A 72089-nucleotide genomic window follows, 5' to 3' on the forward strand; every position below is an offset into this window, starting at 1 on the left:
AGAGAAAGAAATTTTTGCTGGAGTACTCTTGTGTAATTTTGTTAAGCTTGTTTCAAATTTTTAATATGGAAAACTGTAGTGAACATGTTTTTAAACTATTAACAGATCTTTGACAAGACTAAACATCATAGCTAGGGCATATTTATGCATTCCTACATAGTCACACATGCAGTAGTTTGTGGTCACCCATAAAATATAAAGGACACACAGAAACATGCCTTCCAAATGCTTGGAATATATACAAAAAAAGCATATTACATTGCTTATAATGTTAGCTTTTTTCTAAATTGTAAATATTCTCTTATGGTTAAATGTCTAGCCAGAAATAATTCAATCCCTCATATTTATTAGTTCAACAAAAATGCTCCCTTAATGTCTAAGTGACACTAAGACTGAGAGGCCTTTGTGTTGCTGCTCACGATGCGCTGCACTGCACAAGATGATCAAGGCGTAGAAGACTATTTCACCAAGATAGCTTTTGCCTAGTGTGTATTCAAAGGGAGAGGCATGAAAACAAACATGACAGAAAGGATGTCAATTCTCAGTTACTTCATAGTTTATGCTGCTTATTGCAATTTTCATGACCCTGAAGTAGTTGGGAGAAAATTAGTTCTTAAGCTAAAATCAAAGAAAAAGGCATAGTAAATTATTAGTACACTGCTTGTATAAAAGCAAAACTTCCAATAAACTGACTGTATCTAACAAAGTCAAAAGGGATTTGCATGAAAGAAAGAGGATTGAGGCAACATAAGAAACCTCAGAATATCTGAAAATAAGGAACTCTGTTTTTCTTTCCTGGAATAAGATGATGAATAGCGTGAGAGACTTGCAGAGAGACCAGTTTTGAGAGCAGTAAGGTAATCAAGGCAACAGTTTCAGTTTTATGGATTTCTTGAAACACCTTGGGAGTTTTACTAAGAAGTAAGCATATGTGACAGACTGACTGTGTCTTACTGGCCAGTATGCTCTGTTAGCATCTTCATTCTCATTATGCCAGACTCGTACCATCTCTCTTAACAGATTTGTATTAGGTTTTCTGCATAAGTGTGTATTTTCCTGTAGCGGCAATTTTAAAGCAAGATGGGCCTTGCCATATGTACCTTATGGGATTTTATAAAGCACATGTCCATGAGAGTAAGGAATTCATTTTCCCAGACCCAGAAGACTCATGATATTTGCAGTGATTTTTTATATGCAAAGCAGGTGAAAAAGCATTCATATAACAAACTAATTGGTATCTTCTGAGGAGATGCAATTTCATTCAGTGATGGAGAAATAGCAAGAACCGTAGAGACTGTGTTGTCAGATAAGACTTATGTTTGTAGCTACCATTATAAATAATTAATGCAGGCTAAGAACTGGGAGCAGTTATTGCTCCATGAACAGAAATAAAGTCATTTCCTCTTGCTGAAGAATGCCATAATGGTCAGGGATGACATTAACAAAATAAGACCCATAATGCAAATTAAAGAAGCCAGTTAGTATTTTAGTCATCCTTCATTTGTGTCTGAAATTATAAATATATAAATTAGGTGATCGCTGATGACATAAGGGACAACACTGATAGGTGATTTAGACGATGATGTCAAGGGCTATCAATAAACTTCCTTAATTGCCTAAGTGGTTCTCAGACATTGACATGCATATGAAACTCTTGGTAATTATACCACAACTATTCTAATTTCTAATTTCTCCACTACAGCCTAACCTCATTTGCCTATTTCCTGGCTAAAACGTATTAGCTCTATGTCCCAGAAGTCTATACTTGTGACAAATATCTTTGATATTTATAATTCAGAGAAATACACACTAAATAACCTAGTCAAATGCAAGTATTTCTGGAAGAATAAAGTAAAGCATTGGATAAATACCACAGTGGTAATTTTCTTTCTTTTTTTTTTTTTTTTTTCATGAGATGGAGTTTCGCTCTTGTTGCCCAGCCTGGTTCAAGCAATTCTCCTGCCTCAGCCTCCCGAGTAGCTGAGATTACAGTCATGCACCACCACACCCAGCTAACTTTATATTTTTAGTAGAGATGGGGCTTCTCCATATTGGTCAGGCTGGTCTTGAATGCCCACCTCGGCCTCCCAGAGTGCTGGGATTACAGGCATGAGCCATGGCACCCGGCCAGTGGTAACTTCAGTATAAATTAAATGACTTTCAAAATACAGAGCCTTGCCTTGTGCCTGGCTTGCATCATATTTTCCAACAGCTAGGTGGAAGCATATCCTAACACAGAATTAAGTGGATGTGCTCTAACAGGAGGGCAAAGAGAGAGACGGATCCAGAGCTGCTTAATTCCTTGAGAAGAGTGGAGAACTCCATGCAATAAATGCACACAGTCAGTGTACCTCAGGGAATCAGGGGAAAAGAGGTTGGGAATTTAGAAAGTTGCGTATGGAGAACAAAAGCTGTGGAGGCAAAATACACTTGTCACAACTTGTCTTCTAAAAAAGAGGAAGATATATTCACTCTTAGTCAACACAATATGAAGACTGAAAAAAAGAATTAAAAGTGCCATTGTATTTATGAAAAGAAAAAGAGATGAGAGGCTGGTTAAACTCAAAGTTTAGGTAAAGAATTGTGAGAGAATGTGAAAAGTAGAAAAGGGCAAACCATAGGTCCAATAATTAAATAAGTAAATGTGGTCTTTAAGACCATCAGAATAAGTATTCTATCTCCTCTCCAAACCATATTGTTGAACTTACACCTGTAGATGCGATTCACCAATAGCCTAGCCTATTCACAAGGAACAAAGAACTGTGAATCTAGGGCTGAATGCTATTTTGCAGAATGTGCTGCAGCGTGTTAATACTTACAGAAGTTATGATTCATTTAGATAGTCTCATGGTCCTCACTATATATGTTTTAACAGTTTTATTAAGGTATAATCTATATTAAAAACTGCACATGCAAAAAAAAAAAGAAGAAGAAGAAGAAAAAGAAAACAAAAGAAATACACTGCTATTGTAGGGTTGTTTTCCTTAACTCAAAAGTGTTGGGTCATAAGAAATTTAGAATGCTGTGGTATTTTAGGTGGACTGATGTATTGGAAAAAGGGGAGGAGTTCTGATCAGACAAAGAAAAACTGAATAATACAGTGTTTTAAACTCCATGATTATTCCAGGCTATAGAAATGTAATGACATTATTTTTCTATTAAAAGAAGTGTGTTTGTTCATATCTCTTTATGCTAAGTATTTTTGTTTCTCTAAAAAACACTCCTCACTGAGGTTGGTTCTATTATAGTGCAGAAAATTGGGCAACTAAATGAACCTTCTAATATGTGTAGAAAGATACAGGTGGAACTAGAATTATGCAAATAAAAAGGCTATTTCACCAATACATTCAGGTTATATTAATTAGCAAATGCACTAAGAGTGTTGGTATGAAAGAAACAGACTTTAGGATATAAATAAGACAGCAAATTATTTGAACAAAGAAGAAAATTTTACCTTGGTAATAATTATAAGTATAGCAGCAATTCTAATCTTCTTGACACTGCAGTATGAGCCTTTTAGCTTAATATTGTCTAAACTTTAAAATACTTTTAAAAATTGGTTTTTCAAAGAAACTTTTAAAACTCTGATTTTTAAGAGATAAAAATACAGATAATGTTGTATAAAAGGTACATTAACTCATTGAAAAATTGTTGAACACATGCTATGTGTCAAGCAGAGTCTCCACAGCAGTAAAAGATATAACAGAGAAAGAACAAAGCTCCTATTCATAGTGTTTACTTTTGAGTGACCCTAAAGATCCACCAATCCTAAGAGTATTAGGATATCTTTGAACTTCTTGGATACATCCATGCATATAATCTATATGAATTCCACCTGATTTTTCTGTAAGATAATCCAAAGTCTCTCTTAGAAAAGAAATGAATCTTTAGACACATAGTAGGTGGTTTCAGCCTTGAAAAATAAAGGAAAACAGAAAGTAAAACAATTGTAGTCTCTAGAAAATGATATATGAGAATCAAATTCTGGAAAAAAGGAAAAAAAAAATCCTAAGTTCCTAAGAAGGAAGAGGTCAGGAGAGAGATTACTAGAAACAACCAAGCAAATAACAATAGCATATAAGGAATTATAATATCAAGGTAAAGTAAGAAGTAGTTCAGAGAGGAAAGAAAAACTCTGGAAAAGGTACTAGCGAAATAGCATTTGCAGAACTTTGAACTGAAAATAGTCTGGCCTTTTGTTTAAGAATGTACTGAAAATGACAGTGCAGTTTGAAACAGGTATGTAAATAAGAACGTTGAACCAGCTGACAGGAATAAGCATTAAAAATACAGCTTACTGTCACTATGTAGACAAATCTGTTTTATTTCTTCACTAAATTTACTGAGAACCCTACATAGGCCAGATATAAGAGAAAATCAGAGTATATAAAATATTGTCTCTAAAGAAGTTTACAGAAACATACAGGAGAAATACAAGTATGATGAAGAGTATAATACAGTGTGATATAATCCAAGACCAAGTACATAAGTACTTGGAAAAAACACAGAAGCATAATTTCACATTTGCTGTGTGGGTAAATGAACATTTCCTTGAAGAATCAATCCCTAAGTAGAATCCTAAAGACTGATATGCACTAGTCAGTCAAAAGATAAGCCTGTGCAGACAAGAGCATGTAGAAAATTGAAGAGTTGCAAGTAGTCAATGCTAAGGCAACTTGAGCCATGAAGAAGAAAGGTAAGAAGATGGTAAGTGATGAGATCTGAAAATTAAGGAAGGTCCTGCCCATGAAGAGCCTGGCAGTCCACATGAAAGTAATTAACCTGTAACAAGCAACAGGTAACACCAGTAGAACAGAAGACTCAAAGAAGGAGCATGACATGACTTCGAGCATGTGGTAAGTGAGGTGTCTGTGGAACACCCAACTTGTGATGTATACTTAGCAATGCTTTTTACCTGGTCTTTGGCTACATCACGTACATGATCATCAAATCAACTGGACTGGGCAAAATCATCCTTGAAGAGTAGAGGGTAAGAAGAATAACAAACAGAAAACAAGAAGCAGGAGGTCTGAAGATTATTGAGAATGCCAGTATTTCACAGATGAAGGGAGAAAGAGGAGACTAAAAAGAGAAACCCTAAAAAGACAGATATCGAAAGAATATCAGAATTAGACATGAAGCCTATTTAAAGAATTACTGAACTTTAAAACAAAAATACTATAGCAATTCTAGGCAAGATTAAAAACCTAAATGTGCCCTTAGCTTCAACAGTAATGAAGTCTTTGCAGATTCTTCAGAGGGTGGAGGTGAAAGTGAGGACACAGAGGGTTAAAGTATAAAGTGAGTAGGGGTGAGAGGAGGAGACATTAATGTCTTTTTAATTTTTTTTAATTTTATGGGTACCTAGCAAGTGTATATATTTATAGGCTACATGAAATATTTAGATACAGGGATGTAATATGAAATCAGTCATGATGGAGAATGAGTTATCCATTCCCTCAAGCATTTATCCTTTGAGTTACAAATAATCCAGTTATATCATTTGTTATTTAAAAATATACAATTAAGTTATTATTGACTACAGTCACCCTATTGTGCTATCAAACAGTAATTCTTATTTATTCTTTCTGGTTTTTTGTACCCGTTAACCATTCCCACCTACCCCCGAGCCCCCCACTATAGTTCCCAGCCTCTGGTAACCATCCTTCTACTCTCTATGTCTATGAGTTCAACTGATTTGATTTCAGAATAAGTGAGAACACATGATGTCTTTTTAAAGGACCTAAAAATATATTGAAAAAGACACAGCCTAGAAGACTATATTTAGTGTGTTAAATGTAGATTTGCTTCTGGAGCTTTGAGGGGAAAAGAATCACAATTAACTGAATATCAAATGAAAGCATATGAGAATATTCATTTTGTAAAAACCTTGAACACAACTTTTTCTCACATTATAGATAAAATAATTGTACATCAACCCATCTACAGGTAGTAGAGGGTTGAGAATAAGGAATGCCAGCAGAGAAGAACAAAAAGACCAGGGAAAGACTCAGGGACAACGATTGTATTTTGTTGTCATTGTTGTGTGCTTGTTTGTTTGCTTTTCAGGAGAAATGCATCTTAATCTTAATACAATCCTCAGATAATAACAACTGAAGAGAATTAACATTATTAATTACCTTGATGTATCTTATATTCAGTTTGTCCTGGACAAAGAATTTTTAAGTACCTATAAAATGGCATCATTTCTTTCTAACCCATTTGTAAATCCATTCCATGTAGCAAACTACAATCAACTGCATTTGTACATTCTGATGGATAAGGATGATCAAGGAAAAAATTGGACTATTTTACAAAACTTGATTTCTTAAGGAAATATCCACTGCTCATATATGTGAAGTTTAGGAAGGTTGTTGAAACAGTGGCAACACTGATTATTCTATAAAGGGAGAAAATAAACGTGGGCTGGTCGACTTGGCTTCTAGATGCATAGCCTTTTGCTATAGAATTCAAATATCTACTTCCTCATAAACCGTGATTTTTAAACAAGGATTGGGTAGATATCAAAGAACAGTGATGAAAAACTGCACAGTAATAAGAACTTTTATCCTGCTGGGACTGACAGATGACCCACACTTGCAAGTTCTGCTTTTTATCTTTCTATTTCTCACCTATATGTTGAGTGTAACAGGGAACCTGACTATTATCACCCTCACATTGGTGGACCACCACCTTAAAACTCCTATGTACTTCTTTCTCAGAAATTTTTCCTTCTTAGAAGTCTCATTTACTACAGTCTGTATTCCTAGATTCTTGTACAGTATATCAATGGGGGACAATACCATTACCTACAATGCTTGTGCCAGTCAAATATTCTTTGTTATTCTCTTTGGAGCAACACAATTTTTTCTCCTGGCAGCCATGTCCTATGACCGCTATGTGGCCATCTGTAAACCCCTTCATTATATGGTCATCATGAACAACAGGGTGTGTACCTTATTAGTCCTCTGCTGTTGGGTGGCTGGCTTGATGATCATTGTTCCACCACTGAGCTTAGGCCTCCAGCTCGAATTCTGTGGCTCCAATGCCATTGATCATTTTAGCTGTGAATGCAGGTCCTCTCCTAAAGATCTCATGCTCAGATACATGGGTAATAGAACAGATAGTTATACTTATGGCTGTATTTGCACTCATTATCACCCTAGTTTGTGTGATTCTGTCCTACTTGTACATAGTCAGAACAATTCTGAGGTTCCCTTCTGTTCGGCAAAGGAAAAAGGCCTTTTCTACCTGTTCATCCCACATGATTGTGGTTGCCATTGCCTATGGAAGCTGCATCTTCGTCTATATCAAGCCCTCTGCAAAAGATGAAGTGGCCATAAATAAAGGAGTTTCAGTTCTTACTACTTCTGTTGCACCCTTGTTGAACCCCTTCATTTATACCTTGAGGAACGAGCAAGTGAAACAAGCTTTCAGTGACTCTGTAAAGAGGATTGTATTTCTCTCAAAGAAGTAGAAGTTGTGATGAATTAGCGTAAAGTGAATGAAGAATACTCCCTAAATGTCATCCTACAGCTTTTAACTTATTTCATTGCTTCCTGACTACAGTTTAGTCATGTGAACCTTCTCAATGACATTTAATATTGTATCCTAATCCCATCTTTATCAAAATCCTTATTATTTCAAACCAAGGTCATACATTGTGTTTTCCCTCTTTGTGAAACTAAAAATTACTTTTCCAAAAATAAAGGTTTTTTCCACTTCTGATCTAGTCTTTTCTTCATTCCTCTAAGGAAAAGAAAAGTAAGAATACTTATCAGTATATACATTATCTACAAGTTAATTTATGTAGTAATAAAAAATTACTTCTCTAATACAAAATTATCAAAATTAATATTATAAATCCAAGAATCAAAACAAAAAATAGAAAACAGCAAGAGACATATATAAAAAATAAATTAAATCAAATAAGGTATTCCAGGCCTATTAGGATAACTGGGAAAGAAGACATAGACAGGAGTTAAAATTAATCTGATCTGAAGAAATGGAAACACCTTCAAAATCTCTGGTAAGACATATTAGCTATTGCTTTATATTACATGAGAGGAAACTCATGCAAAAGGTATATATTTAATATAAAACAAATGTAAACATAAAATCACTTATTTCGGGTTACAAAATCAGAATGAATGCATAAGAGCAAATTGAAACACCAAAATTTAAGTGCTTATTAAATAAGATAACTATTTACCACAACATAAAGGTAATTAAAGGTTTAAGAAAATATGGAGAATATTCAACCAATATTCTTTTTTACACAGAAAAAAGAAGAAACTAAATGTGTAAAAAAAAATTAGAATTATGATCAAACGGAAAATAGAGGAAAATATTCAAAAGTTGAAAAGGTTAGAGCTGAAAGAAATTACTTCCACAGGCTGAAAAGGATGAAGATTAAATTATTATAAGAAAGTTGAAAAAAATACCTCATATTGAATTATAAACTCAGTGATTATTTATTTTAAATATCACAAGTGGGCTTTGACATAGCAATAAAACATTTCTTCAAATTATTTCTATTGACATAATTTTGAAAATAACTGCCACTTTTGAACCATGTCAAACTCTTTGTAAATGTCATAATTAATGTCTTTACACATCCTGTAAATACATTTTAAGTACATCAAAATATAGAAATAAAAAGATTGTGTATACTGGCCAATATATCATAGGTAGGAAATGATGGAGCCTGATTTCTGATTTAAAATCGTGTTCAATCCACTGTATGACTTTTCCTTTGAGGTGGGAGCAGAATGAGAAAAGATGCTCTAACTGGAAGTATATGAGCTCACACAGCTCTCTTTCTCTCTCTTGCTTTCTTTATATAAAATTACAATGTTAGTTCATCAGTGTGTCTACTATTTTTTAAATGGCTTTATTGACTTTAAAGAAAAAAATTAAAATTTTACAATTTTTGGATTTTACAATTATGGACAGATTTTATATACCATAATCTGTCCTATTCTAGTTTAAGTAAGATTTTATGTTTTGATAAGGAGAAAGTAGATGGCATAAAATTGAAGCAATCATCTCCCTGCCAATATCAAAGCATATTTATTATCAACATGACTTCAGGAAGCATTCACCTCAGAGCTCTGGTGTACTGAAATATCTTATGTATCTCATTTCTTATGTATTGTATTACATAAGAAATATCTAAATTAAGAAACCTGCACAAAAGACTCTCTAAAATATTCATAATCTAAACCAAAGTGAATGTAACTATTATATATTATATATTTGCAAAGCAGGACTAGATTTTTTTAATTAACTCTTTTTATTTAATTATACTTTAAGTTCTAGGGTACATGTGCACAATGTGCAGGTTTCTTACATATGTATACTTGTGCCATGTTGGTGTGCTGCACCCATCAACTCGTCAGCACCCACCAACTCATCATTTACATCAGGTGTAACTCCCAATGCCATCCCTCTCCCCTCCCCCTCCCCATAATAGGCCCCGATGTGTGACATTCCCCTTCCAGAGTCCAAGTGATCTCATTGTTCAATTCCCACCTATGAGTGAGAACATGCAGTGTTTGGTTTTCTGTTCTTGCGATAGTTTGCTGAGAATGATGGTTTCCAGCTGCATCCATGTCCCTACAAAGGACACAAACTCATCCTTTTTTATGGCTGCATAGTATTCCATGGTGTATGTGCACCACATTTTCTTAATCCAGTCTGTCACTGATGGACATTTGGGTTGATTCCAAGTCTTTGCTATTGTGAATAGTGCTGCCATGAACATACGTGTGCATGTGTCTTTATAGCAGCATGATTTATAATCCTTTGGGTATATACCCAGTAATGGGATGGCTGGGTCATATGGTATTTCTAGTTCTAGATCCTTGAGGAATCACCATACTGTTTTCCACCATGGTTGAACCAGTTTACAATCCCACCAACAGTGTAAAAGTGTTCCTATTTCTCCACATCCTCTCCAGCACCTGTTGTTTCCTGACTTTTTAATGATTGCCATTCTAACTGGTGTGAGATGGTATCTCATTTTGGTTTTGATTTGCATTTCTCTGATGGCCAGTGATGACAAGCATTTTTTCATGTGTCTGTTGGCTATATGCATGTCTTCTTTTGAGAAGTGTCTGTTCATATCCTTTGCCCATTTTTTGATGGGGTTGTTTGTTTTTTTCTTGTAAATTTGATTGAGTTCTTTGTAGGTTCTGCATATTAGCCTTTTGTCAGATGAGTAGATTGCAAAAATTTTCTCCCATTCTGTAGGTTGCCTGTTCACTCTGATGGTAGTTTCTTTTGCTGTGCAGAAGCTCTTTAGTTTAATTAGATCCCATTTGTCAATTTTGGCTTTTGTTGCCGTTGCTTTTGGTGTTTTAGACATGAAGTCCTTGCCCATGCCTATGTCCTGAATGGTATTACCTAGGTTTTCTTCTAGGGTTTTTATGGTATTAGGTCTAACATTTAAGTCTCTAATCCATCTTGAATTAATTTTCATATAAGGAGTAAGGAAAGGATCCAGTTTCAGCATTCTACTTATGGCTAGCCAATTTTCCCAGCACCATTTATTAAATAGGGAATCCTTTCCCCATTTCTTGTTTTTGTCAGGTTTATCAAAGATCAGATGGCTGTAGATGTGTGGTATTATTTCTGAGGGCTCTGTTCTGTTCCATTGGTGTATATCTCTGTTTTGGTACCAGTACCATGCTGTTTTGGTTACTGTAGCCTTGTAGTATAGTTTGAAGTCAGGTGCGTGATGCCTCCAGCTTTGTTGGATAATGTATTATAAAATATATTAGGTAAAACAAAAACAATTCAGGACAACAATACACAAATTGAAACAGATAGAGGAGTAGAAGCAAAGAAACTAAGCCAGGTAGCATTGTTCCCATCTTCTTTAGATGTTAGTCCTAAGTGTTAATCTTCACTAAAGAAAAAAAATGATATTTAGTAATTCATATCAGAAGCTTTGAAATTTCACTCAGAGTGAAAAATAGCATTCTTCGGCCTTGTGAGTATAAGGTGAGAAATATAATAGTTTAAAAGGAAAGAATGAAAGTCACTGATACTCAGCAGTTGCTTCAAATAAGATTAAAATATGCTTATTTTATCAAACCAATGTATACCATAGCACTTATTTAATCAGCTCTCATGCTTATGTTCTGCCATTCTGGCTCCTAAAGTAGATTCTCAGAATTGGGAGCATGGCTTTGAAGTTATTTATATGTTCTGATTATTGGCATCCTATTAAACCCACGTGTCTTTAATTTTTTTAAAAAAATCTGATTTCAGAAGCTTTTAACCAAGGTTTCCAATCAAATCACTGCTCAATCTTAACATAAGTGTGTTCCAGGTAAAATGGATTTTAGATAGACCATCACCGCTCTGTAGATCAATATTCTAGCTCAGTCCAAAGCTCTGTTCTGAGCTTTAGTAAAACAAGATCACCACTCCAGATATCTGTTTGGTGCTCCCTAAAAGTCTAAGCAGAAGATAGAGGAATCTTGGTGCACACAGAAATCCAAATACAGGCCAAGTGTGGCAACTCATACCTACAATCCCAACACTTTGGGAGAGTCAGGTGGGAGAATCATTTGAGCCCAGGAGTTGGAGACCAGCCTTGGACAACATAGAGAGACCTTGTCTCCAGAAATATTTTAAAAATCAGCCAGACACAATGGCTCATGCCTGTAGACCCAGCTACCTTTGAGGCTGAAGCGGAAGGATCACTTGAGCCCAGGAGTTAAAGACTACAGTGAGCTATGATTGTGCCACTGCATTCCAGCTGAGTGAGAGAATGACACTCTGTGTCATAAATAAATAAATAAGGAAATGCAAATACACCTAGATGAAGCCAGTGAAATTCTTAGCCTGCAGTATTAAACTGTGAGGTACAGAGAACCTCTGAGGTGCATGAACCTAATCACTTCACCTAGGTTAAGAGTGATGTCATATGGAAAGCAGTCTTGGATAGTGAGGAAGCCACTAACTATGCTATCATCATTTTGTCCAAGCATGTGACAGGGTCTAAGGAGCTGGCCCTGTGGTAAAGGAACTGTGACAAAAGTAGTTAAACTTTTAGAATCCTAGCTCACATCTCCCTAACCATGGCAACAATTCCCCAGTTCTCTGTTAAAAATACTTAATTAGACCAGTCTCCCCTATTTAGACTGACCATTTGAAAACAGTTCTTCTTTTACCCTAATATATCCACATAGTATTAGGCTGCCTTGTACTTATAAACTTTCTGTAAACCTTCAGATGTTCTCATTCAACTATAAAATTATAACATAATTTTCTTTAAAGAAAGTTTTATGTTTTTATTTTTTTCAGTCAAGGCTGGAGTGCAGTGGTGCAATCTCAGCTTACTGCAACCTCTGCCTCTAAGATTCAAGGGATTCTCGTGACTCAGCCTCCCTAGCACCTGGCATTACAGGTGTGTGCCACCACGCCTGGCTAACTTGCTTGTATTTTTAGTAGAGATAGGTTTTGCCATGTTGGCCAGGCTGGTCTCAAACTTCTGGCCTCAAGTAATCTGCCCACCTCAACCTCCTAAAGGGCTGGGATTACAGGCGTGAGCCACCACATGTGGCCTAAAGAAAGCATTAAGATAAATATTTTTCAGGCAATATTATCCCGGAAAAAAACATTGGTACAGTTATCTAAAATTTGGGGCAAATGAAATTGTGATTAAATTTCTTATGCATTTCTTTGCACTGATGAAAACTGTGAATTATCAACTAAAAAATAAATAGAGCAAACAATGGTTTCCTGTGGCCAGGGAATATTTAGAAAGCTTAAAATCCATATGGCCTCTAATGTGTCATTTTTTATGAGGCACTGTGTTTATTCTGACAGATTTATTAATTACGATACTTCATTTATTCCCATACTAGATACAAAATGAACAGATGATGGATCTATCCACTTTTAGTCTTCTCCCTGAACTAAAAGTGCAGATAATTTACAATTGATATACTATTTTGTACCTTGTTATTGACTGCCCTACAGTTTCAATATTCATTTAATCTAAAAACAACACTCTGAACCATAAAAACCCTAGAAGAAAACCTAGGTAATACCATTCACGACATAGGCATGAGCAAGGACTTCATGTCTAAAATACCAAAAGCAATGGCAACAAAAGCCATAATTGACAAATAGGATCTAATTAAACTAAAGAGCTTCTGCACAGCAAAAGAAACTACCATCAGAGTGAACAGGCAACCTACAGAATGGGAGAAAATTTTTGCAATCTACTCATCTGACAAAAGGCTAATATCCAGAACCTACAAAGACCTGAAACAAATTTACTAGAAAAAACAAACAACCCCATCAAAAAGCGGGCAAAGGATATGAATAGACATTTCTCAAAAGAAGACATGCATACAGCCAACAGGCACATGAGAAAATGCTCATCATCACTGGCCATCAGAGAAATGCAAATCAAAACCACAATGAGATACCATCTCACACCAATTAGAATGGCAATCATTAAAAAGTCAGGAAACAACAGGTGCTGGAGAGGATGTGGAGAAATAGGAACACTTTTACACTGTTGGTGGGATTGTAAACTGGTTCAACCATGGTGGAAAACAGTATGGCGATTCCTCAAGGATCTAGAACTAGAAATACCATATGATCCAGCCATCCCATTACTGTGTATATACCCAAAGGATTATAAATCATGCTGCTATAAAGACACATGCACACATATGTTTCTTGCAGCACTATTCACAATAGCAAAGACTTGGAATCAACCCAAATGTCCATCAGTGACAGATTGGATTAAGAAAATGTGGCACATATACACCATGGAATACTATGCAGCCATAAAAGAGGATGAGTTCATGTCCTTTGTAGGGACATGGATGCAGCTGGAAATCCATCATTCTCAGCAAACTATCGCAAGAACAGAAAACCAAACACCGCATGTTCTCACTCATAGGTGGGAATTGAACAATGAGATCACTCGGACTCGGGAAGGGGAATATCACACACAATTATGGGGACGGGAGAGTGGGGAGGGATTGCATTGGGAGTTATACCTGATGTAAATGATGAGTTGATGGGTGCTGACGAGTTGATGGGTGCAGCACACCAACATGGCACAAGTATACATATGCAACAAACCTGCACATTGTGCACATGTACCCTAGAACTTAGAGTATAAAAAAAAAGAGAGAGAAAATAAAAAAAACTCTGAGTAAACAATGAGAAAATATCATTAATGCATGAGAGTTCTGAAATGTAACCATTATAAGATTATTACATTTTAACCACAATGTCTGGCATCTAATGAAAATTTAAATAAATTATTAAAGAAGTGACCATAAGTTGGGGGCAAAAACAGCGAAAATAGTCCACAAGTGACTCAGATGTTGAAGCCTGTTGGTAGACACTTTAAAATAACTATTATAAATATTTGAAAGATGTAGTAAGAGGGTAAACAAAATAGAGAAAACATGAACAATTAAAAATGAGCCTGAAATCTACATGTAGAAATCAAATGAAAATTCTAAAAGTAGAAAATGTCGTATTTGAAATTAAAAGTTGGGGGTGAGTAAAACAGTAGGAAACAGATGATGATAAATTTGTTGTACTCAACGGCAAGTCAGTCAGAAATATCCACACTCTCAAGTTCAGAGACATCAGAAAAGACAAGACTCAAACAGAAGTTCAGAGACATATGAAACAAACAAACTTTCCAAAATATGTTTATGTCCCACAAATGGTGAGAAAGAACATGACAGAATCACTGTTTGAAGACATAATGACCAAAGAATTTCCAAAACTTACTAAAGATATCTATTAACTGATTTGGGAAACTCAGAAAACCTCACTAAGAGCCAAAGAAAACCATAACTGTGTACCACATATCAAACCATAAGAAGCTCAATCCGAAATATTAAAAGCCCTCAGAAAAAGCAGGCACATTATTGTGCACAACCAGACAAACAATTGATGGTTTTAGTAGAAAGTGGAAGCCAAAGGATAACAGAATAGTACCTCCAAAGTGCTGAAGAAAAAAGCTTCCATTTCAGAGCTGTATACTAAGGAAAATAAAGGCAAAGTAAACAAAAGCAGTTAAATGTTATTGGCAGCATAACTTCATAGTAAGAAACACTGCAGAAAGTTGTTATAGTTGACGGAAAATGATTCCAAATAGAAAATGGAACACTTATACACTGTTGGTGGAAGTGTAAATTAGTTCAGCCATTGTGGAAAGCAGTGCGGTAATTCCTCAAATAGCTAAAAGCAGAACTATCATTCAAACCAGCAATTCCATTACTGTGTATACATCCAGAGGAATAGAAATAATTTTAGGAATATAAATCATTCTACCATAAAGACACATGCACACAAATGTTCATGGCACTATTCACAATAGCAAAGACATAGAATCAGCCTAAATGCTCATCAATAACAGGTTGCATAAAGAAAATGTGGTACATATATACCATGGAATACAGCCAACAGACACATGAAAAAATGCTCATCATCACTGGCCATAAGAGAAATGCAAATCAAAACCACAATGAGATACCGTCTCACACCGGTTAGAATGGCGATCATTAAAAAGTCAGGAAACAACAGGTGCTGGAGAGGATGTGGAGAAATAGGAACACGTTTACACTGTTGGTGGGATTGTAAACTAGTTCAACCATTATGGAAAACAGTATGGCGATTCTTCAAGGATCTAGAACTAGATGTACCATATGACCCAGCCATCCCATTACTGGGTATATACCCAAAGGATTATAAATCATGCTGCTATAAAGACACATGCACACGTATGTTTATTGCGGCACTATTCATAATAGCAAAGACTTGGAATCAACCCAAATGTCCATCAGTGACAGACTGGATTAAGAAAATGTGGTGCACATACACCATGGAATACTATGCAGCCATAAAAAAGGATGAGTTTGTGTCCTTTGTAGGGACATGGATGCAGCTGGAAACCATCATTCTCAGCAAACTATCACAAGAACAGAAAACCAAACACCGCATGTTCTCACTCATAGGTGGGAACTGAACAATGAGATCACTTGGACTCGGGAAGGGGAACATCACACACCAGGGCCTATCATGGGGAGGGGGGAGGGGGGAGGGATTGCATTGGGAGTTATACCTAATGTAAATGACGAGTTGATGGGTGCTGATGAGTTGATGGGTGCAGCACACCAACATGGCACAAGTATACATATGTAACAAACCTGCACATTATGCACATGTACCCTAGAACTTAAAGTATAATAATAATAAATAAATAAATAAAAACAAAACAAATATATATATATACACACACACCATGGAATACTATACTGCCATAAAAAAGAATGAGATCATGTCTTTTGTGGGAACATGGATGGAGCTGGAGGCTATTATCCTTAACAAACTAACTGACAAATAGAAAAACCAAATACCAGATGTTCTCACTTATAAGTGGGAGCTAAATGATAAGAACTTATGAACACAAAGAAGGAAACAATGGACACTGCAGTCTACTTGAGAAGGGAGGGTGGGTGGAGGTAGAGGAGAAGAAAAGATAACTATTGGGTACTGGGCTTAATACTTGGGTGAGGAAATATTAATAATATGTACAACAAACCCCCAACCCATGACACATGTTTACCTATGTAACAAACCTTCAGAAAAATACAAACCAAACATTACAGTTAAAAAAAAAGAAGATGCATGCAACTGACAAAGACATGAAGAGTGAAAAAAGGTAAATGTAAAAGACTACAAAACAAAAATTTTAAAATATGTTTTGCTGAGTTTAAAATATGCATACAAGTATGAAACATGATAATAATTGCGCAAAGCGCAAAAAAATCTACATAAAGATAGACTATTTTAAGTCATTCCTGTAAATCTTATGTTGTTCAGGTTGTGGTTAAAAATACTAACTAAGCAGTAAAAAGTCAAATAATAAATGTTGTACTCATTACTGAAATCATGATAAGAATATTACAAAATGATAAAACTAAAAAGTTAATAGATAAAAAAATGGAACAATAAAAAATGCTTAATCTAAATGATTTTATGAATGTATTAATAAGAATGAAGAACATGAGGTGAATAGAAAAAAACTAGCAAGATAGTAGACATAAAACTCATTATAATTGTTAGAGTAAATACTTTGTAATTGCTGATAAATATAAAAATGTGAGGTCCGTTCCAAGATGGCCAAATAGGAAGAGCTTAGGTCTGCAGCTCCCAGTGTGATTGACACAGAAGATGGGGGATTTCTGCATTTCCAACAGAGGTACCTGGATCATCTTATTGGGACAAGTTGGGCAGTGGGTGCAGTCCACAGAGGGCGAGCTGAAGCAGGGCAGGGCATTGCCTCACCTGGGAAGCACAAGGGCTCAGGGGATTTTCCTTTCCCAGCCAAGGGAAGCCGTGACTGACTGTACCTGGAAAAATATGACATTCTTGCCCAAATCCTGTGCTTTTCCCATGGAGAATTTCCAGCAGACCAGGAGATTCTCTCCCGTGCCTGTCTTGGTAGGTCCCATGCCCACAGAGCCTTGCTCACTGCTAGAGCAGCAGTCTGGGATTGACCTGCGAGGCTGTAGCTGGGCGTGGGGAGGGTCGTCCACCATTGCTGAGGCTTGAGTAGGTAAACAAACTGACCTGGAAGCTCAAACTGGGTGGAGCCCACTGCAGCTCAGCAAGGTCTACTGCCTCTATAAACTCCACCTGTGTGGGCAGAGCATAGCTGAACATAAGGCAGCAGAAACTTCTGCAGACTTAAATGTCCCTGTCTGACAGCTCTGAAGAGAGCAGTGGTTCTCCCAGCAAGGTGTTTGAGCTCTGAGAACAGGCGGACTACCTCCTCAAGTGGGTCCCTGACCCCCATGTAGCCTAACTGGGAGACGCCTCCCAGTAGGGGCCAACAGACACCTCATACAGGCAGGTGCCCCTCTGGGATGAAGCTTTCGGAGGAAGAATCAGGCAGCAATATTTGCTGTTCTGCAGCCTCTGCTGGTGATACCTAGGGAAATAGGGTCTGGAGTGTACCTCCAGCAAACACCAACAGACCTGCAGCTGAGGGACCTGACTGTTAAAAGGAAAACTAACAAACAGAAAGGAATAGCATCAATATCAACAAAAACGACATCCACACCAAAACCCCATTGGTAGGTCACAATCATCAAAGACCAAATGTAGATAAAACCCCAAAATGGGGAGAAACTAGAGCAGAAAAGCTGAAAATTCTAAAAATCAGAGCACCTCTTCTCCTCCAAAGGATCACAGCTCCTCGCCAGCAATAGAACAAAGCTGGACAGAGAATGACTTTGAAGAGTTGACAGAAGTAGACTTCAGAAGGTCAATAATAACAAAATTCTCCTAGCTAAAGAAGCATGTTCTAACCCATCTAAAGAAAGCTAAAAACCTTGAAAAAAGATTAGATGAATGTCTAACTAGAATAAACAGTGTAGAGAACAACTTAAATGACCTGATGGAGCTGAAAAACATGGCACAAGAATTTCCTGATACATGCACAAGCTTCAATAGCTGATTCGAGCAAGTGGAAGAAAGGGTATCAGTGATTGATGATCAAATTAATGAAATAAAGCGAGAAGACAAGTTTAGAGAAAAAGAATAAAAAGACATGAACAAAGCATACAACACATACGGGACTACATGAAAAGACCATATCTACATTTGTTTGGTGTACCTGAAAGGGAAAGAGAGAATGGAACAAAGTTGGAAAACACTTTTCAGGATATTATCCAGGAGAACTTCCCTAACCTAGCAAGGCAGGCCAACTTCAAATTTCCTGAATTTGAATACAGAGAATACCACAAAGATATTCCCAGAAAAAAGCAATCCCCAGACACATAATTGTCAGATTCAACAAGGTTGAAATGAAGGAAAAAATGTTAAGGGCAGCCAGAGAGAAAGGTTTGGTTACCCACAAAGGGAAGCCCATCAGACTAACAGCAGATGTCTTGGCAGAAACCCTACAAAGGCAGAAGAGAGTGGGGGCCCATATTCAACATTCGTAAAGAAAAGAATTTTCAACCCAGAATTTCATATCCAGCCAAACTAAGCTTCATAAGTGAAGGAGAAATAAAATCCTTTACAGACAAGCAAATGCTGAGAGAGTTTGTCATCACCAGGCCTGTCTCAAAAGAGCTACTGAAAGAAGCACTAAACATGGAAAGGAATAAGCAGTTCCAGCCACTGCAAAAACATGCCAAATTGTAAAGACCATTGATGCTAGGAAGAAACTCCATCAATTAACGGGCAAAATAAACAACTAACATAATAATGACAGGATCGAATTTACACATAACAATATTAACCTTAAATGTAAATGGGCTAAATGCCCCAATTAAAAGACACAGACTGGCAAATTGAATAAAGAGTCAAGACCCATCAGTGAGCTCTATTCAGGAGACCCATCTCACATGCAGAGACACATATAGGTTCAAAATAAAGGGATGGAGAAAGATCTACCAAGTAAATGGAAAACAAAATAAGTTGGGGTTGCAATCCTAGTCTCTGATTTAAAAAAAAAAGACTTTAAACCATCAAAGATCAAAAGACACAAAGAAGGCCATTACATAATGGTAAAGGGATCAATTCAACAAGAAGAGCTAATTATCCTAAATATATATGCACCCAATACAGGAGCACCCATATTCATAAAGCAAGCCTTTAGAGACCTACAAGGAGACTTAGACTCCCACACAATAATAATGGGAGAATTTAACACCCCACTGTCGATATTAGACAGATCAATGAGACAGAAGGTTAACAAGGATATCCAGGACTTGAACACAGCTCTGCACCAAGTGGACCTAATAGACATCTACAGAACTCTGCACCACAAATCAACAGAATATACATTTTTCTCAGCACCACATTGCACTTATTCAAAAATTGACCACATAGTTGGAAGTAAAGCACTCCTCAGCAAATGTAAAAGAATAGAAATCACAACAGAATGTCTCTCAGAACACAGTGCAATCAAATTAGAACTCAGGATTAAGAAAATCACTCAAAACCACACAACTACATGGAAACTAAACAACTTACTCCTGAATGACTACTGGGTAAACAACGCAATGAAGGCAGAAATAAATACAGCTTTGAAGGCTTGTTTAACTTGCTGATTCCTCAGAGTATAAACAAATGGGTTTAACAACAGGGTAATTGAAATATTGAGCACATTTACTCCTTTGCTTAAAGCAACTCTTTCATTTGCTGATGGCTTTATGTAGATAAACATACAACTACCATAAGTGATGGAGACAACAATGGTGAGAAGAGCAGCTGGAAAAGGTTTTCTTCTTTTGCTGCGCTGAAGGGAATTTCAGAATTGTCTTGATGATGTAAGAGTAAGAAAGGATTACTAAAAACAGTGTGACAATAGGTGTCATCACAGCTGATAAAAAGGCAATCAGTTCCAGTAAATGTGTGTCTGAGCAAGAAAGTTGTAGGATAGGAGAAATGTCACAAATGAAATGATCAATGATATTTGAAGCACAGAAATCCAAGTTAAAACCTAAAATCAGGGGATGGAAAATGATCAGGAGCCCAGTTACCCAAGAACTGAATACAAGCTGGTAGCAAACTTGTTACTCATGATGAACGTATAATGCAAAGGTTTGCAGATGGCAACATAGCGATCATAGGACATAGCAGCTAGAAGGAAAAAAATCTGTAACCCCCGAGAATATGTAAAAAAACAACTGAGATGTACAACCATTATAGGAAATGGTCTTTTCCCTGGTAACAATGGTGATTAGGAATCTGGGAATGCAAGCAGTTGTGAATGAAATTTCCAGAAAAGAGAATTACGGAGGAAGAAAAACATTAGAGTCTTGAGCTGGGAATCCAGCAGAGTGAAGGAAATGATAATGAAGTTCCCAATCATGCTCAACACATAATTTAGAAGTAGAAATAAGAAAACTACAATCTGTAACTGAGAATTATCTGTCAGTCCCAGAAGAATAAATTCTATCTGCCTTGTATGATTCTTCATTTCTCTGTTGTGATTTCAATCAAATCCTAGGAATAAAAAGGTGCATGAGTTGGGCTAGGTCCAGAAAAAGATATAGGATAGTTTCTATATTTACAAATATATACATTTAAGAGGTAGTACTCTATGGATGTTGAAGATAAGATATAGAACTATGCAACAGAAACTGTAAACTAAGAGTTTAAAATTACAACAAACATCATCTCAGTTTTGAAAATTGATTTGCAAATCCTTTAATAGTTGATTTTTTTTCATGCTTCCACTTCAAGATTCCACTGAATTGTAACTAATTCCAAGTTTGTCAAGTTGTTAAATAAATTAGATAAAGGTCTTGGTTCAGGATTCAAAAATAGTTCATTCATTTTAAAATTTTAATTTCACCTAAGAAAATGATGCCAGTGTAATGAATTAAGACCTAAGTTAAGGGAAGGCACAGTGGCTCATGCCTGCCATCCCAGCACTTGGGAGGCCAAACTGGGGATTGTTGAGGCCAGGAGTTGAAGACCAGCGTGAGCAACATAGGGAGATGCCAGCTTGGGTGACAGAGTGAGACCCTGTCTTTTTGGTTAAGAATTAAAAGACCTACAGTTAAATTTTGAAACTTTAGATTATATTATATTAAAGTGACATTTGTTTAAAGCCCTGCTATGTAGCCTTTTTCAACTTCTCTGTGAACTACATATGAAGATATGGAAAAATGCCCCTAAAAAGTATGAGTTGATACCACAACAAAATAAATACTAGTTGAATCTAGGAAACTCAAAACTTAATATTATGCATATACAGCCACATTTACCAAAAAAAAAAAAAAAAAGCCTATTTAGGACTTAAAAATTTTGTCTTGTGTAATCAAGACCATAGGAGTAAGAAAGAAAACAGATAAACATTGCATCTCTTCAAAATCTCTGTAGTTACAGGTACCTACAGTCTAAACCTACTTTCTAGATGTAATACTGTGAGTGAAAAATCAGTGCTTTCTTGCCACACTGTCTGAGTCCCCAACAATTATTTATGCAGGTAACCAGTGACTATTAATTTAGGGAAATAATGGGGTAGGAAGGGTGTAATCATTTGAAAGGGACAGAAGGATTCTGATGGTATTTTAAGTTTGTTATTGTAGGTTTCCCAGAGTATCAGATTGCCAATGAAAAAAGTGAAGTGAGTAACAGTACAGAAGTAAAGCGAGGGTGACAGCCTGTTAGGAATTAGAAAGTGGACTTAAAATCCAGCTAAGGATATGAGAAATAACTTATCAATGGCTACTGAGAAAAACAGCAATCCACTCTCAGGGTTAAAGTTTGGGAAGCTTCTTTATTGTTTAAGAATTAATTTTTAAATGTTAAGCTGAGTATCACAAACAAACAAAAAAAAAAACAGGACATAAGAAAGTGTAAAATGGCTAAGTTAACAGTTTAAAGTCAAAGATCTTGAAATGTAAATAAAAGTTTAATAAAATTTGGAATTTTTTCTCCATTATTGTTAGTTATATGGTCTTGGGAAAACTAACTTCCTTATTTTAATTTTTTCATCTGCAAAAAAAGGTAAAATAATTTTGATCTCGGTTAGAAGGACTGAGATGTATACACAACATATGTCTAATAACTTTAATAACCAGAGAAGAGATTAGTACATATAAAAGTTAAGGCCAGGCGCAGTGGCTCATGACTGTAATACCAGCACTTTGAGAGGCCAAGGCAGGCAGATCACGAGATCGGGAGTTCGAGACCAGCCTGGCCAATATGGCTAAACCTTGTCTCTACTAAAAATACAAAAATTAGCCAGGCATGGTGGCAGGCACCTGTAATCCCAGCTACTCAGGAGGCTGAGGCAGGAGAATTGCTTGAACCCAGGAGGCGAAGGTTGCAGTGAGCCAAGATCATGCCATTGCACTCTAACCTGGGTGACAAGAGCAAGACTCTGTCCCCCAGAAAGAAAAAAAAATTAAAAATGTAGTTAGAGTGTTCATTGTTTTATCAAGCTTCAAATAGCTGCAGATATAGCAGAGCTCCCTAATCACCAAAATCTTTGGAGACGGTGGGGGCTTCTGGATAGTGGAAAAGATATTCCATTTGTATCATAAAATAAATTACATAATTTATAAAAATCACACTTCTGTAGTTAAACATAACTATGTTTCCAAATTTCAGCATCTGACGAGTATAGAATTTGTTCTATTTTCTCAGTTCTGAAAATCAAATATATTTGAGTGAAATTTCTTCTAGCTCACTTTTAAGATAGAGGGAAGGCCTGGGTGTGGTCGCTCATGCCTGCAATCCCAGCACTTTGGAAGGTTGAGAGAGGATATCTCCTGAGCCCAGTAGTTCAAGACAAGCCTGGACAACATCATGAGACCCCATTAGTTTAAAAAAAATTAAAAAGAAAAATGCAGAGAAGAAAAACAGTGATAAGGAGAACTGTAGAAAATTCTACTCACAGCATCTTTATCTAAAATCATATTAAGAAAGTATTGTTTCTAATACAATATTAAATTTTATTTTTTAATAGTGTAAGAAATTTACTTACAACTTTTCAAATTTAAAGTGAAGGGTAAATTATGCTGAATTACTTCTCATCTAATTGATTTCATTATCCAAATTCAGGTGTAATATTAGCAAATTAAATGATGTTTATTTTAGTAAAATTTTGTGTGCTTGTTTCAAATAGCTACAAAACTCAAGTTATTCACTAGAATGCAAATGTCACTGACTCATTTGACTTAAAACTAAAACTAATATATTCTTTAGAAAATGCACTGACTTTTCATATGGTGAGAATAAAATTCCTGTTTTTTAAGTACATATTATTTGAGAAAAAGCTTAGTAAAAGAGACACATGTGTGATAATCCTTAAAGAGGACATATTTCTGTGAGGAAAAGACAATATTAGAAAGAAGGATGGGGCTAAAGTCATAATATTTTAAAATTTTCAAAATATAAAGGCATCTTCCAAACTTCTTTTTGAAAATGAAGTTAAGAATTGAGAGTTAGAATATGAAATTGTTGAGGAAATGGTAAACTATGAATTAGTAAATATAAAAATATAACCAGAAAATTGCTACAATGAAAACTGAAAGAGTTTTCAAAAACATCTATTTTCCAACTTCTATAAGTGTAAAACATTTAACTGGCTTATTAAGCAACTATAAACATCTAAGAATAAATAATTTTCATTTTACTTACATACTTCTTATATATAAAGATTAATGTGTGCTAGCTATGCCAAAATAGCTAAGACTTAGAAAAAGAACACGGATAACTTGAAAGGCAACCCTCCTTTTTGCATGTAAGTGCAAAAATACAAGATAAAACAATATAAATGAAGAATAAATAACCTGTGACATGTTCACCTTCAATGGAATGTTTTGCTGCAGATAAAATGTTCAAACTATAGCTACATACACTATATGAATAAATCTTAGATATGTAATATTAAGTCCAAAAAGCATGTCCCAGGAAAATCATATACTTGATACAGTATATAGAATACTAGTTCCCATATAATATGATAGGGTTGATAGATGATTGATGGATACATACATACTTATGTACAGACATAGAGACAGATTCAAGGAGAGAGAAAATGAGAGAGAGAGAGAGAGTGTGTGTGTGTGTGTGTATAAATACATTATGCTTGTTGCAAAAAATTGTCTTTTCTTCCCAGTGACTATTCCCATCAGAAATGCCTAAATACTTGCAGTAACTACATGTTCCAGGAGAAATTTTACAATACTAAAATATGGTTCAAAACATTTTTGGTTCAACTTCATACGAGAAGCTATAACATGGCCAACACAGAAAAATAATACGTGTTACATTGAGTAAGTTATATTTTCAACTTAAATGATACATTGACAGTCCAAAATTAGTAATTATCTATTTAATGCTACCCAACTAACAGTATAAAGGAGGAAAGCAGTATTTTCGAGATGTCACATACTCTGCCATCAAATGTAGATTCCTAAATTAAAGCAATATTAAGCTTTCCTGGGACAGCAAGACTAAGTGAATGGGCATTCCTAATTGACCAATTAAATCCTAAGAGTTTTTTTCACTGAAATAAAAGCTAAATAAAGACACTGACCATCATCACTATTATTCAGCACTATTCTGAACTCTGTAACCAAATTAAGCATATAAAAGCAAATTATACATGATGAAATTCAATTAAATATTTGATTGGTAGACAAAATAGATTTACTTTCTATGGATCTTGACTGGGTCCTTAGAATATGAAAGATAATAGATTGAAACTATTATAATAATAAGATAATTCAGTAATTAGAGCAGATAAAACAAATTTCTGAAAAGGAAAACATTTTTAAAATATATAGTATAAAATGTACCTTTCAAAAAAACAAGTAGTTGAATTCTCATATTATGTATCAACTAAATGTCATGGTAGAGTTTAAGAGTGAAAAATAACTTAATATTTAAAAATAAGCAAGTCTAAATAATTTATTCATTCAGATAATTTTTTAACTTAATATTTAAAAATAAGCAAGTCTAAATAATTTATTCATTCAGATAATTTTTTGGGAGGGAACATGGTCTCACTCCGTTGGCTAGGCTGGACTGCAGTATCATGATCATAGCTCACTGCTACCTCCAACTCTGGGCTCCAGCAAACCTCTTGCCTCAGCCTCCTTAGTAGCTAGGATTACAGGTGCCAGCCCCTGCACTTGGCTCTGATAATAACATATTTGGATGTGAGAATACTGATAAATATATATTCTCATAAAAATATTCAATGTATACATTAGATACAAAATTCCAAAAAAATTTGTGTAAATTGATTTTATTTTTTAATGTCTACATTTGCTGCATATAGCTATGACTTTTGCAAATGTATACAAAACAGTCATGATGAAAAATTAAATTCTCTTATAGCGAGATTAAATTATGATACATTTATATTTTAATAAAAGTTCAGTTATTCTTAATAATGTTTTATCAAAGGAAGCGATTAAATACAACACAAGTTTTTAAATCTTCTTTATTTTCTAATAAGAGTGAAAACAACTACCAATAAATTCAGAAACTGATTATATATTTTAGAGTTATATTTTCAACTAAGAAAACAGTGATGCACTTCCTTTATCTTTTTCAGGGATAGGGTCTCACTCTGTTGCCCAGGCCGGGTTGCAGTGGCCCAATCATAGCTCACTGTAACTTCAAACCCTAGCTCCTGGACTCAGGTGATCCGCCTCCAGAAGTAGCTAGAACTACAGATGCGCATCACCACACCTGGCTAATTGTTTTGATTTTTTTTTTTTTGTAATGATTGTTGGGGTGGGTGAAGGGGGTGTATCCTTATGTTGCCTAGGCTGGTCTCAAATCCCTGGTCTCAAGCAACGCTTCCACCTCAGCCTTCCAAAGCACTAGGATCCTCCCAAAGCACCGGGATTATAGGTATGAGTCACCACACCCAGATTTGTTTTACTCTTGAGCAAACCTTTTCTGTCAATTTGTAAAGTAGCTAAACTATTTCCAAATAAACTTAGAACATAAGAACTGAAAGAGAAAAAAGTAAACTATATTATGTAATATACAGTATTTTTTCTTATCTTAAATTAAAACAATTAATTAAATTTCTTCTGAATTAAATTTTGTCAATCAATATTTTTGCCTATTCTGAAGTGTTACTTTTATTGTTGAATATGTAATATTTTTCTTCTACATGACTTAGCATATTATCTCAATATGAATTCAAGAACATTCATCTCTCAATGTTAATCCTTGGCAAATTGTTTTCTCTATCATCCTTCTTAGTAGATTTCTTCTCCTCTTTAGTAATTTTTCAGTGAATTATTTCCAGTATTTTAAAGGAAATGGTAGATGTTAGAGAACCACAGAAAACCTGCATCCTTGATCTCATCTTATTTTGCTACTTTTCATTTTGCCAGTGAGTCTGTGTTCTAACATATACATTTTCTGTAAAATACATTGAGCATTTCTGTAAATTCAGTGTGATTATCAGAGTATATAAAGCGGACTTTTATTCTTCAACCAGAGCAAATATGGCAATCAATAATAATAAGTTGTCATCGCTCACACATATTGATCAGAATAAGCAGTTCCAAAAGAAATATGTTTTCCTGTTTTTAAAAATGCGTGAACACAATGAAGTCAATTCTCCAGGAAAGATACCTTTAACCTTGTTATGTTTGATTGACTTCTAAAATTGTTTAGGTTTTCTTTATCTAGATGGAAGTACAACAAACTTCATTCCTTCCAAAATTCTACAGTGCAGTGTTGGTTTAAATTACTAAAGCATTAGAAATGCAGGTGCAAGTGAGTGCATAAATAAAACCTCACATTCTTGCATTTAGGGATTCAGAACATGGAAAATGAGGAATTATTAATGTCTTATTAAAAGAGGAATAATAAAGTATAATCTCTGAGTCACTGTTATTTGTTTGTAACACACATTGTATTCATAATTATTCTTTTATTTGTGAAGAAAAGTAACACCACTATTTTACTTACCATTAGCAGTATATAATGATATTCCTTTCTTTTCCTCTAGAATACATGAACAACTGTAATAAAAGGCAAATTTACTCATTGGGAAACAATATTTAATTTGTCACCAGGAAAATTAACATAAAATAATCTCTCAGGTTAATTCAAAGCAGAAAGTTGAGATGTAAATGTAATTATTCTTCAATACCACATGTATCTGAACACATGGAAGTATCTATGTTTTCTATAATAAAGATTGCTAATAAATTTCTGTTTTTAACACCAGATAAATTATAAGATAACATGTATGTCCAAATAATTCCACCACACAAACCTTTGCAAAGATTATTATAACTGAGATGATTTGCTTTAAACTTGTGAAATATTTACTAGTTTCCAACTAATTAAAAAGAGTGACTTTCTCTGTGGAAAATCTAAGGGGATGGTGTCCCTATGGGAAAACAGAGAAGATTAAATATATCCAAAACAGCCTATAAACACCTATTGGCTTACGTCTTTATCATTTAAATAAAAGTAGGTTTATTGTTTCAAACATGATGATAGAAAGCACCATTAGGTTTGTCACATTAAAAATAACCAGGGGAGGTGGAGTAAGATGGCCGAATAGGAACAGCTCCAGTCTCCAACTCCCAGAGCGAGCGACACAGAAGACAGGTGATTTCTGCATTTTCAACTGAGGTACTGGGTTCATCTCACTGGGGAGTGCCAGACAATCGGTGCTGGTCAGCTGCTGCAGCCCGACCAGCGAGAGCTGAAGCAGGGCGAGGCATCGCCTCACCTGGGAAGTGCAAGGGGAAAGGGAATCCCTTTTCCTAGCCAGGGGAACTGAGACACACAACACCTGGAAAATCGGGTAACTCCCACCCCAATACTGCGCTTTAAGCAAACAGGCACACCAGGAGATTATATCCCACATCTGGCCGGGAGGGTCCCATGCCCATGGAGCTTCCCTCATTGCTAGCACATCAGTCTGCGATCTAACCGCAAGGCAGCAGCAAGGCTGGGGGAGGGGCGCCCACCATTGCTGAGGCTTAAGTAGCTAAACAAAGACACTGGGAAGCTCGAACTGGGTGGAGCTCACAGCAGCTCAAGGAAACCTGCCTGTCTCTGTAGACTCCACCTCTGGGGACAGGGCACAGCTAAACAACAACAAAAGCAGCAGAAACCTCTGCAGATGCAAACGACTCTGTCTGACAGCTTTGAAGAGAGCAGTGGATCTCCCAACATGGAGGTTGAGATCTGAGAAGGGACAGACTGCCTGCTCAAGTGGGTCCCTGACCCCTGAGTAGCCTAACTGGGAGACATCCCCCACTAGGGGCAGTCTGACACCCCACACCTCACAGGGTGCAGTACACCCCTAAGAGGAAGCCTCCAAAGCAAGAATCAGACAGATACACTCGCTGTTCAGCAATATTCTATCTTCTGCAGCCTCTGCTGCTGACACCCAGGCAAACAGGGTCTGGAGTGGACCTCAAGCAATCTCCAACAGACCTACAGCTGAGGGTCCTGACTGTTAGAAGGAAAACTATCAAACAGGAAGGACAAAAGCTGGAAATTCAAAAAATAAGAGCACATCTCCCCAGGCAAAGGAGCGCAGCTCATCACCAGCAACGGATCAAAGCTTGACGGAGAATGACTTTGACGAGATGAGAAAAGAAGGCTTCAGTCCATCAAACTTCTCAGAGCTAAAGGAGGAATTACGTACCCAGCGCAAAGAAACTAAAAATCTTGAAAAAAAAAGTGGAAGAATTGATGGCTAGAGTAATTAATGCAGAGAAGGTCATAAACGAAATGAAAGAGATGAAAACCATGACACGAGAAATACGTGACAAATGCACAAGCTTCAGTAACCGACTCGATCAACTGGAAGAAAGAGTATCAGCGATTGAGGATCAAATGAACGAAATGAAGCGAGAAGAGAAACCAAAAGAAAAAAGAAGAAAAAGAAATGAACAAAGCCTGCAAGAAGTATGGGATTATGTAAAAAGACCAAATCTACATCTGATTGGGGTGCCTGAAAGTGAGGGGGAAAATGGAACCAAGTTGGAAAACACTCTTCAGGATATCATCCAGGAGAACTTCCCCAACCTAGTAGGGCAGGCCAACATTCAAATCCAGGAAATACAGAGAACGCCACAAAGATACCCCTCAAGAAGAGCAACTCCAAGACACATAATTGCCAGATTCACCAAAGTTGAAATGAAGGAAAAAATCTTAAGGGCAGCCAGAGAGAAAGGTCGGGTCACCCACAAAGGGAAGCCCATCAGACTAACAGCAGATCTCGCGGCAGAAACTCTACAAGCCAGAAGAGAGTGGGGGCCAATATTCAACATTCTTAAAGAAAAGAATTTTCAACCCAGAATTTCATATCCAGCCAAACTAAGTTTCATAAGTGAAGGAGAAATAAAATCCTTTACAGATAAGCAAATGCTTAGAGATTTTGTCACCACTAGGCCTGCCTTACAAGAGACCCTGAAGGAAGCACTCAACATGGAAAAGAACAACCAGTACCAGCCATTGCAAAAACATGCCAAAATGTAAAGACCATCGAGGCTAGGAAGAAACTGCATCAACTAATGAGCAAAATAACCAGTTAATATCATAATGGCAGGATCAAGTTCACACATAACAATATTAACCTTAAATGTAAATGGACTAAATGCTCCAATTAAAAGACACAGACTGGCAAACTGGATAAAGAGTCAAGACCCATCAGTCTGCTGTATTCAGGAGACCCATCTCACATGCAGAGACATACATAGGCTCAAAATAAAGGGATGGAGGAAGATTTACCAAGCAAATGGAGAACAAAAAAAAGCAGGTGTTGCAATACTAGTCTCTGATAAAACAGACTTTAAACCATCAAAGATCAAAAGAGACAAAGAAGGCCATTACATAATGGTAAAGGGATCAATTCAACAGGAAGAGCTAACTATCCTAAATATATATGCACCCAATACAGGAGCACCCAGATTCATAAAGCAATTCCTTAGAGACTTACAAAGAGACTTAGACTCCCATACAATAATAATGGGAGACTTCAACACTCCACTGTCAACATTAGACAGATCAACGAGACAGAAAGTTAACAAGGATATCCAGGAATTGAACTCATCTCTGCAGCAAGCAGACCTAATAGACATCTATAGAACTCTCCACCCCAAATCAACAGAATATACATTCTTCTCAGCACCACATCGCACTTACTCCAAAATTGACCACATAATTGGAAGTAAAGCACTCCTCAGCAAATGTACAAGAACAGAAATTATAACAAACTGTCTCTCAGACCACAGTACAATCAAACTAGAACTCAGGACTAAGAAACTCAATCAAAACCGCTCAACTACATGGAAACTGAACAACTTGCTCCTGAATGACTACTGGGTACATAACGAAATGAAGGCAGAAATAAAGAAGTTCTTTGAAACCAATGAGAACAAAGATACAACATACCAGAATCTCTGGGACACATTTAAAGCAGTGTGTAGAGGGAAATTTATAGCACTAAATGCCCACAAGAGAAAGCAGGAAAGATCTAAAATTGACACTCTAACATTGCAATTAAAAGAACTAGAGAAGCAAGAGCAAACACATTCAAAAGCTAGCAGAAGGCAAGAAATAACTAAGATCAGAGCAGAACTGAAAGAGATAGAGACACAAAAAACCCTCCAAAAAAATCAATGAATCCAGGAGTTGGTTGTTTGAAAAGATCAACAAAATTGACAGACCGCTAGCAAGACTAATAAAGAAGAAAAGAGAGAAGAATCAAATTGATGCAATAAAAAATGATAAAGGGGATATCACCACTGACCCCACAGAAATACAAACTACTATCAGAGAATACTATAAACACCTCTATGCAAATAAACTGGAAAATCTAGAAGAAATGGATAGTTTCCTGGACACTTACACTCTTCCAAGACTAAACCAGGAAGAAGTTGAATCCCTGAATAGACCAATAGCAGGCTCTGAAATTGAGGCAATAATTAATAGCCTACCAACCAAAAAAAGTCCAGGACCAGATGGATTTACAGCTGAATTCTACCAGAGGTACAAACAGGAGCTGGTACCATTCCTTCTGAAACTATTCCAATCAATAGAAAAAGAGGGAATCCTCCCTAACTCATTTTATGAGGCCAACATCATCCTGATACCAAAGCCTGGCAGAGACACAACAAAAAAAGAGAATTTTAGACCAATATCCCTGATGAACATCGATGCAAAAATCCTCAATAAAATACTGGCAAACCGGATTCAGCAACACATCAAAAAGCTTATCCACCATGATCAAGTGGGCTTCATCCCTGGGATGCAAGGCTGGTTCAACATTCGCAAATCAATAAACATAATCCAGCATATAAACAGAACCAAAGACAAGAACCACATGATTATTTCAATAGATGCAGAAAAGGCTTTTGACAAAATTCAACAGCCCTTCATGCTAAAAACGCTCAATAAATTCGGTATTGATGGAACGTACCTCAAAATAATAAAAGCTATTTATGACAAACCCACAGCCAATATCATACTGAATGGGCAAAAACTGGAAAAATTCCCTTTGAAAACTGGCACAAGACAGGGATGCCCTCTCTCACCACTCCTATTCAACATAGTGTTGGAAGTTCCAGCTAGGGCAATCAGGCAAGAGAAAGAAATCAAGGGTATTCAGTTAGGAAAAGAAGAAGTCAAATTGTCCCTCTTTGCAGATGACATGATTGTATATTTAGAAAACCCCATTGTTGGCCGGGCGCGGTGGCTCAAGCCTGTAATCCCAGCACTTTGGGAGGCCGAGACGGGCGGATCACGAGGTCAGGAGATCGAGACCATCCTGGCTAACACAGTGAAACCCCGTCTCTACTAAAAATACAAAAACTTAGCCGGGCGAGGTGGCAGGCGCCTGTAGTCCCAGCTACTCGGGAGGCTGAGGCAGGAGAATGGCGTGAACCCGGGAGGCGGAGCTTGCAGTCAGCTGAGATCCGGCCACTGCACTCCAGCCTGGGTGACAGAGCGAGACTCCGTCTCAAAAAAAAAAAAAAAAAAAAAAAAAGAAAACCCCATTGTCTCAGCCCAAAATCTCCTTAAGCTGATAAGCAACTTCAGCAAAGTCTCAGGATACAAAATTAATGTGCAAAAATCACAAGCATTCTTATACACTAGTAACAGACAAACAGAGAGCCAAATCATGAATGAACTTCCATTCACAATTGCTTCAAAGAGAATAAAATACCTAGGAATCCAACTTACAAGGGATGTAAAGGACCTCTTCAAGGAGAACTACAAACCACTGCTCAGTGAAATAAAAGAGGACACAAACAAATGGAAGAACATACAATGCTCATGGATAGGAAGAATCAATATTGTGAAAATGGCCATACTGCCCAAGGTAATTTATAGATTCAATGCCATCCCCATCAAGCTACCAAGGAGTTTCTTCACAGAATTGGAAAAAACTGCTTTAAAGTTCATATGGAACCAAAAAACAGCCCGCATCTCCAAGACAATCCTAAGTCAAAAGAACAAAGCTGGAGGCATCACGCTACCTGACTTCAAACTATACTACAAGGCTACAGTAACCAAAACAGCATGGTACTGGTACCAAAACAGAGATATAGACCAATGGAACAGAACAGAGTCCTCAGAAATAATACCACACATCTACAGCCATCTGATCTTTGACAAACCTGAGAGAAACAAGAAATGGGGAAAAGATTCCCTATTTAATAAATGGTGTTGGGAAAATTGACTAGCCATAAGTAGAAAGCTGAAACTGGATCCTTTCCTTACTCCTTATACGAAAATTAATTCAAGATGGATTAGAGACTTAAATGTTAGACCTAATACCATAAAAATCCTAGAGGAAAACCTAGGTAGTACCATTCAGGACATAGGCATGGGCAAAGACTTCATGTCTAAAACACCAAAAGCAACGGCAGCAAAAGCCAAAATTGACAAATGGGATCTCATTAAACTAAAGAGCTTCTGCACAGCAAAAGAAACTACCATCAGAGTGAACAGGCAACCTACAGAATGGGAGAAAATTTTTGCAATCTACTCATCTGACAAAGGGCTAACATCCAGAACCTACAAAGAACTCAAACAAATTTACAAGAAAAAAACAAACAACCCCATCAAAAAGTGGGCAAAGAATATGAACAGACATTTCTCAAAAGAAGACATTCATACAGCCAACAGGCACATGAAAAAATGCTCATCATCACTGGCCATCAGAGAAGTGCAAATCAAAACCACAATGAGATACCATCTCACACCAGTTAGAATGGTGATCATTAAAAAGTCAGGAAACAACAGGTGCTGGAGAGGATGTGGAGAAATAGGAACACTTTTACACTGTTGGTGGGATTGTAAACTAGTTCAACCATTATGGAAAACAGTATGGCAATTCCTCAAGGATCTAGAACTAGATGTACCATATGACCCAGCCATCCCATTACTGGGTATATACCCAAAGGATTATAAATCATGCTGCTGTAAAGACACATGCACACATATGTTTATTGCAGCACTATTCACAATAGCAAAGACTTGGAATCAACCCAAATGTCCATCAGTGTCAGACTGGATTAAGAAAATGTGGTACATATACACCATGGAATACTATGCAGCCATAAAAAAGGATGAGTTTGTGTCCTTTGTAGGGACATGGATGCAGCTGGAAACCATCATTCTTAGCAAACTATCACAAGAACACAAAACCAAACACCGCATGTTCTCACTCATAGGTGGGAACTGAACAATGAGATCACTTGGACTCGGGAAGGGGAACATCACACACCGGGGCCTATCATGGGGAGGGGGGAAGGGGGAGGGATTGCATTGGGAGTTATACCTGATGTAAATGACGAGTTGATGGGTGCTGATGAGTTGATGGTGCAGCACGCCAACATGACACAAGTAGACAAGTATGCATATGTAACAAACCTGCATGTTAGCCACATGTACCCTAGAACTTAAAGTATAATAAAAAAAAAAAAAAACAGCATGATACCAGCATGAAAACAGACACATAGACCAATTGAATAGAATGGATAACCCAGATATTAATACACATATCTATAGCCAATTGATTTTGACAAAGGCACCAAGACACTCTTGGGGAAAGGACAGTCTCTTCAAGAAATGGTGCTGGGGAAACTGGATGTCCATATATAGAAGTATGAAACTAGACTCCCATCTCTCTCCCTACAAAAATCAACTCAAAATGGATGAAAGACCTAAATGTAAGACCCAAAACTATAAAACTTCTAGAAGAAAACAAAGGGGGAAATCTCCATAACATTGGTCTGGGTAATGATTTATTGGATATAACAACAAAAGCATAAGCAACAAATGTAAAAATATAGACAAACTAATTACATCAAATTTAAAAGCTTCTACACAGTGAAGGAAACAATCAACAGAGTGAGGAGACAATCTATAGAATGGAAGAAAATATTTGCAAACTATTTATCTCACAGGTGATTAATATCCAAAATATATAAGGAATTCAACAACTCAGTAGCAAGAAAACAAATAACCTAATTTAAAAACAGGCAAAGAACCTAAATAGAAATTTCTCAAAGGAAGACATACAAATGACAACAGGTATATAAAAAAAAGTTCAACATCACTAATCATCAGAAAAATGCAAATCAAAACCACATGAGATAACATCTCACTCCTGTTGAAATGGTTATCATCATCTGGGTATGGTGGCTCATGCCTGAATCCCAGCACTTTGGGAGGCCACGGCAGGAGGATTACTTGAGCTCAGGAGTTTGAGACTAGCCCAGGGAATATAGTGGGACCTCGTCTCTACAAAAAATAAAAATAAAAATAAATAAATTAGCTGGGGCACCGTGGCATGCACCTATAGTCCCAGCTACTCTGGAGGGTGGGGTAGGGAGATCATTTGAGCCCAGGAGGTGGAGGTTACAATGAGCTGAGATTGTGCCACTGCACTCCATGCTGGGCAACAGAGAGAGACTGTCTCAAAAAAAAAGAGAGGCGGCTATTATCAAAAAGACAAAAGATAACAAGTTTTGGAGAAAGGGGAATCCTTGCACACGGTTGGAAGTTCCCCAAAACTAAAAAATACAATTGTTCCCAAAAGAAAATAAAAATAGGAAAAAAAAAAAAAAAAAGGCCAAGCACTATGGCTCATACCTATAATCCCAGCGCTCTGGAAGACCAAGTTGGAGCACATCCCTTGAGTTCAGGAGTTCAACAACCCAAGAACAGCCTGGGCAACATGGCAAAACCCCATCTCTACAAAAAATACAAAAATTACCCAGGTGTGATGGCAAGTCCCTGCAGTCCTAGCTACTTGAGAGGCTGAGGTGGAAGGATTGCTTGAGCCCAGAAGGTTGAGGCTGCAAGAAGCCATGTTTGTGGCATTGCATTCCAGCCTGGGAGACAGAGATTCTGTCTCAAAAAAACAAATTAGAATTACAAAATGATTTAGCAATCCTATTAATGGGCATATATCCAAAGGAAATTATATCAGTATGCCAAAGAGAAGATATCTGCATTCCCATGTTTATTGTGGCACTATTCACAAGAGTCAAGATACAGAACTAACCTAAGGGTCCATCAATGGATGAATTAATGAATAAAGAAAATGTAGTACATATACACAATGGAATAATATTCAGCCATAAAAATTTAATCCTATCATTTGGGACAACACGGATGAACCTGGAGGATATTATGTTAAGTGAAATAAGCCAAGCACAGAAAGACAAATTCTGCATGATCTCACTTACATGTGAAATCTCAAAAACCTGATCTCACAGAACTAGAGAGTAGAATGGTGTTACCAAAGACTGGGACAGTTGTAGGGGGGAGGATTGGGGAGATATTGGTCAAAGGATACAAAATTACGGTTAGATAAAGAGGAATAAGTTCAAGAGATATGTTGTATAGCATTGTGACTGCAATTAATATGAAATACATTGTATTCTTGAAAAATGCTGAGAATGGATGTTAAGTGTTCTAACCACAAAAATGATACCTATGTGAACTAAGGCATATGTTAATTAGCTAGATTTAACCATTCCAAAATGTTATATTCTTCAAAACATCATGATATACATGATAAATACATACAATTTAACTGTCAATTTAAATAAATAAATAAAGTTGAAAAAATACTGGTAATTGTTCTATTTCCCACAATTTTTTTTGTTTGGTTTTGTCGAAATAGGATTTCATTATGTTGCTGAGACTGGTCTCGAACTTCTGGGCTCAAGCAATCCACCTGCTTCAGGCTCCCAAAGTGCTGGGACTACAGACATAAGACACCATGCCCAGCCCAGGATTATTTTTAACCATCATTATTTCTGCAGTTTTCATAAGGCTTTTGTAATATACTGATGTTCTCCTGTAAAATTCTTTAGAGTCTCTTTAGACTTCTTCCCTAAACTCCTATTAAAAGTTCAATTCAAGAGTTCTCAAAAATTAGGGTTCATTAGTATGTTCTGCATGTGGGTCTCTTGAGATCTTTTATTTCTTTCCTCAAATGATTATGTTGAAGTCTCCTCAGAATAGAAATTTTAAAATGTGCTTCAGTCTGGTGTGAAATCAGAGAGGATGCACATATCTATGTTCAAATGAGGCAAAGTAGAGGAAATAAATATTTGAAGGGAGAGTGCTTCCTAGGGTTTTATTCCCGTTAGTATGACTTTGCATAGCTTAAAATAAGTCACATCTCAAAGGATTAGTTACTGGCCAAGGTGCATTTAAATTAATGTGCAAATAGGAAGTAGCAAATGAGAACTAAACTGATATATAACCGGATGAGTAAGATTTTTCTTACTAGGTTTTCATAAGTTTGTGAACTTTGTGAATGATTACATCAACAAATCACGGTTGGAAAAGCAAACAAGTTGAATTTTATGCCACCTCTCATCCATTATCTGACTTCTAAATTGTAATCCATTCCACAGACGTCTATGGTCAAAATCCTATAACATTTGTCCTGAAAGTCAAGTGTAAGTATATTCTCAGCTTATAGTTATATCTATGTTACCTTTTTGTAATTGTGGAACATGAAATCATGTAACTGTAATTTTTTGTTGTTGTTTAATTAAAAAGTACCTTATGCTTGTAGCCCCTTTCCTGAAAGTAACTAGTCCATTCAGAGGCTTAGAGAATGTGTAGCATGGGCCCCAAGTACAAATAAACACTTCTCCTTAAATGTCAGTGGGGAAGATTTAAAGGAACAGATAGCTCAGTGTCCTGAAAACTAAGGACAAGGAACAGTTCTGTGCCCAAACAAACCTTACACACATTGAGTCCTTTTTACGGTCAAACTACAATGTATATATATACTTTGAAACATAACATTGTACATGATAAATACAAACAATTTGATGTCAATTTAAAAAAAAAAATAACAAAACCCTGAAAAAAAAAAAACAAAATTATTATATTCCTCTTACTCTCAATAACAAACAGAACAAATATAGATTTTTATTATTTGGTGATAGAAGAGCACCAACTACGAACAAGAAAATTTCAAGTGGGGGTGGAGGGAGGGAGAGCATCAGGAAGAATAGCTAATGGATGCTGGGCACCACCATGGCACACATTTACTTATGTAACAAACCTGCACATTCTGTACATGTACTTCTGACCTTAAAATAAAAGTTGAAGAAAAAAGAAAAATACAGTCTTATTGATAAAGGCCTGGCTCTCAGCTCTTGAAATCCCAGCAAAGATGAGGTAACACACATGACTCTCTGGCCATTCATCAGTGGAAAAAGAAAGGCAAAGGTAAAATCAAGTTACAGAACCAAGTAGCTTTATGTTAGGCTAGACTTTGAAAGTTTTAGTTTCTAGGCAAGAAATCTAGGGAAGAAAGTACAACTGTATCATAAATGGCCAAGGATAAATCGGCAAATGAAGAACAAAGTAAAGTGGCAGGGGCACTAATTTTTTTTCATTTATTTAACGAGTATGTATTTTGCCCATACTGTGTGTTTTTGCTGTTGTTATTGGGAGATAAATGAATATCAGAAAAGAAGAAAAATATATTTATAAAGAGATCTAGCATAAACCAACACTATAATCATACAATAAGCCTTGTTTCTCTTGTCCTTCACCTGCTCTTAAGGAACTTATAAACTAGTTTTGGAAAGATGACACACACATAAGATAGAAAATGGTTGATGCAGGCCGGGCGCGGTGGCTCAAGCCTGTAATCCCAGCACTTTGGGAGGCCGAGGCGGGTGGATCACGAGGTCAGGAGATCGAGACCATCCTGGCTAACATGGTGAAACCCCGTCTCTACTAAAAATACAAAAAACTAGCCGGGCGTGGTGGCGGGCGCCTGTAGTCCCAGCTACTCGGAGGCTGAGGTAGCAGAATGGCGTGAACCTGGGAGGCGGAGCTTGCAGTGAGCCGAGATCACGCCACTGCACTCCAGCCTGGGTGACACAGCGCGAGACTCCGTCTCAAAAAAAAAAAAAAAAAAAAAAAGAAAATGGTTGATGCCTGAACAGAATGCATCATTATGTTAATTCTTATCTTAGAATCAGACATTTCTCTGCATTTATTTTGTGTCCCAGATATTCAGATATTCATTTTGATTTTAAAATTCCACATAGAGTACAGTCACTATGGAAAACATATAGCATTTCCTCAAAAAAATTAAAAACAGAATTACCATACAATCCAACAATGTATATCTCTGGGCATATATCCAAAAGAATTGAAAGAACTTTTTAATGATTGCCATTCTAACTGGTGTGAGATGGTTTCTCATTGTGGTTTTGATTTGCGTTTCTCTGATGGCCAGTGATGACGAGCATTTTTTCATGTGTTTGTTGGCTGTATGCATGTCTTCTTTTGAGAAGTGTCTGTTCATATCCTTTGCCCACTTTTTGATGGGGTTGTTTGTTTTTCTCTTGTAAATTTGGTTGAGTTCTTTATAGGTTCTGGATATTAACCCTTTGTCAGATGAGTAGATTGCAAGAATTTTCTCCCATTCTGTAGGCTGCCTGTTGACTCTGATGGTAGTTTCTTTTGTTGTGCAGCAGCTCTTTAGTTTAATGAGATCCCATTTGTCAATTATGGCTTTTGTTGCTGTTGCTCTTGGTGTTTTAGACATGAAGTCCTTTCCCATGCCTATGTCCTGAATGGTATTACCTAGGTTTTCTTCTAGGGTTTTTATGGTTTTAGGTCTAACATTTAAGTCTCTAATCCATCTTGAATTAATTTTTGTATAAGGAGTAAGGAAAGGATCCAGTTTCAACTTTCTACTTCTGGCTAGCCAGTTTTCCCAGCACCATTTATTAAATAGGGAATCCTTTCCCCATTTCTTGTTTTTCTCAGGTTCGTCAAAGATCAGATGGCTGTAGATGTGTGGTATTATTTCTGAGGGCTCTGTTCTGTTCCATTGGTGTATATCTCTGTTTTGGTACCAGTACCATGCTATTTTGGTTACTGTACCCTTGTAGTACAGTTTGAAGTCAGGTAGCGTGATGCCTCCAGCTTTGTTCTTTTGACTTAGGATTGTCTTGGCAATACGGGGTCTTTTTTGGTTCCATATGAACTTTAAAGCAGTTTTTTCCAATTCTGTGAAGAAAGTCATTGGTAGCTTAATGGGGATGGCATTGAATGTTTAGATTACCTTGGGCAGTATGGCCATTTTCATGATATTGATTCTTCCTATCCATGAGCATGGTATGTTCTTCCATTTGTCTGTGTCCCCTTTTATTTCACTGAGCAGTGGTTTATAGTTCTCCATGAAGAGGTCCTTTACATCCCTTGTAAGTTGGATTCCTAGGTATTTTATTCTCTTTGCTGGAAAGGATGTGGCGAAACAGGAACACTTTTATACCATTGGTGGGATTGTAAACTGGTTCAACCATTGTGGAAAACAGTATGGCGATTCCTCAAGGATCTAGAACTAGAAATACCATATGACCCAGCCATCCCATTACTGGGTATACACCCAAAGGATTATAAATCATGCTGCTATAAAGACACATGCACACATATGTTTATTGCAGCACTATTCACAATAGCAAAGACTTGGAATCAACCCAAATGTCCATCAGTGACAGACTGGATTAAGAAAATGTGGCACATATACGCCATGGAATACTATGCAGCCATAAAAAAGGATGAGTTCGTGTCCTTTGCAGGGACATGGATGCAGCTGGAAACCATCATTCTCAGCAAACTATTGCAAGAACAGAAAACCAAACACCGCATGTTCTCACTCACAGGTGGGAATTGAACAATGAGATCACTTGGACTCTGGAAGGGGAACATCACACTCTGGGGCCTATTATGGGGAGGGGGGAGGGGGGAGGGGGGAGGGATGGCACTGGGAGTTATACCTGATGTAAATGACGAGTTGATGGGTGCTGACGAGTTGATGGGTGCAGCACACCAACATGGCACAAGTATACATATGTAACAAACCTGCACGTTGTACACATGTACCCTAGAACTTAAAGCATAATAAAAAATTTTTTAAAATTTAAAAATTAAACAAAAAAGAATTGAAAAGAGGCTCTCAAAGAGATATTTGCACATCTATGTTCATAGCAGCGCTATTCACAATAGCCAAGTAGAAGCAATCAAACTTCCATCAACAGATGAAGAAGTAAACAAAATGTGGTACGCACATACAATTGAATATTATTCAACATTAAAAAGGAAAGAAATCTTGTCACATGCTACAACATGAATAAACCTTGAGCTCGGGCCTGAGGGAAAGCAGACACCAGCAGCAAATATTTAGAGACTGGTAATAGTTACAAGAGTCCACATATTCAAAAATCAAAGGGAAGCTGTGGAATCTTTGATTATCACAGTTTCAATGGTACTGCTGATTCCATCCCAAAGACTTTTCAACTGTGAGCTACCTTTTTTCTTTTTTCTTTTCCCTCTGAGACAAAGACAGTGATGAAAGAAATATCACTGCCAAATTAACAGATATAATGAAAGATCAAAAGTAGAGACATGTTCAAAGTGAAAATAAAAACTGGAAATGGAGAATTTAGGCATTCGTTTTGAAGGTAAGCTAGGAAAGTATATGAAAATTGTTAAGAGGAGTTTTAGAGAAAATCCTACATGAGAATTTAAGAAAATAGTTCTTGTAAAGAGCCAGCTCTTATCCAATAAAAAAAATTTTTTGAGTAAAACTGTCAAAAAAAAAAAAGACACTTAAACTAATCCTATGGGTAAAACTTGCCTCTCCAAAATGTTCTTGAGCTCTTCTGTGTTCATCACTAACATTTGTCCTCTACACATTCACAAGCAGCAAAAGTTAGAAATGAAAAACCAAACCTTTCTGACAGGATTCATTCTGCTTGGACTAACAGACAACCCAGAGCTTCAAATTATCATTTTTGTATTTCTCTTCCTCACCTACATATTCAGCATCATTGGAAATCTGATCATCATCATCCTTACACTACTTGACTCCCACCTCCAGACCCCTATGTATTTTTTCCTCCGGAACTTCTCCTTCTTATAAATTTTCTTTACAACCACTTTTACTCCCAGGCTACTGTTCAGCATCTCAACTGGAAATAAAGCCATCAGCTTTGCTGGATGCTTCAGTCAATATTTTTTTGCCATATTCCTCGGGGCCACAGAGTTATGCCTTCTGGCTGCCATGTCCTATGACCGTTATGTAGCCATCTGCAAACTCCTGCATTACACCACCATTATGAGCAGGAGGGTCCACATTAAGCTGGTTCTCTGCTCTTGGCTGAATGGATTCTTGATCATCTTTGTCCCAATCATCTTCACCAGTCAGCTGGATTTCTGTGCCTCCAACAGAAATCATTATTATTCTGACTCATTAATATTGTGAATCATTATTATTGTGACTATGGACCCCTCATAGAAATAGCTTGCTCAGACACAAGTCTACTGGAACTGGTTGACTTTTTCTAAGCAGTTATGACCTTGATGATCACCCTGGTGCTAGTGATTCTCTCCTACACAAACATTATCAGGACTCTTCTGAAGCTCCCCTCTGCTCAGCAAAGAAAAAGGGCTTTTTCTACATGTTCTTCCCACGTGGTTGTCATCTCTCTTTCTTATGGCAGCTGCATCTTCATGTACATAAAATCTTCAGCAAAAGAAGGTGTTGCCTTCAATAAAGGAGTAGCTGTGCTCAATATCTCAGTTGCCCCTTCACTGAACCCATTCATTTACACTCTAAGTATTAATAAACAAATAAAACAAGCCTTCAAGGACGTGGTCAGAAAAATTGTGAGTCTTCATTCAGTTTAATCACCCCAAAATAAATAGAACTTTTGAATGATATTCATGGAGCTCCTCCAGCTGATAACTTGAGCTTCAGATTTCTCCTTTTGTTAGAGTGATTTCTCAGAAAAATACAATGTGAGCACGTATCTTTTTTTTTTTTTTCAAACTTGCTGACAAAAGTATTCAGAGAAGGCAAGTTCAAATTTTTTTCTGGTAGATATATTTTAATAAAGGGAAAAATTAGGAAAATTATATTCTTAGACTTTGTACACAAAAACAACTACTTGGTTAAAAACTATTTTCTTATAAATCTGGTGATTAGCTGAATGATTAAGTCTTCCTTCTCATAAGGAGCTCTTAGTCTCATCAATTAAAAAAAGTTCCAAACACATTGGGTCAGAAATGACTAGCTACTTCTCAAAGAAGGTTATCAATGATGTCCTACCAAAAGAAATTCTATTCCAGATCACCTTTTCTTAGGTTCTAAACAATTTTGATTCTGAAGCTTCTTCCTCTGACAACTCCAAAGATTATCTCTTTCTGGCATAAACCACAGAAATTATTTCCAGTTGTAAAGTACAGTACCGGCTTTCATGTGTGCTCCTAGAACATTGCTGACTGTCTGATTTGAGAGCTGAAATCAGAATGAAAACTCTTACCAGGGAACCATCTGGATTCCATTTAAAGGAAGACTCAGGTGAAGAAACTCTTCAGCAATTTTGGCAATTATAAAAATCTGTTAAGAGCTGTATTGTGACAAGGATGTGCCTAGCTTTTACAGGATATATTTAGAGATGAAACTGAGGAGGTTGGGAGTGTTAGGATACTATGCCGTGGTCTATTAACTATCTTAACAACTTTCTGCCATCAGAGTCCCTTGGATGCCCCTCTGACCTTGCCAACTATTATGGTAACTCCAGCCCCCTGGCTGCCTGTGCTTAAGTAGAGTCACCTGGCATTTACTACTTCAGCCCTCATCATCTCAATGAACATCAGCAAGCCCAGCTCCATGACTATCCCTCTTACCATCATCCCTGGTGAATAAGAGCCACCAGTGAACTTACTAGTCATGCTGGTGCACCTCTCAGAAACACATTCCCTTATGCCTTGGTGAATGGTGTGTCCTGTAGGCCCTCCTATGAAGTAAATCATCTAGTGGGCCTTATGGTCTAATAGCATATATCCATCCTATCATGCCAATCTCCCTCAACCTCTTTATTTATTCCTTTACCATCTTCCAGAGCAACTCAGATATTTCCACAGTGTTGGACATCACAATTTTCAGGCTCGAAGATCCGCCCCAGCAGTAAAGTGAAATCCTCACTCCACATTCTATGAAAGTGCTCCCCAAGTCAATAAATTCTAGCTCAGCCAGTCTTACATGTTAGACCCCTGATCAAAATTCAATCCCAGGAGCACTCCTCTAACTCCTACCAGTACAAGATAGCCAATTCTTACAATTCTTTCAGTATGTAGGTTCTTTCCTCCCTATCAAGCCCAGCATGTCCTTAGCTGGATTATATTGGGTTTAACCCTAACAGATCAGCCTAGCATCTGGGAGAGGAATTGAATACAACTACTGAAGGAAGCATCAGGTGATCTCCTGAAACATCTTCCAGGTAACTTTTACTACAAAAGAGTGGGCCACCTCTGCAAATCAAAAGTGTTTGGAGGGAGTTGCAAAGTAAAAATACTTACAGGCATCTCTCCAGATGTCCCTTTTCCGTGTTTCCAGTCCCAGATTTCCCCATCAAGGTCCTTAGCTTTATAACAGACCTTCCTTGCTAATGATTCAAATATGTCTGAACCTCTATGTCATTAACAAGTAGATCAACATGCCAGTCAACCAAGATATAAGACCCTCTTTTTAAGCTACCACATAGGCCCTCTGGATCTCATAAGCCACTAACTGCTTGTTAAAAGCCCTTAGACTCTCATCACCTCTCTTCAGGACATCAATACAACTTAGCAGTAACTGTCAATTCCATTGTCTTTGTAGGCATTTATTCCCCTGTATTTTTCAAATACCTACATCATTACATATGCCACTGCATTCTTCTTGACTAAGACATTTTTCCAAACAAACCAACTCAACTTTGAAGGATTTTGAAGACTGTAGTGCACTGAAGTTATTGATAGCGACATGAACAAAACTAAGCTAAGCTCAGTTCTTTACCAGGTGGACCCAATCCACCAACCATCAGCCTTACAGAATAAAATTCATGCCCATTTCTGGGTATAATATTATTACTTCAGTCCTGCTTGTTTGTCTATACATGCTGTTTAACATGAAATCAAAAATTACACGACACACAAAAAAGTGAGAAAAAAACAGTAGCAAAATATAAAGCAATGAATAGAACTAGACTCAAAAATGACACAGATGTTGGAATTATTAGACAGTGACTATAAAACAATTATGATTACCATGTTAAAGTATTTAGTGCCAATTGCTGGCAAGATGACCAAATAGGAACAGCTCCGGTCTGCAGTTCCCAGCAAGATCGATGCAGAAGGTGGGTGATTTCTGCATTTCCAACTCAGGTACATGGTTCATCTCACTGGGACTGGCTGGACAGTGGGTGCAGCCTACCGAGGGTGAGTCAAAGCAGAGTGGGGTGTCACCTCACCCAGGAAGCACAAGGGTTTGGGAAATTCCCTCCCCTACCCAAAGGAAGCCATGAGGGACACTGCCATGAGATATGGTGCAGTCCAGCCCAGATACTGCACTTTTCCCATGGCCTTTGCAAATGGAAGATCAGGAGATTACCTCCGGTGACTACACCACCAGGGCCCTGGGTTTCAAGCACAAAACTGAGTGGTCATTTGGGCAGACACCAAGCTAGCTGCAGGAGGTTTTTTAGAGGGGTTTTTTTGCTTTTTATTTTGTTTTGTTTTGTGTTTTCATACCCTAGTGGTGCCTGGAATGCCAGCAAGATAGCACCATTTACTCCCCTGGAAAGGGGGCTGAAGCCAAGGAGCCAAGTAATCTAGCCCGGCCATGGAGCCCAGCCAGCTAATATCCACTGGCTTGAAATTCTCGCTGCCAGCACAGCAGTCTGAGGCCGATCAGAGATGCTCCAGCTTGCTAGAGGGAGGGGCATCCACCATTGCTCGGCTTGAGTAGGTGGTTTTACCCAAACAGTGTAAAAAAAGCTGCCGGGAAGTTCAAACTAGGTGGAGCACACCACAGCTCTGAATAGATCAATAACAAGTTCTGAAATTGAGGCAGTAATTAATAGCCTACCAACCAAAAAAAGTCCAGGACCACACAGACTCACAGCCGAATTCTACCAGAGGTACAAATAGGAGCTGGTACCATTCCTTCTGAAACTACTCCAATCAATAGAAAAAGAGGGACTCCTCCCTAACTCATTTTATGAGCCCAGCATTATCCTGACACTAAAACCTGGCAGAGACACAACAAAAAAAGAAAATTTCAGGACAATATCCCTGATGAACATCTGTGTAAAAATCTTCAATAAAATACTGGCAAACCAAATCCAGCAGCACATCAAAAAGCTTATCCAAAATGATCAAGTCAGCTTGGCCCAGGGGATGCAAGGCTGGTTCAACATATGCAAATCAATCAATGAAATCCGTCACATAAACAGAACAAATGACAAAAACCATGTGATTATCTCAATAGATGCAGAAAAGAACTTCGACAAAATTCAACAGCCCTTCATGCTAAAAAAACACTCAATAAACTAGATATTGATGGAACATATCTCAAAATAATAAGAGCTATTTAAGATAAACCCACAGCGAATATCATACTGAATGGGAAAAAACTGGAAACATTCCCTTTGAAAATGCACAAGACAAGGATGCCCTCTCTCACCACTCCTATTCAACACAGTATTGGAAACTCTGGCCAGGGCAATCAGGAAAGAGAAAGAAATAAAGAGTATTCAAACAGAAAAAGAGAAAGTCAAATTCTCCCTGTTTGCATATGACATGGTTGTATATTTAGAAAACTCCATCGTCTCAGCACAAAGTCTCCTTAAGCTAATAAGCAACTTCAGCAAAGTCTCAGGATACAAAATCAATGTGCAAAAGTCACAAGCATTTCTATACACCACGAACAGACAGATAGAGAGCCAAATCATGAGTGAACCCCCATTCACAATTGCTACTAAGAGAATAAAATACCTAGGAATACAACTTACAAGAAATGTGAAGGACCTCTTCAAGGAGAACTACAAACAATGCCTCAATGAAATAAAAGAGGACACAAACAAATGGAAGAACTTTCCATGCTCATGGATAGGAAGAATCAATATCGTGAAAATGGTCACACTGCCCAAAGTAATTTATAGATTCAATGCTATTCTCATCAAACTACCATTGATTTTCTTCACAGAATTGGAACAAACTACTTTAAATTTCACATGGAACCAAAAAAGAGCCTGAATAGCCAAGACAATCCTAAGCAAAAAATAACAAAGCTGGAGGCATCATGCTACCTGACTTCAAACTGTACTACAAGGCTACAGTAACCAAAACAGCATGGTACTGGTACCAAAACAGATGTATAGACCAATGGAACAGAACACAGACCTCAGAAACACATCTACAACCACCTGATCTTTGGCAAACCTGACAAAAACAAGCAATGGGGAAAGGATTCCCTATTTAATAAATGGTGTTGGGAAAACTGGCTAGCCATATGCAGAAAGCTAAAGCTGGATCCCTTCCTTACACCTCATACAAAAATTAACTCAATTGGATAAAAGACTTAAATGCAAGGTCTAAAACTATAAAATCGCTAGAAGAAAGCCTAGGCAATACCATTGCGGACATAGGCATGGGCAAAGACTTCATGACTAAAACACCAAAAACAATGGCAACAAAAGCCAAAATAGGCAAATGGAATCTAATTAAACTAAAGAGCTCTGCACAACAAAAGAAACTATCATCAGAGTGAACAGACAACCTACAGAATGGGAGAAAAATTTTGCAATCTATCCACCAGACAAAGGGCTAATATCCAGAATCTACAAGGAACTTAAACAAATTTACAAGAAAAAAGCAAACAGCCCCATCAAAACATGGGCAAAGGATGTAAACAGACACTTCTCAAAAGAAGACATTTATGCAGCCAACAGACAAACGAAAAAAATGCTCATGATCACTGGTCATTAGAGAAATGCAAATCAAAACCACAATGAGATACCATCTCACACCAGTTAGAATGGCAACCATTAAAATGTCAGGAAACAACAGATGCTAGAGAGGCTGCGGAGAAATAGGAATGCTTTTACACTGTTGGTGGGAGTGTAAATTATTTCAACCATCGTGGAAGACAGTGTGGTGATTACTCAAGGATCTAGAACTAGAAATACCATTTGACCCAGCAATCCCATTACTATACCCAAAAGATTATAAATCGTTCTACAATAAAGACACATGCACACGTATGTTTATTGTGGCACTATTCACAATAGCAAAGACTTGGAACCAACTCAAATGTCCATCAATGATAGACTGCATTAAGAAAATGTGGCACATATACACCATGGAATACTACACAGCCATAACAAAGGATGAGTTCATGTCCTTTGCAGGGACATGGATGAAGCTGGAAACCATCATTCTCAGTAAGCTATCACAAGATCAGAAAACCAAACACCGCATGTTCTCACTCATAAGTGGGAGCTGAACAATGAGAACACATGGACACAGGGAGGGGAACATCACACACTGGGGCCTGTAGGGAGTGGGGGGCTAGGGGAGGAATAACATTAGGATAAATACCTAAAGTAGGTGGTGGGTTGATGCATACAGCAAACTGCCATGGCATGTGTATACCTATGTAACAAAACTGCACTTTCTGCACATGTAGCCCAGACCTTAAAGTATGATAAAAAAAGGAAAGCAATTCCATTTATGATAGCATTAAAAATGCTTATGAATAAATTTAACCAAGGGGGAGAAAGATCTGTACACTACAAACTGCAATTAATTGAAATTGAAAAAGGCACAAATAAATGGAAAGATATCCTGTGTTATTAGATAGTAAGAATTAATAGTGCTAAGATGTCCATAGTACCCAAAGTAATCTACAGATTCAATGCAATCTCCATCGACATTCCAATGACATCTTTCACAGAAATAGAAAAAAAATCCTAAAATTTGTATGGAACCAAAAAAGAACTCAAATAGGTAAAAAATAAATTAGCAAGAAGAACAAAGATGGAAAGATTACACTTCCTGATTTCAAACTCTATTACGAAGCTATGGTAATCAAAACAATATAGTACTGGCATAAAAGCAGGCATTTAGACCAATTAAAGAGAATAAGGAACCTAGAAATAAATCCACACAAATATGGTCAATGAAACTTCCATGAAGCTGCCAAGAATACAGAAAGGAGGAAAACATAGTCTCCTTAATAAATTGTTTAGGAAAAATGAATATCTACATGCAAAAAAATAAAGTTAAATTATTATCTTCCACCATACACAAAAATCAACTCAAAATGTGTTACAGATTTAAACGGTAAGATGTGAAACCATAAAACTCTTAAAAGAACACATAGGGAAAGGTACCATGACATTGGTCTTGGCAATGAATTTTTAGATTCACGACATCAATAACACAGGCAACAAAAGCAAAAATAAACAAGTGAGACTACATCAAACTAAAATGTTTCTGTACAACAAAGGAAACAGTCAACAAAATAAAAAGGCAACCTACAAAATCAGAAAAAAAATATTTGCACATCATATATTTAATAAAGGGTTAATATCTAAAATTTATAAGGAGCTAATACACCTCAATAGCAAAAAAAGAAACAAATAACAAAGAACCCATTTTTGGTGGGAATGTAAATTAGTATAGCCATTTATTAGTATTTCCATTATGGAAAATTATATAGCAATTTCTCAAAAAATAAAAGTTGTGAAATGCAGGGATTCAGCTTCAATCTTCTGCATTTGGCTAGCCAGTTTTCCCAGCACCATTTATTGAATAGGGAGTACTTTCCTCATTGCTTGTTTTTGTCAGTCTTGTTGAAGATTAGATGATTATAGGTGTGCAGTTTTATTTCTGAGTTTTCTATTGTGTTTCATTGGTCTATGTGTCTGTTTTTGTGCCAGTTGTTTTGGTTATGGTAGCCTTGTGTAGTTTGTCGTGTTATGCCTCTGGTTTTGTTCTTTTTGTTTAAAATTGCTTTGGCTATTCAGGCTCTTTTTGGGTTCCATATGAATTTTATAATTGATTTTTCTAATTCTGTGAAGAATGGTATTGGTAAATAAGAATGGTGTTGAATCTGTAAATTGTTTTGGGCAGTATGGCCATTTTAACAATATTGATTTTATTAAGCTTTGAGCATGGAATGTTTTTCCATTTATTTGTGTCATCTCTGATTTCTTTCAGCAGTGTTTGTGGTTCTCCTTGTAGAGATCTTTTGCCTCCTTGGTTAGCTGTATTTCCAGGTATTTAATTTTCTTTGTGGCTATTGTAAATGAGATTGTGTTCTTGATTTGACTCTCAGCATGGGTGTTAATGGTGTATAGAAATAAAATGGGGGCCGGGCGCGGTGGCTCAAGCCTGTAATCCCAGCACTTTGGGAGGCCGAGACGGGTGGATCACGAGGTCAGGAGATCGAGACCATCCTGGCTAACACGGTGAAACCCCGTCTCTACTAAAAAAAAAATACAAAAAAACTAGCCGGGCGCAGTGGCGGGCGCCTGTAGTCCCAGCTACTCGGGAGGCTGAGGCAGGAGAATGGCCTGAACCCGGGAGGCGGAGCTTGCAGTGAGCCGAGATCGCGCCACTGCACTCCAGCCTGGGCAACAGAGCGAGACTCAGTCTCAAAAAATAAAATAAAATAAATAAATAAATAAATAAAATGGGAAAGGACATGAACAAACACTTCTCAAAAAGACATTCATGCAACCAACAAACATGAAAAAATGCTCATCACTAATCATCAGAGAAATGCAAAGCAAAACCACAATGAGATACCATCTCACACCAGTCAGAATGGCTATAACTAAAACGTCAAAAGATAACAGTTGCTGGCAAGGCTGCAGAGAAAGGGGAATGCTTATACACTTTTGGTGGAATGTAAATTAATTCAGCCACTGTGGAAAGCGGTTTGGAGATTTCTCAAAGAACTGAGAACTACCATTTGACCAAGCGGTACCGTTACTGATATATATCCAAAGGAAAATAGAGTATTATACCAAAAAGATACATACATGCATGTTCATTTCTTCGCCATTCACAAAAGCAAAGACAGAGAATCAACTTAGCTGCCCATCATGGGTGGATTGAATAAAGAGAATGTGGGAAGGGAGTGGCCAAGGTGGCCAACTAGAAGCAGCTAGTGTGTGTGGCTCTCGTGGAGAGGAACAGAAGGGGCAAGTAAATACAACTACTTCAACTGAAATATCCTGGTACTCATATCAGGACTAATCAAGGAAACAACTTGTCCCACAGAAAATGAAGAAAAGCAAGACAAGAAAACAGCCCACCTGGGAGCAACATGGAGCCTGGGGAACCCTGTCCTGCCCAGGGAGCAGTGAATGAATGAGCAACCCCAGGAAATTACTCTTCTCCCACATATATTTGCAACCTTGGGTCAAGAGATATCCCTGTGAACCCACTGCACCAAGGCCTTCGGTCTTCAGTCTGACAAACAGAGCTATGTGGAGTCTCAGCAGAACAGCCACTGAATCATGCAGGGAGACCCTGGAGCATTAAATATTCAGGCTTTTTGGCAAAAGTAGCTGTAGCTCCAGCAATGTGGGAGGTTAGGTTCCTGTACATACCCCTAGGAAAGAGGCTGAATCCAGGATACTGAGCAGCAACAGCCCAGGGAGGTACAGACCTGTTACCAGCCCAAAGGCACCTGTAGGAAGTGACTGGAGATCCCAGCTGGGAGGTCCTGCTCAGTGAGGAGCAATGGGATTGGGACTTGCTTTAAAAAGCAGTCTGGCCATGTTTTGGTAGAGCAGCTGTGCTGTGCAGAGGGTCCACTTCAGGCCCCATTGACCTCAGACACTCTGAGGCCCAAAGGCTGGAAAGGCTAATTCACCCAAACAGCTGTTCCATAACAACCTGCAAGGCCCCACTTCCATAACAACTCACAAGATAAGACCCACTGGCTTGTGATTCCAGCCAGCTACCAGTAGTAGCACTGCACCTCCGTAAGACAGCTCTCACAGGGAGAGGCAAGCCACCATCTTTGCTGTTTGAGCACCTTAGCCATTCTAGCTTTCAAGCTTCGGAGGGTCTGAGTTGACCTGGGGGAGAAGAGATCCCCCAACACAGCACAGCTGCTCTACCAAAACACAGCCAGACTGCTGCTTTAACCAGGTGTCCAATCCCGTTCCTCCTCACTGGGCAGGACCTCCCAACTGGTGCCTCCAGCCACCCCCACCTGAGCTCTTCAGCCAACAGAAATCTGAAATGCCCCCCGGGATGGCACTCTCAAAGGGAGGGGCAGGCTACCATATTTGCTTTTTGGACCAGTTAGCCTTTTCAGCCTTTGGGTTTCAGAGTGTCTGAGGTCAACAGAGCCTGAAGTGGACCCTCTACACAGTACAGCTGCTCTACCAAAACATGGCCAGACGGTTTTTTTAAGCAAGTCCCAATCCCATTCCTCCTCACTGGGCAGGACCTCCCAGCTGGGGTCTCCAGCCACTTCCTTCAGGTGCCTTTGGGCTGGCAACAGGTCTGTACCTCCCTGGGACAAAGTTCTCAGAGGGAGGGACAGGCTGTCATCTTTACTGTTTCACACCCTTCATTGGTGATACCTCCAGGTTCTGGAAAATCTGAGAACACAAGGAACCAAAGTGGCTCCAAGCATACCACAGCAGCCATATGGAAAAGTGGCCAGACTGTTCCCATATCTCCTCACTAGGAAGGTCCCTCAGGCCTGGACTTCCAGCCACCCCACTACCAGAGCTATTGAGCCAGTACCAACTCAGCAACTCCCTGGACAGAGCCTCCCAGGTCAGCTGAAAGCCTTTCTGCCACTGCCTCTGCAATGAAACTGCCCTTGCCACCCTCAGACTAACAAGGGAGCAAAGACCCTAAGTGCCTTATTCACACATCCAACAAGCTGCAGTCAACTCAAGGAGAGGAGACGAGTCCATCTCCCCCAGGTCCCACACCACCCCCATGGTTCATTACCAGACAGGGAACCCCTTGCTTGGGCCCATAGCACAAATCCTTCATCTTGGGCTGACTGCACTGAGCGATTGCTGACCTGCATCTCTCTGAGATGGAACCCTCAGGAGTCAAGCAAACAAACCCTTGGCCACAACCACTACTAAGATCTCTTCCTCTGCTGCCTCTAAGCTGGGGAAAGAGCATAAACACTGAGATCACTCCAGAGCTGCAGTGGGCAGCCCAGGAGTGCCAAGTTGTGAACTACAGCCAGCACTCAAGGGAGAGAGGAAACCACATGTTAAGTGCACTGAGAGGGAACATGGCTGCAACTCGAGGAAACATAGGGGAGTCACACCCAAGCGGTGAGTCTATCAACTTACCAATAAGCCTAAGTGTCACCTGCTGGATCACACTCCAAAGCTTCAATGCCAAAATACCTCACTAACATACCCCCCTCTGAAACCAGAGACAAGAAGTCAGCTTCAAATAAAGACCCTACACAAGATTTTAGCCTGGTGAAAACATCCAGAAAAGAAGTCTCTTGATTGTACTCAATCTACACTGCAGTTAAAGGAACACCCACACAGAGATGAGAAAGAACCAATGCAAGTACTCTGGTAACTCAAATAGCTAGAGTGTCATATGTCCTCCAAATGACCACACCAGTTCTCTAACAAGAGTTTCTAACCAGGCCAAACTAGCTGGAATTACAGAAATAGAATTCAGAATATGGATAGGAATAAACATCACTGGGATTCAGGAGGATGGCAAAACCCAATCCAAGAAAATAACAATCACAATAAAGTGATACGGGAGCTGAAGGACAAAATATCTGCTGTAAGAAAGAACCTAAGAGGTCTGACAGAGCTGAATAACACAATACAAGAATTTCACAATGCAATCACAAGTATTAATGGTGGAATAAACCAAGCGGAAGAAAGAATCTCAGAACTTGAAGACTGGTTCTCTGAAATAAGATAGTCAGACAAAAATAAAGAAAAAAGAATAAAAAAGAATGAACAAAACCTCCAAGAAGTGTGGAATTACGTAAAAAGGTCAAATCTACAAATCATTGGCATCCCTGAAAGGAAAGGGGAGAAAGTACACAACCTGGAAAATATATTTTAGGATATTGTCCATGAAAACCGCCAATCTTACTGGAGGCCAACAGTCAAACTCAGGAAATACAGAGAACTCCTGCAAGATTCTATGCAAGAAGATCATCCCCAAGATACATAATCATCAGATTTTTGAAAGTAAAACTGAAAGAAAAAATATTAAAGGCATGTATAGAGAAAGGACAGGTCACTTACAAAGAAATCCCCATAAGGCTAACAGTAGAACTCCAAGCTCAAACCCTAAAAGCCAAATAAGAGTGAGGACCTGGGAAACCCTTCCGAATCCACTTCCACCATGTGGAAGCTTTACTTTCACTTTCACTTTACTTTCCCTTTCACTTTAATAAATCCTGCCGCCTCACACTCTTTGGGTCCACCTTTTTCTCTAATTGAGCTGTAACACTCGCCACTGCCATCCACGGCTTCATTCCTTGAAGCCTGTGAGACCATTAACCTTTCAATGGAGAAAATACCTTTGATAGGGGAAGACTTCTCCTCTCATTTCTGGGGGCCCGTCTGGGATTTCTCCAAAGTGGTGAGTAACATCAGACTCCTTTCACTTGCTATTCTGTTCTATCTTCTCTGGTTAGAGGTGGAAAACCCTCATCCCGAACTCCCAGCACTGACCCAGTGGAGATCATGGCAGGGCGACAAGCCTCTACTCTGCAATCGCCCATGTGTGAATTCCCTGCCCTTTCTGATCCATGCCTCCTGGGTCCTAACGTCCTCAGAGAAGACTTTCTTGAGGCCCTATCCTCTAGGATCTTTCCTACCCATGAGTCTAAGAATCTTTTGGCTAGGAGCCTAAGTCGAGTGTGGTGGCAATCCAAAGACCCTTGCCTATGGTGCCCCCAGGCTTATTCTTATGCAAATGGGTATCAATATACTTATACGGGACCTGTCCCTCATAACCTGTACCCAAGGCATTTTCCGGGACATCAAAAGGCAGGTCAGTGGCTGATAGAAGACCCAGGACACTTTTCCTTTTGTTGCCCTCAACTTACTCCAGATTGTAGAGGCTACTTTAATTACCACCTTTCCTGTCTGGGATCAGCGATTAGAACTGCAGAGCTTCTCCACTTGAAGCAGTCAGACATATGGGCCAAAAACAATATAACAGACAATAGGTCCCTGATTCAAGTCCAAAGGTCAATGAATATTCTTATGAGGGCAAATAGGGGACAGAAAATTTGGGTATGAAAAAAACTGTTGCAATCCTGGTCATCCAATTTGCCACTGCCTACCCTAAAACTGTTGTGCTTCAGTGCCATTTTCAAGGAATTTATCTTGCTGGAACAGCTCCAAGCCCAGAAATATGCTACCTGGTGCCTGGTCTCTGAACTCAAAATACACCCTGAACCGAAGACCCACTCACAGATGCAAAGGCAATTGTGGGCATGCTGGTAAGGAGCCACTAAAATCCAGCAGCCCCAGCCCCCTTTTTTTGTGACTAAAAAAGGGCAGGAAATGAGTCTGGGCAAAACTTCTAAGTTGGTAAGCTCAATTAAATCCAATAAGAAAGGTTCCATGGGTGACTGCGCACCCTGGAAAGAGAAGGACACTAGGACTATAGGGGATACCCTAGGGTTTGTGCTCAGTAGGGGATGACTAGGGCTCCTCCTTTCAGACGGGAGATGTTCCCTCAAAAGCGAAGCCACCCCGAGGTGTATCCTGGATAATTGGGACCAATTTGACCCTCAAACGCTGAAGAAGAAGCGACTTATATTTTTCTGCAGCACCACCTGGCCACAATATCCTCTTCCCAGAGGACAGATATGGCCATCCAAGGGAAGTATAAACTATAATACCATCCTACAGCTAAATCTCTTTTATAAAAGAGAGGGCAAATGGAGTGAAGTGCCATAAGTACAGGTTTTTTTCTCACTAAGGGATAACCCACAATTATGTAAAAAGTGTAATTTACATCATACTGGGGGTCCTCAAAGCGTACCCCCATACCCAGGTCTCCCCACAGCTCCCCCTCCCACTAGTAAGGACTATCCTTTGACCCTAACAGCCCGAAAGGAACCAGACAAAAAGATAGTCAAGGAACCGAAAGGCACCCATGGCCCTCAATTGTGTCCTCTCCAAGGAGGGGGAGGAGACTTTGGCCCGGCGTGAGTACCTGTCTGTTTTTCCCTCTCAGATTTAAAACAAATCAAACCTGAACTAGGAAAATTCTTAGATAATCCTGATGGATACATAGACGTCTTACAGGGATTGGAACAATCTTTTGACTTAGCGTGGAGAGATATTATGTTGTTATTAGGTCACACATTATCTCCCAGTGAAAAAAAGACTGCCTTAGCTGCAGCCCGGGAATTTGGGGATCTCTGGTACCTAAGCCAGGTAAATGATAAAATGACATCAGAAGAAAGGGAACAATTCCCCACAGGCCAACAGTAGGTTCCCAGTGTGGATCCTTATTGGGACCTCGATTTGGAGCATGGAGACTGGAGTCACAGGCATTTACTGACTTGTATACTAGAGGGATTAAGAAAGACCAGAAAAAAAAAGCCAATGAATTACTCAATGATGTCCACCATAACACAGGGAAAGGAAGAAAACACTATGGCATTTTTAGAGAGGCTAAAGGAGGCATTAAGAAAGCATACCTCCTTGTCACCTGACTCTATTAAAGGCCAACTAATCTTAAAGAATCTTACTCAGTCAGATGCAGACATTTAAAAAAAAACTTCAGAAGTCTGCCCTCGGCCCCAATCAAAATTTGAAAACTCTACTGAATTTGGCAACTTTGGTGTTTTATAATGGGGATAAGGAGGAGCAGGCTGAATGAAACAGATGAGACAAAAAAGGGCCACCGCCTTAGTCATGGCCCTCAGGCAGATGAACTTCCATAGCTCTAAAAGAAAGAAGGGCGGCTACTTCTTGGCTCTGCGAGGCCCAGGTGGCTCTGCAGCAACCTCTGCCACCCTGTGACCTGTGGGTATTGGGACATCCCTAGCTGACACCAGGACACCCGGGAAGCCGAGGAATGGATTCCGTGGCATTTGAGGATGTGGCTGTGAACTTTACCCAGGAGGAATGGGCTTTGCTAGATTCTTCTCAGAAGAATCTCTACAGAGAAGTGATGCAGGAAACCTGCAGGAACCTGGCTTCTGTAGAAATCATATGGTACAGAGACTGTGTGAAAGCAAAGAAGGTAGTCAGTATGGACAAGTTGTCAGCCAAATCTTGATCTGAATGAGAACATTTCTACTGGATTAAAACAATGGGAATGCAGTATTTGTGGAAAAGTCTTTGTACGTCATTCCCTCCTTAATAGGCACATCCTAGCTCACTCAGGATACAAACCATATGGAGAGAAGCAATATAAATGTGAACAGTGTGGGAAATTCTTCATTTCTGTTCGAGGTGCTAGAAGACACACGATAATGCACAGTGGAAATCCAGCTTATAAATGTACAATATGTGAGAAAGCTTTTTATTTTCTCAATTCAGTTGAAAGACATCAGAGAACTCACACAGGAGAAAAACCCTATAAATGTAAACAATTTGGTAAAGTGTTCACTGTTTCAGGTTCTTGTCTAACACATGAACGAACTCACACTGGAGAGAACCCCTACAAATGTAAGGAATGTGGGAAAACATTCAGATTTTCTTGTTCTTTTAAGACGCATGAAAGGACTCACACTGGAGAAAGACCCTATAAATGTACCAAATGTGACAAAGCCTTCAGCTGTTCCACTTCCCTTCATTACCATGGAAGCATTCATACTGGAGAGAGACCCTATGAATGTAAACAATGTGGCAAAGCCTTTAGTCGTTTGAGTTCCCTTTGTAACCACAGAAGTACTCATACTGGAGAGAAACCCCATCAATGTAAACAATGTGACCAAGCCTTCAGTCACCTCAGTTCCCTTCACCTCCACGAAAGAATTCATACTGGAGAAAAACCCTATGAATGTAAGAGATGCGGTAAAGCCTACACTCGTTCCAGTCACCTTACTCGCCATGAAAGAAGTCATGATATAGAGGCTGGGTGTGGTGACTCAGCCTGTGGTCCCAGCCCTTTGGGAGGCCAAGGTGTGTGTATTGCTTGAGCCCAGGAGTTCATAGCCGGCCTGGATTAAAACAATGTGAAACAACCTGGGCAACATGGTGAAACCCTGTCTCTACAAAAAATAAAATAATGCCGGGTGCGGTGGCTCACACTGGCTGCTCAGGAGGCTGAGGCAGGAGAATGGCATGAACCCAGGAGGCAGAGCTTGCGGTGAGCCGAGATCGCACCACCGCACTCCAGCCTGGGCGACAGAGCGAGACTCCGTCTCAAAAAAAATAAATAAATAAAAAATAATTAGCTGGGCATGGTGGCACATTTCAGTTGTCTTAGCTCTTTTTCAAGGACATAAAAAGCCATGGGGGGTTGGGGGGAAGCCCTGTGCATGCGGATCACAAGGTCAGGAGATCGAGACCATCCTGGCCAACTTGGTGAAACCTCATCTCTACTAAAAACATAAAAATTAGCTGGGTGTGGTAGCATATGCTTGTAGTCCCGGTTACTCAGGAGGCTGAGGCAGGAGAATCGCTTGAGTCCAGGAGGCGGAGGTTGCAGTGAGCCGAGATTGCGCCACTGCACTCCAGCCTGGCGACAGAGTGAAATTCCATCTCAAAAAATAAATAAATAAATAAAGCTCCTTGAATGTAAGAAATGTGGTAAAACATTTACTGTTTCCCATTCCCTCATAAACATGAACGAGCTCACACTGCAGAGAAACCTTAAGAATGCAGGAAATGTGGTCAAGACTTCAGATTTTCCTGTTTTTGAAGATTTGGGAGGACTCAGAGTGGAGAAAAGCCTTTTGAATTTAAATCTGTGGTAAGGCCTTCAGTTGTGTTAGTTCCATTTGAAGACATCAGCTCATTCCTGAGAAAAACCCTATGAATGTCCAGAATGTGGGAATGTTTCATTTCTCTCATACCCTCTCAAGGACATATGAAAATGCTCACTGTAGCTGGCTGGACCTTGTAAATACAAGAATGTACACACGATTAAAACTCTAATAGTTTAGAAACTGCAAGAATATTGTCAGTTTTAACATTTACTTGAAAAGTCAAGTGAAAACTCCCACTGGAAAGAAGTTCTATAAGTGAAGCTTTTCTAATTTGGAAAGCCTCATGCAAATTAATTATTGTGCAGTGCTTGAAAAAAATGTATGAAATGTTACACAAATTACAAGTATATTGTTTTTATCAGTGGCTCATTCTTAAAGAGTCGTGAGTGTGCATTTCACCTTGTTTTGCAGGGAAACCTTGAGGTGAGAGTTCTGTAAATGCTCTTTAAGCAGTAGTACTTGAATTTCATAGATAATGATATTTTCTTAAGTTTGTTGGTAGAATTTTTGTCTAGTCATTTGATAATGTGCTGGATTCATGGTTGAATTTTGATGTTTTTCTAATATGTAGGTAAGTTTAATTTTTTTATTTCATTATTTTTTTTTTTTAGATGGAATCTCACTCTGTTGCCCAGACTGGAGTGCAGTGGTGCGGTCTGGGCTCACTGCAACCTCCACCTCCTGGGTTTGGGTGGTTCTCCTGCCTCAGCCTCCTGAGTGGCTGGGACTACAGGTGCCCGCCACTACGTCCAGCTAATTCTTTGTATTTTTAGTAAAGACAGGGTTTTGCCATGTTGGCTAGGCTGGTCTTGAACTCCTGACCTCATGATTTGCCCACCTTGGCCTCCCAAAGTGCTGGGATTACAGGCATGAGCCACCGTGCCCAGCCAGGTAAGTTTCATTTGTATGTATTGTCCTGTGATTAATGGACCAGTGAATAATGATTGTGAATTGTTGGGATTGTCTTACTAGCCTCATTTGGCAAATTTTGATTATCCCTTGTCCATTATACACATTCCACCTTTTTTTATTAAAGGAAAAACTACTCTTGATGTAAAGATGTTTATTTTTTGCTAACAATGAGTTGGTATTAATTCCTAAGTACATAAAGTTTACCATAGAGTTAAAAAAAAAAAAAGAAAGAAAGAAAGAAGGGCTGTACAGGCAACCCACCTAACAGCTTGTTATCAGTGCAGCTTACAGGGGCACTTCAAAAAGGACTGCACAAACAAAAGTAAGCCATTCCCTCATCCATGTCCCTTGTGCTAGGGGGATCACTGGAAGGCACACTGCCCTGAGGGCGAAGGTCCTCCGGGCCTGAGGCCACTAACCAGATGGTCTAACAACATGACTGAAGGTGCCTGGGGCAGGTGCCAGCCCCTGCCATCACCCCCACAGAGCCCTGGCTAAGCTTAAGCATTGAAAGCCAGGAAACTAACTTCCTCCTGGACACTGGCATGGCCTTCTGGGTTTTACTCTTCTGTCCTCCAGGTCTATCACCATCAAAGGGGTCCTAGAACAGCCAGTCACTAGGTGTTTCTCTCACCCCCTAAGTTGTGACAGGAGAACCTTATTTTTCTCACATGCCTTTCTTATTATGCCTAAAAGCCCTACTCCTTTACTATGAAGGGACATATTAGCTAAAGCAGGGGCCATTATATACTAGAATATAGGAAAAGAAATTTCTTTTCTCTTTCCTCTACTCGAGGAGGGAGGAGTTAATCCTGAAGTCTGGGCAGAGGAAGGACAATACAAATGAGCAAAAAAGTTTGTCCAGTTCAAGTTAAATTAAAGTATCCTACCTCCTTTACCTATCAAAGGCAATACCTCAAACCAGAAGCCCAAAAAGGGTTACAAAAGATTGTCAAAGACCTAAAAGCACAGGAATTATTAAAGTCATGCAACAGTCCATGCAACACTCCTATTCTAGGCATACAAAAACCCAACAGACAACGGAGGTTAGTGCAAGACCTTAGAATTATCAATGAGGCAGTTGTTCCACTGTATCCAGTTGTACCTAATCCTTATACTCTACTCTCCCAGATACCAGAGGAAGCAGAATGGCTTACAGTTCTAAATCTTAAGGACACTTTCTTCTTCATCCCTCTGCATCCTGACTCTCAATTTTTATTTGCCTTTAAAGATCTGTCAAACCCAGCATCTCAACTTACCTGGACTGTCCTGCCATTCATTATTGGGGCTGGGATACTAGGAGGACTAGAAACCAGCACTGGAGGCGTTACCACCTCCACCCAATTCTATTACAAATTATCACAAGAGTTAAATGATAACATGGTATGAGTTGTAAATTCACTGGTCACCTTACAAAGTCAGCTTAACTCTTTAGCACCACTAGCCCTTCAAAATCGGGGAGCCTTAAATTTATTAACAGCTGAAAGAGGCGGAACCTGTATTTTTCTAGAAGAGTGCTGTTATTTCACTAATCAATCCATGAGATTAAAGAGCTTCCAGACCAGATACAGTGCCAGGCACAAAAGATCCAAAACACAGGACCTTGGAGTATTGTCAACCAATGGATACCCTGGCTTCTCCCCTTCTTGGGACCCTTGGTAGCTATTGTGGTGTTTCTTATCTTTGGACCCTGCATTTTTAACCTTGTAACATTTGTCTTTTCCACAATAGAATCTATGAAACTTTAAATGGTTCTACAAATGGAGCCCCAAGTGACCACCACTAGCACCTACTATCAAGGACCCCTAGACCGACCCGCCAACCCGTTCTCACACCACAACGCTGAAGACTCCCCTCCCAAGGAAACCTCAACACCAGAGCCCCTTCTACACCCCAGTTCAGCAGGAAGTAGCTAGAATGATCATCGCCCAACTTCCCAACAGCACGGGCTTTCCTGTTGAGAGGGGGTATTGAGGGACTAAGTGGCTAAGTTGGCTGGACTTCCTGGGTCAATAGGAACTTCCCTAAGGGGACTTTCCCCTAAGCCAAAATAAGTCATAGCTGCAAGCTAAGGGATTGAAACTTCAACTAAACTAAAGAAGTTTTAAGGGATTAAACTTCCATTCAACATAGTACTGGAAGTCCTGATCAGGGCAATGAAGCAAGAGAAAGAAATAAAGCGCATCCAAATAGGAAGAGAGGAAGTCAAACTATCTCTGTTTGCAGATGACATGATCCTATATCTAGAAAACCCCATCATCTCAGCCCAAAAGCTCCTTAAGCTGATAAACAACTTCAGCAAAGTCTCAGGATACAAAATCAATGTACAAAAACCACTAGCATTTCTGTACACCAATAACAGCCAAGCCAAGAGTGAAATCAGAAATGAAATCCTATTCACAATTGCCACAAAATAAACAAAATACCTAGGAACACAGCTAATCAGGAAGGTGAAAGACCTCTAAAAGGAGCACTATAAAACACTGCTGATGGCCAGGCATGGTGGCTCAAACTTGCAATCCCAGCACTTTGGGAAGCCGAGGCAGGCAGATCATGAGGTCGGGAGATCGAGACCATCCTGGCTAACATGGTGAAACCCCATCTCTACTAAAAATACAAAAACAAAATTAGCCTGGCATGGTCATGGGCGCCTGTAGTCCCAGTTACTCAGGAGGTTGAGGTGGAAGAATGGCATGAACCCAGGAGACAGAGGTTGCAGTAAGCCAAGATCACGCCACTGCACTCCAGCCTGGGCAACAGAGCAAGAGCAAGATTCCATCTCAAAAAAAAAAAAAAAAACTGCTGACAAAAATCAGAAATGACACAAATAAATGGAAAAAACATTCCACACTCACAAACAGGAGAATCAATATCTTTAAAATGGACATGCTGCCCAAAGCAATTTATAAATTCAATGCTATTCCTATTAAACTATCATTGTTGTTCTTCACAGAACTAGAAAAAAACTATTTTAAAATTCATAAGGAACCAAAAAAGACATCGAATATCCAAGGCAATCCTAAGCATAAAGAACAAAGCTGGAGGTATCACACCACCTGACTTCAAACTATACTATAGGGCTACAGTAACCAAAACAGCATGACACTGGTACAAAAACAGACACATAGACCACTAGAACAGAATAGAGAGCCCAGAAATAAGGCCACACACCTACAACCATCTAATCTTTGACAAAGCTGAGAAAAACAAGCACTGGGGAAAAGACTCCCTATTCAATAAATGGTACTGGGGGAAATAGCTAGCCATATGCAGAAGATTGAAACTAGACCCTTTCCTTACACCATATACAAAAATAAACTCATGATGGATTAAAGACTTAAATGTAAAACCCAAAACTATAAAAACATTGGAAGACAACTTAGGCAATACCATTCTGGACATAGGAACAAGCAAAGATTTCATGACAAAGACACCAAAAGCAATTGCAACAAAAGCAAAAATTGACAAAGGGGATCTATTTAAACTAAAGAACAGCAAAGAAAACTGCCAACAGAGTGGATGGACAACCTACAGAATGGGAGAAAATTTTTGCAAACTATGCATCTTACAAAGGTCTAATATCACATACCTATAAGGAACTTAAACAAATTTACAAGAAAAAAAAAATAAAACCTCAAGTAGGAAAAGGACATGAATAGACACATTTCAAAAGAAGGCATGGCATACATGCAGCCAACAATCATATGAAAAAAGCTCAACATCACTGATCATTAGATAAATGCAAATGAAAACCACAATGAGATATCATCTCCCACCAGTCAGAATGGCTATGATTATTAAGTCAAAAAATAATGAATGCTGGCAAGGTTGCAGAGAAAACGAAACACTTATACACTGTTGATGGGAGGGTAAATTAGCCCATCCATTGTGGAAGACAGTGTGGCAATTCCTCGAAGATCTAAAAGCAGAGCTACCATTCGACCCAGTAATCCCACTACTGGGTGTATACCCAAAGGATTATAAATCATTCTATTATAAAGACACATGCACGTGAATGTTCACTGCAGCACTATTCACTATAAAGACATGGAATCAACCTAAATGCCCATCAATGGCAGACTAGATAAAGAAAATGTGATACACATTCACAATGAGATACTATGCAGCCATAAAAAAAGAACAAGATCATGTATTTTGTGGGAACATGATTGGAATGGGAGGCTATCATCCTTAGCAAACTAATTCAGAAACAGAAAACTAAATATTAATGTTCTCACTTATAAGTGGGAGTCTAATGATAGCACATGGACACATAGAGGGGAATGACACACACTGGGGCCTGTCAGAGGGTGGAGGGTGGGAGGAGGAAGAGAATCAGGAAAAATAACTAATGGGTACTAGACTTAATACCTGGGTGACAAAACAATATGTACAACAAACCCTCATGACACAAGTTTACCTGTACAACAGACCTGCACGGGTACCCCTGAACTTAAAATAAAAGTTAAATTTAAAAAAGAGAAACTGGAACTATGACATGAACATACATAATCCTTATTCTATTGCTATATACCTAAATAGAATTCATTACATTAAATTGATATAGTGATGGTAATTATAATAAATATTTTCCAAGTAAAAACATAACAAATATTGGCAAGGCTGTGGAAAAAAAGAACTGCTTATACTCTGTTGGTGGTAATGTAAATCAGTTCAACCATTGTGGACAGCAGTTTGGAGATTTCTCAAAGAACTAAAAATAGAACTACCATTCAACCCAATACCCATTACTGAGTATATATATATCCAAAGGAAAATAAATTGTTCTACCAAGAAGACATGCACTCATATGTTCATCACAGCACCATTCACAATAGCAAAGATATGTAATCAACCTAGGTGCCCGTCAATGGAGGACTGGATAAGGAAAACATGGTACATACATACCATGAAATACGATACAGCCATAGAAAAGGACAACATCATGTCCTTTGCAGCAACGTAACTGCAGCAGGAGGCTATTATCCTAAACGAATTAGTGCAGAAACAGAAAATCAGATACTGCATGTTCTCACGTATGAGTTAAACATTGGGTATACATGGACATAAAGATGGGAACAATAAACAGAGGACTACACAAGGAAGGAGGAATGGAGAGAGGCAAGAGTTGAAAAATTACTTATCAGGTACCATACTCACTACCTGGGTGATTGGTTCAATCGTACCCTAAACCTCAGCATCATGCAATATACCCATATAACAAACCTGTACATGTACCCTCTGAATCCAAAATAAATGTTGGATTTTTTAATTAATTAAAAGCAAAAGATGGAAAAAAGCTTTCATTCTGTCTTCCCCATAATCATATCTCAGCATCTTCAACAGTGTCATGCCAAACATATAGCAGAAACTCCACAAATATTTGCTAAATGAATTACTGAACATGTGAATGGTTCGGTATTACACATCCACCAGTTTTGTTTCTCTTTCTTTATGAAATCTGTATGCACTTTTCCAGTAATTCTTAAATAGTTCTGCTTCGGTATTCCTTGGGTTGTATTGAGTTTGTTCATTTTTAAATACTTTTCATGAGTGTTTTATAACACTGTATATATTGTATTATCTGTATATATCTGCAATAGTAATATTGCTACACCATCTCCTCTTCTAGTTGTTTTATCTGAAGAAAAACACTTTAGAAAAAATTCAGAGAAAGACATTGTGGGATGGTTTCTATCATGGCACATAAAAATGATTAGGAGTCTTCAGGGAAAGCAGGCAAAAAGGGAGAATGGATTTCAGGTGAGATCAGGAAGGGCATGGAAAAAGTAAGCAGAAACCTCTTCACTCCAGAATACAAGAAGTTTAAGGAAAGGCCCTTGAAGCTTAAAAACATTGAAATTAAGACAAACAAAAAGACATCCTGGTTCACACCATGCCATTATTAGCTATAAGGTGCTATTAGAAGCTGAAAAATTAAGACTCAGGAAAGGAAAAAGAGTTGTGCAAGATCCCTGTGTCAGCAGCAGAACTACAGCTAGAATTTAAGTTGTCTGACTTCTGACGTAGCATACTACATTCGCACTGTGCAGAGCTACCCATGTGCCGTGCAAAAGCTGAGTGTATTATAGCAATAAAATTCCAATGCAAATTAAAATTGCTAAACAGGCTGGACACTTATAGATGACTGGGGCTGGACTAACCAAAATTGTGCCAAAGTTGTCTTTGATGCCTTCCCCTCCACTTATCAGCCCTCAAAAATATTCACCCAATTGATGTTACCTAATTACATTATTAACAACTGACAGTGACACAAATATATATTTAGGAGTAAATTCTTAGGCAAATATTTTGTCATCTTCTCTGAAGATTTTTTGCAAATTGTTTTGCTTACGAGGCCAGAGCAGCCATATTCTAAGTTCATTAGTGAATTCGGAGAGCAGATTCCCCTGAGCACTGTTTGTTTCCCCCACCCCCCACCCCGCCCTCCCGCCTTCTGAATTGATCCCCTGGGTCTATATTAAAAGAGTCTATAAAGCAAGTGTCCCTTTCCATTGGATGGAACCTGTGCAGAAGCCTCTTACATGACCCAAAACTTCAGAACCTTAGATTCCCAGCAGAAATCATGTGCCATGATAAAAAGGGGAAGAGGCTTCCAGCCTCAATCCAGACTCTAACCCTCTGCTGTGTGGTGTGGATATTGACTGAGCAACAGAATTGTGTCTACAGATAGCTATGTTTTTGGATTGTTGCTGCTGAAGGGACAGGTAGGTTGGAGAAGGCCAGAGAGAAATGAAGACAGTCAAAAATAAATTTCTATGGAAACTTAATTCCGAGATTATTTCTACAGAATTGCCTCCACATTTTGCTGCCAGGCTGAGCTGTTTTCATGAAACCACACAGGCCATTTGGGCCGTTAAACTCTCTGCTCCCTCTTTAGGAAATCATTAGAGACCTGAAGAGCTTGTGTTGTCCCTAGGCTGGTGAATCTCTGAGGCTGCTTCCCAGGTAACATGTCGTTGTACAGAAAGGAAGGGAGCTGCATGTCACAGCTTGCCTTGCCAGACCACAGAAGTCACCCAAGACCAAGGTTTCCAAATCATTCAGCAAATTCCCTCTGGCCTGGTGGGAGCTCTCTCTTTTTAAGCTGAAGAAAAACTGAAGCTGAAGAACTGCTTCTCCTCCTCAGAAATGGGCCTTTTTGCAAACACTGGCTGGTTGTAGGTGGGAAGACAGGCAGCAAATCCCTAGGCAAGAATTCTCCAAAGTTTTTAAATTAATATATCCCATCAGTAAAAATAAAATCGGGAAAATATCCCCAATATATGGGTATGTTTATTAATGTTTAAGTTATTTGCACCACTACTATGTAAATGTATAGTTTGTGTTTTAAAATATACACAAAAACAGACTTTTGTAAGCTACGGAGCTTTGGAGGCTGGTGGGTTTTTTTGGGTTTTTTTTTCATAGGTTATTGGGGAACAGGTGGTGTTTGTTTACATGAATAAGTTCTTTAGTGATGATTTGTGAGATTTTGGTGCACTCGTCACCCAAACAGTATACACTGAATCCAATTTGTAGTCTTTTATCCCTCACCCTCCCAACTCTTTCCCCATGAGTCCCTAAAGTCCATTGTGTGATTCTTATGCCTTTGCATCCTCATAGCTCAGCTACCACTTATTAGTGAGAATATATGATATTTGGTTTTCCATTCCTGAGTTACTTCACTTAGAATAACAGTCTCCAGTCTCATCCAGGTTGCTGCAAATGCCATTAACTCCTTCCTTTTTATGGCTGAGTAGTATTCCACTGTGTGTGTGTGTGTGTGTGTGTATGTGTATATATACATACAACTTTGCAATTGCAAATTGTGCTGCCATAAACATGCATGTGCAAGTATCTTTTTCAAATAATGACTTCTTTCCTCTGGGGAGATACCCAGTAGTGGGATTGCTAGATCAAATGGTAGTTCTACTTTTAGCTCTTTGAGGAATCTCCACACTGTTTACCATAGTGGCTGTACTAGTTTACATTCCCACCAACAGTGTAGGAGTGTTCCCTGTTCACCACATCCATGCCAACATCTACTGTTTTTTTATTTTTTGATTATGGCCACTCTTGCTGGAGTAAGGTGGTATCGCATTGTGGTTTTGATTTGCATTTCCTTGATCATTAGTGATGCCGAGCATTTTTTCATGTATTTGTTGTAAATCTTCTTTTGAGAATTGTCTATTCATGTCCTTAGCCCACTTTTTGATGGGATTGTTTTTTCTTACTGATTTGCTTGAGTTTGTCGTAGATTCTGGATATTAGTCCTTTGTCAGATGTGTAGATTGTGAATATTTTCTCCCACTGTGTGGGTTGTCTGTTTACTCTGCTGACTGTTCCTTTTGCCTTGCAAAAGCTCTTTAGTTTAATTAAGTTCCAACTATTTATCTTTGTTTTTATTGCATTTGCTTTTGGGTTCTTGGTCAGGAAATCCTTGCTTAAGCCAAAGTCTAAAGGCTTTTTCCAATGTTATCTTCTAGAATCTTTATAGTTTCAGGTCTTAGATTTAAGTCCTTAATCCATCTTTAGTTGATTTCTGTGTAAGGTGAGAGATGAGAATCCAGTTGCATTCTCCTACAACTGTAGATTTGCAAACTACATGTGGTTTGCAAATCATCACAGCACCATGTGTTGAATAGGATGTCCTTTCTCCACTTTATGTTTTTGTTTGCTTTGTTGAAGATCAGTTGGATATAAGTATTTGGGCTTATTTCTGGGTTCTCTATTCTGTTCCATTGGCCTGTGTGCCTATTTTTATGCCAGTATCATGCTAAAAACAGACATTTTAATGAGCTAAAGATAAATGCCATAGTTCATTAACTTCAAGACACCCACTTTAACATCTCTGAGATTGAGATTATCTTACAATCAATGGTATCTTAGCATAATGCCATAGTCTTCTTGGCAGTCTTTTTTCTTTCTTAATGGCACATAAAAGAATACTGTATTTCATATTAGACTGTATCCTATATTTTATGAAATATCATATAACTTGAAGGATCTCATATCTCCTTCTCATACCCCAGTGGATCGTGTGGCATATCCCGTGATGTGAGCAGCCTCCCCATTTAAAGACCAGTGGCAGAGGCCATGGAGTTCCTGGGCCATCAGTCTCAAACAAAAAAAAAAAGAGAGTGAATCACTCTTTAGATTTTTACAGATTTTTCCAGGGGGGAAAGGTCCCTTTTCTACTCAGTAAAATAACAAGTCTGAGAGCCTTAGTGAATCTGATCATGGCAAGAAAATATTCAAGTGGCTCCGAGATAAGTTTTAGAATCTCACTGTACCTTAGACCAATAGTTAATTTCTCTGGATTTTGCCTTCCTTATCAAAAGATGAGTGTAATAAGCCTCACAGGGTTTCATTTCTGTAGATGACTATCAAATGCCAGGCCCCAAGAATGAATATGAGAGAGGGGAGTGAACAAGGATGAGTAAGATATTCACTATCTTCAAATCTCTTACAGTTCAGATGCAAATGTCAGGCAGTTTTTAATGAAGATCTAGTGTAAGCAAATAGCAGGGTAAGTGAAAATGCATTCTTCTTCCAAAACTACATGCTACATATGCAAGCAATACTTTACAAACTAGGAAGCTTTGTTGTGAATGCAGATCTGAGAAGGCCAGTGCCTCTACTAGAAAGGGGGAGGTAAGTGCTAAGATACTCAGATGAACAAAAAGTCTGTGAGCTCAAAGTGTTGGTGGTTTAGCACGTAAGACAGGCTCTAGCCTATATAGCTGACTATGGAAAAACTATGTTATGGGAGCCATGAGGAAGCAGCTAATTCAGCCTAGGACTTACAGAAAAGTCTTCATAGAAGAGGTCACACTTGAGCTGGATCTTGAAAGATGAGTGAGTGAGTGACAGTTCTAAAGAGGACTGAGAAGAGCAGCAGAGAATTCTTTCTAGGCTTTCTCAGAGGCAAACAAAAGAAAAAAAGGAAGCAATAAAAGAAAAAAACAGGGAGGAAAAAAGGGAGGGAGACAGGAAAGTCACTGTCATTCAATAATTCCTCAGATTCTGAAAAAGGCAACTTTTCTTTCTAGGGAAGAACCTCCAGAAGCTTCTGCTCTGCTTTCCTGAATCCATGGGGAAGTGGCAGGGAGGGGAAAAAAAGATGCATTTCAGGAGAAATTTTTCCCTTTTCATCCTAATTTCTGATGGTCCTATCTGCCCAGAATTGCACATTTCTAGAAAGGGCTTGAGGTCCACAATGGCCAATCAGACTGTGGTGACTGAGTTCTTCCTCCAAGGCCTGACAGACACCAAAGAGCTTCAGGTGGCCGTTTTTCTGCTCCTGCTGCTTGCCTATCTTGTGACTGTGTCTGGGAACCTGACCATCATCAGCCTGACCTTGCTGGACACGCGCCTGCAGACGCCTATGTACTTATTTCTCCGGAATCTGTCCTGCTTAGAAATTTGGTTCCAGACAGTCATCGTCCCCAAGATGCTGCTTAACATTGCCACGGGGACTAAGACCATTAGCTTTGCTGGGTGCATTACCCAGGACTTTTTTCACATCTTCCTGGGGGCCACAGAGTTCTTCCTCCTCACAGCCATGGCCTATGACCGGTACATTGCCATCTGCAAGCCCCTCCACTACCCTGTGCTCATAAGCAGTAGAGTCTGCACAGAGCTCATCCTCACCTGCTGGCTACTAGGGTTCTCCTTCATCATAGTGCCTGTCATCCTGACCAGTCAGCTTCCATTCTGTGATACCCACATCAACCACTTCTTCTGTGACTACACGCCTCTAATGGAGGTCGTCTGCAGTGGGCCAAAGGTGCTGGAGATGGTGGATTTTACCCTGGCCTTAGTAGCACTGCTCGGCACCTTGGTACTGATCACCCTGTCCTATGTCCAGATCGTCCGGACGATTGTCAGAATCCCCTCTGTCCAGGAGAGGAAGAAGGCTTTCTCTACCTGTTCCTCTCATGTCATTGGTTACCATGTGTTATGGCAGCTGCTTCTTTATGTATGTCAAGCCCTCTCCAGGAAAGGGGGTTGATGTCAACAAGGGAGTGTCTCTAATCAATACAATCATTGCCCCCCTGTTAAATCCCTTCATCTATACTCTGAGGAACCAACAAGTCAAGCAGGTAGTGAAAGACCTTGTCCGAAAAATGACTTGGTTCCAAGATAAATAAGGGCCCCAAAAGGCATCTTCTGGGGAAAAATGGGTGCCTTCCCCAGAGTAAGTCCAAATGATGTCAGGCCAAGAGGCAGGAGTCAGGGGCTTAGGCCCCCATTGCACCCCCAGTAAGGTGCAGGTTTTCCCACAGGCCATAAGGAAAATGTCCTGTTATCACATGAAGTGTCTTATTACCTAGCCTCGGTCTTAGGTTTGCACCTTCTTTTAGCACTCTGTCAGCCAAAGAAATGAGAAAGGGCTAGCCTATGTCCCCAGGTGCCCTCATCTAGACTCCAGTAACAGCTGACATTCATCAGCATGCCAGTTTCATTTCTAACACCTATAATGTTTGTAGAGCGATTCACAGTTTCAAAAGCATTTTCTCAACACTAACCTCACTTAATCTTCACAATAACCCTATGAAGTAGATGGAAAAATTATTATTCACATTTTACATAAAGATGTTGATATACTCAAACAGTTTAAGTGTATTGCCAAAGATCACACAGGACACCAGGGTTCAAACCCACAACTTCTGGATCTAAATGCAATACCACATTTCCTACAGATGTGAGACATCTGGCTTTAATAGTCATCTTTTGCTGCACTAGCGAAGGATTAACTTCTGAGTTGTTCACTCCAGTTGCTGTTAGCAGGCCCTAATTCCTCAGTGCTTATTGCCAAGTGGGCACTCCATAAGGAAGCTCATAACATGGCAGCTGGCTTTCTTTAGAGCAAACACATGAAAGAATGGCCAAAAGTATTTTATAACTTAATGTTAGAAGTGACATCACATTACTTTTATCATACGCTATTTGCTGGAAGCAAGTCGCCAAGTCCAGCCCATATTAAAGAGGAGGAGAGCACACAAAGACATGAATATCAGGAGGCAGGGATGATTTGGGAAACATTACAGGCAGCCTATTACAGTCCACCCTCTGGCACATGTCCCTCCCATATGCAACATATATTCCACCCTTCTCGAAGTCATCAAAGGTCTCATTTGTTATAGTTTCCAATCAAAATCCACAATCTCATCATCTAAATCAGGTCCAGGTGTACATGAAGTTCCTTGAGTATGGTTCCTCAGGTACATACAGCCCCCTAACTACTGTTCTCAATCTGTAGACCTGTGAAACTAAAAAAGACAAGTTAACATCCCCACACACACCCAACATACAATGACCGGGTAGGCATAGAATAACCACATAACTATTACCACTC

General features: G+C 38.7%; 2 protein-coding genes and 2 pseudogenes across 2 annotated transcripts; 3 read left to right on the plus strand and 1 right to left on the minus strand.

Annotated features, from left to right (window-relative positions):
- The first annotated feature begins 6537 nt into the window (after positions 1-6537).
- LOC112635596 (olfactory receptor 6C2-like) lies at positions 6538-7477 on the plus strand. The gene is given in 2 exon segments (XM_025403844.1): positions 6538-7071; positions 7073-7477. Coding segments are annotated over 2 exon segments (939 nt in total).
- Positions 7478-14253: 6776 nt separating this feature from the next.
- Positions 14254-20995, minus strand: LOC112634233 (olfactory receptor 6C70). The gene is given in 6 exon segments (XM_025401437.1): positions 14254-14280; positions 20096-20270; positions 20272-20584; positions 20587-20668; positions 20670-20809; positions 20812-20995. Coding segments are annotated over 6 exon segments (921 nt in total).
- A 20769-nt stretch (positions 20996-41764) lies between these two features.
- On the plus strand, positions 41765-42735 carry LOC112634234 (annotated as a pseudogene).
- Positions 42736-56952: 14217 nt separating this feature from the next.
- On the plus strand, positions 56953-58021 carry LOC112635399 (annotated as a pseudogene).
- Positions 58022-72089: the final 14068 nt, after the last annotated feature.

This window comes from Theropithecus gelada, chromosome 11 (assembly GCF_003255815.1).
Source record: "Theropithecus gelada isolate Dixy chromosome 11, Tgel_1.0, whole genome shotgun sequence".
Lineage (NCBI taxonomy): Eukaryota > Metazoa > Chordata > Mammalia > Primates > Cercopithecidae > Theropithecus > Theropithecus gelada.